The sequence below is a fragment of the Carassius gibelio genome, chromosome A11 (assembly GCF_023724105.1).
Source record: "Carassius gibelio isolate Cgi1373 ecotype wild population from Czech Republic chromosome A11, carGib1.2-hapl.c, whole genome shotgun sequence".
NCBI lineage: Eukaryota > Metazoa > Chordata > Actinopteri > Cypriniformes > Cyprinidae > Carassius > Carassius gibelio.
Window position 1 is genome coordinate 2,976,753 of NC_068381.1, and position 72,089 is coordinate 3,048,841.

Below are 72,089 nucleotides of genomic sequence, written 5' to 3' on the forward strand. Positions count from 1 at the left end.
TAAATACTTGTACATAAATGAAAAAAATTGCACTTAAAAAAATGCATCAATATATAATTTTTTGGAAAATGTAAGACATTTCTAGGGGACTGCTTATTTTTTGGCCAATTTTTTCTAAGTTTGCATTGAAAGATAACAGCTCACCTCTCCTCTACAACACATATTAGAAATTGCATAAATAAATCTTACTTTACCTTCAGTGTATATGTAATAATACCACATCTCAACAGATAGATTGTTCATATTATTCCAAAATATACATAATTTAATCACACAGTTCAATATATTATATAACACATACAATACACTCATGTAAAGCGATAATAGACTAGTTAATTTGCTATATAATATTCCTATATAGCAAATCTCAACTGCCTGAATTATTCAACACAAAATGTAACTATATTATCAACCAGCACTTTATATTAATAGGTTGGATATATATATATGTCCAACATCATCTAAATACAGTGAGCTTGCATAGGGCCATATTTAATATATAGAATTGCATATTTAGTATATATCTGATTGCTTGTTTTGTAGTAATAATTTAAAGTACATTATTGCCCAACTCTAATCTGATAAATGTGACTATGAATGCATCAACATAAGCATCCTTAATTTCTGCATTAAAGTTATACTTAGTGACAGAAGCTACTTAACCAAAGTCTAAGCAATGGTTAAAAGCATAGTAATGATGCCTCAGTAATTTAACAATCTCAGAACAGCGTTAAAGAGTCTATGAGAGCATGCAAAACATAAAAATGCATATAAAAAAGACAATTTCACAATTGCTAGCCTTCATTAATGAAGTAAGTAGTTCAACTATGTCTCAGCCCAGTTGTCAGCACAGCAGAAAAAGTAAGTTTTAACGGCACACAAGAACACACAATTCATTCACACCTGAAGTGTTTCTCTCAACAGGACAGCTTTGATGTAGCAGTGAAGGGAAGTGAACTGTGCTTCCTAAAAGGAAATGCCAAAGAATTTTAATAGAGCAAACAGTTCACTGACTTCCTTTGGGAAATGACTTCAAAGCAGTCCTGTCCCTTCAAGACAATGAGATCGTGGGGCAATCTGTCCGTCAATAGCCTGTCATCAGCAAATGACCCAGACACAGGTCAACAAGAATAAAGCCACGGACAAACACTACCAGCGCAACATGGACTTTTATAAATCATCTTTTGATACCTTATATAAACAGGAAAAGGTTGGTAGTATTTGCAACAGATATCTCTAGCTGGTCTGAAAACAAAACATAAAACATAAGCAAGAGTACATTTCAAAATCTCAAAATAATGCTTTAAAGTCCAATTCAGCTATAAAACACGCAATGGGGAACTCATGGAAGTCATCTATAGGCGAATAACTACACAACTGATCATGCAAAACAGTTAAGCATTACTGTATTCATTAATAAAGAAGTCACACGGTGGTCTGTACCATCTAAAAGGTTAAACCATGTATTAAACATCCACCAAACAGTTGACGGTAGCCATTAGTGTCCCTTTCACACATACAGTCTTTACTGAGAGATCGTGTAAACATGAGCTTTTCAAAAATACTGGCAAATCTGTTCTTGCAATTTACCGTTTTGAGAAGTTGTAACATTGCCAGTAAAGTACAGATAATGTGCTCTGTGTTAACAAAGAATTGAGATTATCCACACGCAAGAACGCGCTGTTTTGAGTTTTTACCTGTACTATTGAAGTCAATGGCTACCGTTAACTTTTAGGTTAACAATATTCTTCAAAATATCTTCTGTTGTGTTCAACAGTTTAAAGAAACTCATACAAGTATGGAACATACTTCATTCATTTTTAGCCGACTGTCCCATTTTTAAAAAGAAAAAAAAATATTAAGAATTAAATATTTACATTTTATTTTTGTTCTGAACATGTTTCGCTATACTTTGGACTACGCTAATTCAAATTCAACCGAATGTTTAAATGAAAACCTGCAATGCTTTTTCATTTCCATCTTCCCAGTGGTCTTTAGTCAATCACCATTCAACTCCATTCATAAAAGCATCAAGAGGTCAACACCAGGAACAAGAGATCCACAAAAGACCTAACTGTGAGACTCTTTCACACATCTGACCGACTTAAAAAGCCATTTCCCAAATCTCAATGCTCCTGACCGGAAGAACACTGTTTGCACAGGACTTCAACTTCAAAAGCACAGCATAAATCATACAGGTGCACTCTCAAAAATACACTTTTGTGCTTGCACACGGTTCTTTAGAGATTAAAACGTGTCTTCAGATCAGTGGTTTGGATTCAAGGTTTTTTTGGGAGAACTAGAAAATAAAAAAAACTTCTTAGGGGGTAATTAAGTTTAGCAGGTATTTTTGTTTTTAGTTATAGACCATCTCAGACCAGGAACAAACCAGATATCTATTGTAAGGTTTTTGGAACAGAATCCGAATCAGCTTTACTGCCAAGTGTGTGCAAACACACAAGGAATTTGCTGTGGGGTTTTTTAGATGCTCTTGGTACAAACACATTCATATACAAACAGAAAGAGCATTCAAAAAATTAAGACTAAGGGAACACAAAATAATAATGCACTGTATAAATAAAAATATGCATGTAGGCTTTTTACATAATACTGGTTTAAGTTTGTCTAAAACCTGCTACCATGTTATAAAAGATATACAAAGTTACAAATGTTCTCCTATGGAATCACACCTTAATTTTTAAGAGTCTACATCCAAATAAACACACATAATATGTAAGATACTTGTATATTAACATTACAATAACACTGTTTTGTGATCACTAATTCTCCCTAGTTGTTGAATCCTGTCATTTAGACTCCAAACTCTCGTTGTAAGCAGGAAAGGAGCTGTAAATGTTGCTCTGAGGAGGTAATGTGACGTGACTAAACTTGTTGGTGAAGTTTTCAGCTCGTGGCACTGACAGAAACATCATCGTCGCACGCTAAAGCTCGAGTGTGTTTTACCTTGTAGCTGCATTTATCCGAAGCTCCTCTCTTTGCTCCGTTCACCGAAGCGCTGCTGTAGCACACAAACACGCACAAAACCGTGAAAAAGTGAACGCGTCTCCGTGATCCAGCCATTCCTGTCCGTCCATGAAGCTCCGCTGATGGGAATGAGCGCGAGCGAGCGCGTCTCCGCGAAGATTGCGAGGGAGGTGCACGAGCCTCACAAGGTGGAGCTCTCTCTCTCTCTCTCTCTCTCTCTCTCTCTCTCTCTCTCTCTCTCTGTGTGTGTGTGTGTGTGTGTGTTTCTGTACTATGCAAATACAGTGCAAATACTGGCAAACTAATTACATATAACAATAAACACTTAACATGTATATTAATAATAACATCTCAGAAATCCAGCAATAAACGTTTATTTCATATTTATATATATATATATATATATATATATATATATATTAGGGCACTAAAATATATTTTTATTATATTTATATGAATTATTGTGTTTGTTTATGCTACACATCACATTCAATCACCTGTTTAATTAAGAAATATTTTTTAATAAAGCATATAAACAAATAAATCACATTTTTTGTGTACAGAACTAGAGAAATAAAAGACATTCCGGGTGTAAAATTAAGTTTAAGATGATGTTTTCCATTTGAAAATTATTTGCGAAACCGAGCACATTTACAATAAATAATATGTTGTATGCTTTGTTTTCTGATCACATACTAACATACTCTTTCTGCAGTATACTGTATGTTAACAATTTTATGTGCTAATGAAATAACCTGATTACCACACTATGAAAATAATTTTGAGACTTTTCCATTTCAACTTTTTTGTAGACATAACTATTAATTTATAAATTGTACAGACAACAAGAATTGCTTAATTTTTGTCTTAAATGAACTCAAAAAAACATGTTGAAACAACTGAATCACACAAAGATTAAGTTTTTTAAGTTGCCTCAACAAATGTTTTTCAGTGCAGATTCTTATGCTGTGCTTCATAATCCAAAGAGATTTCTATTTAAATTTACACAACCGTGAACAACAGTATGTATGGATACTATCATGTATATCTTTATGGAGTATAATGGATACTATTCGGAACATGTACAGGATTATTTCACAGTGCATTATTAAACCGTGTTCATTTGTACAGAGGTAAACACACTTCCACATTCCAGTGTAATTTAATTTCAGGTTTCAAAACCTGACAGACCTCATATATGAGACATTCACACCCTGTTATGACACGCTTGACACATACACATCTGAAGTATAATAGTACATGAGTGTGTTAATACATGCAATAGTGGATTATTAATGATTAGTGAATTTCGAAAGATCTGTAGACGATATGAGGTCACTGGTTACTGCATCAGGTGTATGTTGTATGTGTTATTCACAATCTTTTTAATTGCTAAGATGAACACATATTCTTAAAACTATCTATAATATTAAGATGACATACATTTGTAGTAAAATCAGACACAAAAAAAGCATATTCACAACCCTCAAATCAAACTTTACCTTCAGATGATTAACAAAATCAAGCTAATACACAAGTTATGACGTGTGGACATGTGCAGGTACAAGACAGCATTTTCAGAAAAACAGTAGTACTAATTAAAAAACAGGTAAATTGTATTGTTAGAGTTGAAGAAATGGTTTTGGATTTTGGAGCACTGGATTTTGTTTCGACTGTAAGTTGATATTCTTTCCAAATGTACATCACCTGCAAACTATTGCTTTCTGTAATTATATTTCTGGCCATGTCTCAAATGCTGGGAGAAAGAAAGACAGACTGAAAGTTCGGCTCATCTGCTCTTTGATGATGTGCACCCAACGATCCTGTTTCAGATCAAACACAGAGCACTGGAGGCATGAGGAGTCGGGTGCACAAATACACCCAGATCCTCTTTCAGCGCCACTTCTGTTCTTGACACTCACATCAAAACAAGCTGCTTTTGTTAAAGATGACCACACCTGCAATGCCCCAACAGCTTTACGATGCATTCATAATGCAGTGCCTGCATTAAAATCTGTACCATATAGCTGTAAATGTGTGGCATTGCCTTGTGAAAATGTGCTTTGATATTCTAGACAAATATAAATATTTGACCCTCTTCCTGAAATAAATGCATGGCTTTGATGTTTGAAATGTTTTTATTATTATCCAGTGTTTTGAATATAGTTTTCCTAATATTTATTAATATATATTTTATAATATTAACATAACATATATAATATAATGAATATATTCATTATATTATATAATATTACAATGCATCATATTATTACAAGGATTGAAATAATGCATTTGTTTACTTAAAGAAAGTTTGTTTTTATTTTCAGTCTTTACTGTAAAAATATATTTAATTAAGTTGTAAATAAAACAGTGATTATGGTTTAAGTATGCTGTAGTATTTACAAAAAATTTACATTTTTCAGTGCATCTGCAACAAAATGTATAAAAAGATAATTCCATACAATAGCGCCACCCAGTGTTTCCATATATCACAACCTATTTTGGCACTATAATATAATATAATATAATATAATATAATATAATATAATATAATATAATATAATATAATATAATATAATATAATATAACATAATATAATATAATATAATATAATATAATATAATATAATATAATATAATATAATATAATAACTGTGAAAGTGCTGGAAATCCAGTGACTTTCAAATGCAAATGTAATTCTTTTGAAATGCCAAAATTAACCCCCATGTGACCCAATCAGTACTTAATAGGTTTACTAAATTCTCATTACAAAGCACTAATTAGTTTGGAGGTGGGGGGTTTGTTTAACAGTTGGCAGAAGATAATGTTAACTCAACTCCACTTGGAACAAGAGACATTTAAATTTAAGGTTGAATTAAAAAGCTGGATTAAAACAGTGTTTATATTGACTGTATTATTATTTATTTTTAGCAAACACACAATAAAGAAATAACAATAAATGTTATTTTAAATCAGAGTCTGAGATAAGCATTAATTACAAAACAGGTAAAGATGTACATAATAAATTACAACAACATTACAGAGCGAGACAGAGCAACAGGAATAAGAAGAATAAATGTGGATTTGCAGCTATCAGTGTTCTTCTCTGCTGGTTTGTAAATCACTGAGGACGTTTTTCACCATAAGAAACTGAGATTCTCTGTATGAACGCTTCAGCTTCGCTCTTCTGTTCTGAAACCAAATCTAAGAGACAAACATAAAAATATTAATCAAACTGCTGCAATAAACTTAAAAGAAAATTAAAAATCTCTGACACATTTCATCATCTACAGTTCGAACATCTTCCAGTTTAGTATTATGTGTCCTATAAAGTCCTACATCGCAGGTGTGCTTATTCAAACAGCCCAAAACAAAACAATATTAGGCCATACTAAATACATAATATTGGTCCAATTTATAGATTCAGATCAGACTTCACCTGGATTCTGTCCTCATCTAGATGCAGTTTCTTAGCAAGTTCTTCACGTATATCAATGCCCGGGTAGGAGTTCACTTGAAACACACTCTCCAATATCTTGATCTGGACATCGAAAAAAAACAACAACAAAAAAAAAAACAGTATAGTTAATGACAAAATGACACAAGTTACTTTTTTAGTAATTATACAGAAATCATAAATAGTTCATGGTAGCTTTCAACGTATTTTGTGATTTCAGAATAATAGTTTGCAAAATTACATTAAAAAGCCTGCAACTGCTGTATTTTTGTGCATTTCAATTTGGACGTTTTAGTTGGATGTTTTTTTTTACAATTTTTAAATGTAACCTCCTTGTTTTAGAACGTTCAGATAAAATTCAAATGTAACGTTTCCATATTATTTGTAACATGATGAAATGGAATGTTGCAGCTTCACAGAACGTTCAGAAATAACGGTTTCCTAACATAAAAGGAACGTTTGAAAAACACTGTATATGTCGACTCTTACCTGGACACTAGAGAAAGCCGTTCGCGGCCGGCGCCCGATGTACCAGTTCAGTGTTCTCCTGTACGAGTCTGCTGGGGATTTACTGTAAGATTTACTGTCTTCATTCACCCTCACATCCACTGAAGCATCACTGTCTGCGACCACGCCACGGTTCTGGCATGCTGGTTTCACGTCTGGAATAGATAAAAGACAATATGTTAGGAAATAAACTCCATCGGTTTGTGCGCTGGGTCGCTCAATAGAATCGGTTCAGTTAATAGAGTCATTGCTTAAAACTGTTCTGAGAAACCAAACTGCTCTATGTGTTTTCAATTTGCTCAGCCTAAATAGGTTACATTATCTGTTCATTGTTTAGCCTAGGTAAAGTATACAGCATCGGTTTGGTTCATTCATATCTCGAAATTATTCCCCAAAGCAAATTTCATTAATAATAATAATAATAAATAAATAAACGGAATAAAACGTTTAATTTTGAAGTGAAAAAGAAAGACTGAAGTAATGTTTTTTATTAAAACACTCTAATAATCTTTGTTTTTATCAAGAAAACCGGTTCTGTAAAACATCGGATCGTGCGCAGACTGCGCACTGAGAATAGCGATTCGTTTAAGAGAATCGGATTGTTCTATCTGGTCGCTCAAGGGAATCGGTTCAGTAAATAGAGTCATTGCTTAAAATTATTCTCAGAAACCAAACTGCCCTATGTGTTTTCAATTTGTTCAGCCTAAATAGATTACGTTATCGGTTCATTCATATGAAATTATTCCCAGAAGCCAATTTATTTAATAATTACCAGAAAAAAAGTAATGCACTGAATAAAATGTCAATTTTGAAGTGGAAAGAAAAAAACTGACGTTTTTTTTTTTTTTAATGTAAAACATACTAATAATCTTTGTTTTAAACGGTTCGCTGGCAATAGCGATTCATTTAAGTGAATCAGATTGTTCGAACGGTTCGACGCCGATTCAGTAAACCGAGTCATCGCTTAAATTATTCTTAAGCAAACTTCTCTCTGCGTTTTCAGTTTGTTTAGCCTACATAATTTACATTTTTTGTTGGTCCTAATATTAATAAATTTGAAATAATACGCTATTTACATGAATTATCCCCAATATTTGTTTATAAAAGTGTTACTTTTTATTTCCAAATATTTTTACAATATTTGTTTTATTTTAAAATATACAGAAATAGCCTAAAGGTAGCCTACACCAATTGATTTGTGCTACAAACCAGCGTGCTTGTGATAATTAATCACTCATCAATCATCAGTTATTTTTTTTTATTTTGCGTTTAAAATAGGCCTTTATGAAAACACACATCTTAAATTGTGCATACAGAGCGTGTTATTTTACCTGTCCAGGGTCGGTAAGGTGCTGACAGGATGGTTCTCTGATCCGGTCTGTCGAGTCCCAGGATGCTGTCGATGGTAAAGGCAGACCGTCTGGGCACCGAGTGGTTCTGATGCCCGCTCACTGTGAGAGAAGCCATCTGGAGATACAGTCCTCTTCTTCTGGTGTGATCTGAAAGCTGGAGGTTCGTCTTTATAGCTCCACACTCCCCTAAACATCACTAATTAAAGCCTGAGACCGAACGTTTTCCATGTGAATCGTTGGCCCTCCGCATGGGGCCCCTGGACTTCAGGTAATTCAGGGTCCAGAATGAGGCGTTCCAACCTGAAGCAGCAACCTGTTATCTTCTGGAGACACTGAATCCCTTAAAGCTGCTATTGAAAGGGACAAAACACGCCTGATGTGCCATTCTTTTTACTCACCAGGTAGAAAATTAGACTCCGTTCCCGGGATTTATCTCCTCCCCATTTCCTTGTGCCACATCTCAGTATTATGAGAAAGCAGTCAACTAGTGCCTAATCTTATTTACCTTATTTTCTACCACACAAGTTTAAAATAATAAAAAAGCCTAATGCTGTTTAAACTAATCCTGTTGAATATTTCCATTCTCTTTTGACATGCATGGAGAAAGATGCTCCGGATCACAAAAGCACAATAGCTGCCTGGCAATTTGCTGGAAGCAGCATGTAATAATTGTCTCATTCAATGCCGAACTGATCTCTTTTGGTTGCTTGGCTGCTTTTAATAAACTACTTGCTTGTTTATTTGTCTTAGGCTCTTGGAGAGCACCGAGGACACAAGCCTGGCCCCTGCGGCTCCATTGTTTTGCAAAGAATTACCAATTAGGCTTATTTAAATGCAAACCAAATGAAGACCAATTAGAAATGCATATAAAATCACTCCACACATAATACAAACAATGTATGCTTTATTTTACAGAGATAATCCAGTTGCACAAGTTTGGAGAGTTTGATGGAGCTCATACCGGGTTGTTTTTAAAATACTTGAAATTAAAAGCAAATTGTTTATTGGATAATATTTATTCTTAGACACTTCAGAAATATGTGATGTCTTGACATCTTAACTTGAAGATATTATTAAAAATATATACTAAAAATTGTATAAAGCAAATAGAATTAAGTTTAATGTTTAGATTTTGCATATATATATATATATGTACACAAGTGCATCTAAAAAAATTTAATATTAAGGAAAAGTTATTTTTTTATTTTATTTTTTTGAAAAAAAAAATAACTTTCTTATATTCTAGATTCATTGCACACAAACTGAAATATTTCAAGAGTTTTTTTGTTTTAATTCTGATGGTTATGACTTACAGGTAAGGAAAATAAAAAAAAATCATTATCTCAAAAAATTTGAATTTTTCTCAAAGATCAATAAAAAAAAAAAAGTAATGTTCAGTTTCTCAAAAGCAGGTTTAATTATGCACGTTATACTTGGTTGGGGCTCATTTTGCATGAATTACTGCTTCAGTGCAGCGTGGCATGGAGTCTTTGGCCCAAGCCCAGGTTGCTTTGATAGCGGTCTTCAGCTCCTCTGTATTGTCAGATGTTACTTATCTTCCTCTTCACAATACCCCATAGATTCTCTGTGAGGTTCAGGTCAGGTGAGTTGGATGGCCAATCAAGCACAGTAATATCATGGTCAGCAAACCATTTGGAAGTGGTTTTGGCTCTAAGGGCAGGTGCTAAAGTCCTGCTGCAAAATGAAATAAGCATCTCCATAAAGTGCTCCAAAATCTCCTGGTAGATGGCTGCATTGACTTCGGACTTGATAAAACACAATGGACCAACACCAGCAGACATCACGGCACCCAAATCATCACTGACTTCAGAAAATTCACACAGTCTTCCTCCAGACTCCAGACCTTGATTTCCAAATGAAATGCTAAATTTACTTTTATATGAAAAGAGGAATGTGGAGCACTGAGTAACAGTCCAGTTCTTTTTCCTCCTTACCTCAGGTCCACTCCCTGTGAAGTTCTCCCAAGTTCTTGAACTGGCTTTTCCTGACAATCTTCCCAAGGCTGTGGTCATCACTGTTGCTATTGCACACTTCTTCCTTCCAGTCAACTTTCTATGAATATATTTTGATACAGCACTCTGTGAACAGCCAGCCCTTTCAGCAATGACCTTCTGTGGCTTTCCCTCTTTGTGGAGTGTGTCGATGATTGACAATATTTATACTCAAAATTAATCAAACTAATCAAGCTTAAAATGGAATATTCAAATTTTTTGAGATACTAAATTTTTAATTTTCCTGAGCTTTAAATCGTAACCATAAGAATAAAAAAAACTCTTGAAATATTTCAGTTTGTGTGCAATGAATCTAGAATATAAGAAAGTTAGCTTTTTTGAATTATAAAAAATAAAGACCTTTTCCATGATATTCACATTTTTTGAGATGCACCTGTAATAAGATATATAGATTAACCCCTATAAATGTAACTTTTATTTAACTTGCATTTCTTATATTTTCATTTACTGATTTTTATTTATTATTTATTTATTTATCATTGTATTCTTTTCGATGTTGGATGTAGCTGTAAAATGTATAATATTTGTGATCTGAAGAAGTATAATAAAAAAAAGTAAAAAGAAAAAGAACACATGCCTTAAAAAAATTATATACCAGAGTAATCGGAAAAAAAACAAAAAAACAAGGACATATATTATTTCTGTAAGGCAAGTCAGCTGTTTTAAAAACCAGTCTTCATTGTACCTCATAAATCCATCAACTGATTTTGTAGAAAGACATTTAGACACAAACAGTTTCTTAAAGGATAGAAATAATCATGTACAAATGAATGCTGCACATGCTTCAAACTTAATAACAGACTGTCATGTAACAGAAAGTGTCTCAGTATATAAACCATAAAGACTGTGTTAATTACTACACTCAAGTAAAATAAACAAAAATCAATGAATGAGATACAGTATTTAATTAAACAAAAAACTTGAATATTTCAGTTTGCAATTCCATCACCTGTTACTTTTATCCACAAGCCGAACCATTTCAGTATATTTGGCCATTATGTGCAATGCAGATTTCAAAATATCTTATACAAAACAGAACAAAAAAAAAAAACGACGTCATCCCAATTTTAAAGACATTTGATCAGATGATTAAAAAAAAATAATGATTCCTTAGTGATCACAGTGAGTGATTACATAACGGTCTATAAAATGAATCAAACATATGAGTGTGTAGATGAAAAATATTATGAAACATTGTTGCAATAGCTCATGGACAAAAAACAGAACTGTATTAATAACAAAGACATATTATAAATCGTTTTGAAATGCAGTAGGATGAACCTCACAGAATCTCTCAAGAATGGCTCATATTTCAGAAACAATTGATTTGCCCCGGTTAAGATATTTAGTATTATTTCGATTTACCATAATGCATCACATTCTTGACCTGTTTTGTGAAATTCACTCTCAATTCTTCCACCGTTGACATGATACGAACGAAAAAACATGCAGCCTTAAAACATTATCAGTGAGAACAGAAAACCAAGCCCTTAACATATTTAGTATTAAATCAGATATTATTCACACGTGCAACTTGATCGAAATATAGCAATAAATTTCGCCTTACGTCTTCATCATGGTAGTGGATTCATTTTTACACATACATATATAAAACCCTCTAAAAGCAAATGCAGTTCAATAACGGATATGGTAAAAATACAGGATTCCTACAAATAACAACTTCGACAATTAAAAAGAATTCACTTTTTTTTCCATATTTAAATCATTGCTTCTGCAGGCCACTCTGAAGAACCCTTGAAGAACAGGAAGTGATATATTTGTTGAATCCAAGCACTGAACGGTTTTCATCAGGCATTTGATTCACCCTTTTTCTGCCCCTCCTCTCCTGCCTCGCTGTCCTCTGATTGGCTGTTGCTTAGGACCAAGAACTGTCCATCAGCAGCTGATTGGCTGGGTCGACTAGAGGTGGCTATCAAACGGCTTTGTTCCTCGAGATCCTGTAGGTTTAGAAACCACAGCTTTGTATTTATTTATTTTTAAATTTATTATTTTATTCAGTAAGGATGCATTCAGTTAATCAAAAGTGACGGTAAAGACATTTATAAAAAAATTCTATTTCACATAAATGCTGTTCTTCTTTCTATTGCCCAAAAAAAGAAATACAGTTTGTAGAAAAAAATTACATTGATAATAATCAGAAATGTTTCAGTATATTAGAATGATTATTGATGGAACGTGACACTGAAGACTGGAGACATGATGCTGAAAATGTAACTTTGCATCAGAGGAATAAATTACATTTTATATTATATTCAAATAGAGAACAATTATTTTAAATTGTAATAATTTTTCAAAATTTTACTGTATTTTTAATCAAATCAATGCAGCCTTGAGAGACCTCTTTAAGAAACATTTTAAAATCGTACCAATCCAAAACCTTTACCTTCTCGATCTGTTTTTGTTTATGAAGTTCTTCTTGTTGTTTCTCCTTGGCTTTGTCCAAATCTCTCTGTTTCTGTGTGGCTTTGCGGTCCTAACAGGAAAAAATATGTGCACGTTGATGCATATCATCCGCATTATCAATTTTATTTGACCCGACGTGAATTTCTGCACAGAGAGAGTCTTTTGAAATCAAATAAATGAAGGATTTTCTCACCATCTCAGAGTGGAGGGCGATCTGCTTCGCCAGTCCTACACTGTCACAGATCTAACAATCAAGAGCGTCAACATCACCCAGATGAGCTTCAAAAGACCTCAAAAACATCCATATTCTTCAAAATCAGATGTCCTTATTACTGTATAAGCTTATAGAAGTATAAAAGATAAATTAAAAATATGTGTTTAAATAAGAGTCTATAATTAAATTATATACATATATATTATATACATAAATACCAAATAAATTATATCTAAACTTAATATAATAATATATTTCCTAATATTAATATAATAACTACTATGTCTGTGTTTGTGTAAATAATAATTTAATATAAGTTATATATTATAGACTAATATAATATAATATATATATTTTATAGTAATATTATAGAATATAATATATTATATTAAATTATTGATATAATAATTTATAATTTAAAATTACATCATATTATATGCTTTTATGTATACTTAAATTATAGTATAATGTAATATATAAATATAATATTTAAATATGCATTATTATTCATGTCATATTAAATTATTAATACAATAATTTATAAATATATATGTGTGTGTGTGTGTAATGTAAATAAATTATAATATAACATACATATATTTAGCTTAATATATTCGTATTATTTTTATATATTTTATTTGATATTTTATCTTCATTTGAAAATGTAATATAATAAAATTAAATAATAATACAAATATTAAAATATATTTTAATATAATTTAATATATTATAATTATATATATATATATATATATATATATATATATATATATATATATATATAAAATATATATATATATATATTTTATATATAACATACATATATTTAGCTTAATATATTTGTATTATTTTTATATATTTTATTTGATATTTTATCTTCATTTGAAAATGTAATATAATAAAATTAAATAATAATACAAATATTAAAATATATTTTAATATAATTTAATATATTATAATTTTATATATATATATATATAAAAAAAATATATATATATATTTTATATATATATATATTTTATATATATATATATATATATATATATATATATATATATATATATATATATATATTATTATTTTTTTTTTATTATTATTATTATTATTATTAAGCCGAGATCAGGGTATTTGTACCTTCTCTCCATCATTGTTTGACTCAAAGACGTAGCAGACTGTGACGGGTCGTCCGTCCATTCGTCCTCCTGCCGTCTTCAGGACAAAACCAAGAAGGCGCTTGTTCTCCTGATGTGACGCACACAGCACAACGCTGGAGAGAGGAAACTGAGGGACGATAACAAACACTGACTTTAATACAGCGCTGGATTGGGTCTGAACACTCAGTGTGAACAGTACACGCTAAATAAAACATGAACCTTAAATTTTATGACCAAAAAAGTAACATAAATTACAAAACTAAGGACTTACCCATAGTCTTGTGACTTGTGTCTGTGGGTCAATAAGCCTAGAAATAACAAAACAGAAGATTTTAAGAGACGTTAAACTATGTTGTAATGTAACCCTAGACCAAAATCTTTAAAAATATATTTTTTTCACATTTTGCGTAACGTTTGTCCATGCAAAACTCTGTTCAAATCATGCCACTGAAGTGCTGCTTGACATTTTATGACTTGTATAAAGACAGGAACAGTACAGAACAGCTGTGAGACCAGCGAACTCAGTAACTGACTTGAGGCATTCACAGGTGACGAGCAGATGAGACTCGGTCATCCTGAAGATGTTGTGAATGGCTCGGGCGGCCAGGATCTGTCTCATGGTCTCATAGATGACGTCTGTGCTCTCTGTGGCCTTCACCTCCATGCAGCCCAGGAACCGGACGATGTAAAGCTGGTGCAGAATCGAGTCTGAAACCACACGAGAGACTCGGTCTGACTTCACACCAACATGAAATCAATGCATTTTCTTAATAAAAGTCATATTGTGCATGCATCAAAAACACACCAGAATGCAATAACTTGCTCTGCTTTTCTCCTCATGTACAAAAAAAGGAAAAAATATTATTAATTAATCATATGATAGTCTGCTTTGGATAGTTCAATAAAATCAGATGAATATAAATCAAGTGCCAGCCTCAGTATGTCCCAGGATATTCTATTTTTTATCAGAAAATAACATTGCATTGTGTAAATTAACCTGTTAAATGTCACTGGCCCACCGGTGGGCCCACTTGCTATTACATGTTTTAAACAGGAATATCTTAGTCTGAACCTAAAGTAATCTTGACAAACTATTTTCATTGGAAAGCTTAGTTTTGATATTTGGTGAGTTATTTTTTAGATATTTTACAGAGCAACAGTCTTCATTAATTTATTAAAATGCAAAATTTATAAGAGTCAGAGAGTGCATTCTGACCTTTATTTTAAAATGGGGATGCAGTCATGAAAAATCAGTATAAATCTTTATTTATTTTCATGGAGAGTGTTCAAAAGATAACATCCATTTTATTTTTTGAGAAAAAAAGATCTTAAAGTGTTTTGAATCTATAGAAAAAACAACAGATTATCCTTTTTTGATGCATTGTGAACTATAACGCAAGTCCAGGGTTCTCGTAGCATGTCTTATATGTTTTTTGAGGTTGAATATAATCAAATACTGCCATACTGACCCTTAATACTTCTGATGGTGATGTTTAATTCATAAATATTGAGAAACGTATGGAAAAACATTTTTCATTTATGGAAATGAAGGCGTCCTTAAATGGTCACTAATGGGGTTTGATGGTCATCTAGTGGAAAAGTCTGGTACTACACCCGAACAAAATCTCACTGAAAGCACGTTTTTTTGAGATATCAACTTCAAATTTGGAACAAAACTTGTGCAGAATTTTCTAGCAGTTTTAAAGTTAAACATGTTTTGTAAAATATATATTTTATATACAAAATAAATATTTATTATATTTCATATTTTCATAAACCTAAACTTCCGTAACTTTTTGTTATACAATCTTATAAAATAATCTGTCAAGAGACCAACCTTCAGTTTACTATTAAAGAAACAGCACACACATCAATTTTAAATAAGTCATTAAAAGACAATTAAACATTAACAGTTTTATTTTTTTATTTTGAACTCATGTTCTAATTATTTATACACATTTCAAATTTTGGCTTTTTAAAATCTTTTTGAAAGTAGTCTCTTCTGCTCACCAAGGCTGCATTTATTTGATTAAAAATATAGCGAAAACAGCAAAAATTTTGAAATATTATTACAATTCAAATTTTCTATATGAATATATTTTAAAATGTCATTTTTATTTTTTTAAATAGCAGACGGATATTTGAATATATATTAAAATGTAATTTATTCCTGTGACCAAAGCTGTATTTTCAGCATCCTTACTCCAGTCTTACGTGTCACATGATCTTCAGAAATAATTCTGATATGATGATCAACACAAAGTTAATGTTAAAGGCAGTTTTGTTGCTTCATATTTTTTAGGAAACCCTGATGAATGTTATTTTTCGGGATTCTTTGATGAACAGAGAATTCTTTGAAATAGAAATCTTTAGTTACATGACTTTACTGTCACTTCTGATTCATTTAATGTGTATTTGCTGACTAAGAGTATTCATTTCTTTCAAAACAAAACTGCCCCCAGACTTTTTGAGCAGTAGTCTAAACATATCTTCATAAATATACCTTCACTTTCTTCAGACTTTGACCCTCCAGATTCACCAAATGGGTTGGTCCTTCTTTCAGCAAAGGGAAAAACACAAACCAGAGCTGAGTAATCCAGCTAATAACAATCAACAGTAAACTGTCCTGCAGAGATTCGAGCACACACCTGCCCTGAGCGCCGCTCTTGGCCTGACTCGTGTGCTCCTCGCTGACCGGTGAGATGATGTCAAACTGAATGGGCGTGTCCGGAGCCACCAGCGAATCCAGAGACAGAGACGACAGCGCCGGAGACTCGGAGCCCGCGGAGCACTGACTGCCCGAACGACCTTGCCTTCAGACGCATTTATAAACACAACATGGAATCATTTAAAATCAGATCTCTGTGATGAGGGAATGTATCCTTTGCAGTGAATGGGTGCCGCCAGAATGAGATGATAATCCACAGTCCATCAGTTAACATCTTGTGAAGACAATAGCTGCATGTTTGTAAGAAATAAATCCATCGTTAAGACGCTTTTAACTTCTGGTTAAAATCATAATAATGCTTCCTCCAGTTTTCTCTCACATCAAATCCAGATACATATTTGTTTAAATGTTTAGAGCTGTTTTGGCTTGTAAACGGTGCTAGATTTCTTTTCTGATTCAGACGAGATTACTTTTTCACCGGAGGAAGCGTTATTATGGATTATGGACTCTTATTTTAACCAGAAGTTAAAAACCTCTTCATGATGGATTAATTTTTTTACAAACATGCAGCTTTTCTCTTTTTGGGACATTAACTGATGGACTGGAGTGCTGTGGATTATTGTGATGTTTTTATCAGCTCTCATTCTGACGGCACCCATTCACTGCAGAGCATCCATTGATGAGCAAGTGATGCAATGCTACATTTCTCCAAATCTGATGAAGAAACAAACCCATCTGCATGTTGTATAGTCTGGTAGTGAATATATTTTCAGCTGATATTCATTATTGGGTGAACTAATCTTTAAAATCTCACGTGCTCGGTCTGAAACTGTCGTGCCGCTGCTGGAAGGAAGGTGAAGGAGTTACAGCCTCCAGAGCCGACTGATTCACTCTCGCTGCGATTTCCTGCCGAAACGAGAAACATTAGCAATAACTGACTTGAAAACACATTTAAGGTATTTGATCATGTTTGCAGAGGTTTAGGGTTTCATGCATCTGTACTCCACACTCACCTCTGGGTTCTCACTGAGGTATATCCTCTTAGAGATGTTGTTTATGGTCGCAATCCACTAAAATAAAAACAAAAGCGTGTACAATATTTCTGATTGGTGAGTCTGATGAGCAGCTGAATAAAGCTGAATGACTGAATAAATAAATAAATACATTTTATTTGTCCATCTACTGCATTTTGTAATGCTGATTGTAATTTTAAAGAAACAGGTAACAATTACAGTAATGAGAATATAATGAGAATTACAAATAAACTATGAGAATTGAGAGAAAATATTTGTAAATATATATATTAAAATATTATTTAATATATATATATTCAAAAAGTTTAGGGTTGGTAAAGGTTTTATTTAGTTTTTGTAATGCTCAAGAAACATTTTTGATTATCATCAATGTTGAAAACGATTTTTGCTGCTTTTTATTTTTGTGGATTCTTTAAAGAAACACAAAGTTCAGAAGAACAGCGTTTATTTGAAATAGGAATGTTATAACAACATAAATGTATTCACTGTCTCTTTTAATCAAGTTAATGCATCCTTGCTGAATAAAAGTATGAATTTCTTGCTGACTACATTTTTTAACAGTAGGAATTTAATTCTAATCATAATTGATTTTGTGGTGAAATCAACAGAAGCTCCTCACCTCCTCACAGTCTTTCCTGCTCTCCGCCTGTAATATGACGGCCCTGCGATACAAACAGAAACAATATCTGACAGATGTACTGAGAAAGGATCAGACAGTTGAGTTTAAACTGGATCAGCATTTGGGAATTTCATTGGCAGCTGTACAGTGTTTACATTCCTTTTACTACACTGACACCAGAAGAACATGGGAAGTAACCAAACCATTTTGGAGGATTTTAGATTTTCCCACCCTCACCACCAGATCATCCGACATGCAGATGAGTTTGTTTCTTCATCAGATTTGGAGAAATGTAGCATTGCATCACTTGCTCAGAAATGGATGCTCTGCAGTGAATGGGTGCCGTCAGAATGAGAGTCCAAACAGCTGATGAAAACCACAATAATCCATAAAAATCCATCAAAATATGTATTAAGAGCTGTTTTGGAGACTGTTTTGGCTTGTAAACATCACTTGAACTGTGCAGATTTCTCTCCTGGTTCAGACAAGACACTGGACCATTATTATGGATTATAGACAGTTTAAAGTTAAATCATCTTAATGATGGATTTGTTTCTTACAAACACAGCTTTTCTCTTCTCAAGACATTAACTGGTGCACTGGAGTGCTGTGGATTACTTGTGGATTACTGTGATGTTTTTATCAGGACTCTCATTCTGACGGCACCCATTCACTGCAGAGCATCCTGAATTTCTTAATGCTACATTTCTCCAAATCTGACGAAGAAACAAACTCATCAACATCTCAGATGGCCTGAGGATGAGGACATTACCAGCATTATTTTATAACAAGCCGTTTCAACATTTCAGTCACCACAGAGGTGAAATGACTGCAGTAATATCGTAATAACTACTAGTACAAGAACATGCAATGGTCAGAACTGTACAAGACAGATTTGTGCACTGAAAATCGTACTTCTTGCCATTAAACGATGTGATCTGAAAGCAGAAGCGTCGGTCATCACAGTCCACAGCCATGACGGAGCAGTTGTCGATGTCCATAACGAGACCTCCGGCGACGTCTCCACGCGACTGGCTCATGAGGTTTCCTCCCTGCGTGAAGAAATACTGACGATCCCAAGCAGACGACACCAGACTCGTCTTACTGGCGGGGAGAAGCGTGAGATCGTTAGAAATGCAGACGACTCGACTCAAGCACAGACATGTGGACTCGTGGCTGACGCGGTCGTACTAGCGAGTGTTGAGGTAGCCGGCCTTGCGGGTCAGATTGCGGTTCACAGGGATCTTGTTGGGATCCGGGTCGGGCATGTAGAGCGGGTCACTGGCCGCTTTCAGGTCCTGAATCGTCTGCTCGGTCGCTTCAGCATCGCTGTCCATTTCCCTGCGAACACTACGAGCACAAAGAGAACAAAGACATGACATTTTGGAATAACCCATTAACTATTGTTCTCTCATCTGAATTAAAACGCATGCAAACAAACACACCACATTTATTTATTACACTGTCTTGTTAAAGTAATAACTGAAATAATGTGCTTGCATGCAAAGAATAATTTAGAATAAGTTAAACATTACTTAAACAGAATCAGTAGTGTGCAATACTTAAGAAATATAAGATACAATAAGAAAGGTTTTTTAATGTTTTTGAAAGAAGTCTCTTCAACTCACCAAGGCTGCATTTATTTGATTAAAAACAGTAATATTATGAAATATTATTACAATTTAAAATATTTGAATATATAGTAAAATGCAATTTATTCCTGTGATCAAAGCTGTATTTTCAGCATCATTACTTCAGTCTTCAGTGTCACATGATCTTCAGAAATCATTCTGATTTGCTGCTCAAGAAACATTTAAAATGTACATGTGACTCTGGAGCACAAAAGCAGTCTTGAGTCTCTGGAGTGTATTTGTAGCAATAGCCAAAAAAAAAAACATTGTATGGGTCAAAATTATTGATTTTTATTTTATGCCAAAAATCAATAGGATATTAAGTAAAGATCATGTTCCATGAAGATCTTTAGTAAATTTCCAATCGTTGATATATAAAAACCTGATTTTTAATTAGTAAAATGCATTGCTAAGAATTAACCTGGACAACTTTAAAGCAGATTTTTGCAGTATTTTGATTTTTTTTGCACCCTCAGATTACAGATTTACAAATAGTTGTATCTCGGCTAAATATTGTCCGATCCTAACAAACCATAAATCAATGAAAAATATGATTTATTCAGCTTTCACATGATGCATAAACCTTAATTTAGAAAAACGGACCCTTATGACTGGTTTTGTTGTCCAGGGTAACATATGTCTCATACTAATCTTTATTTCAGTTAACAAAATAATTTTTTTTTATTTTATTTTAACAATAAGAACACAGACTGAAACTCACTTCTGGACACTGGTTCCAATGTTGGTGAGAAACTCCTCCCACTGCTGCGTCAGATTCTCTGAGCCCAGTTTGAAGAAACTGATCTGATGAGAAGCAAACAACAGTGAGTTATAAAGCTCCTCTGTTATCAGATGGTGTTGTGAATGGAGGATGAGGGCTGTAGCTGATGTTTGACAGCTGTATGAACACCTGCGCCTGCATGTATCCCAGCAGCGGCTCCAGCAGAGCCATCTTCTTCTTGTACTGCAGCATGTTAAGCGATGCGAAGTACTGCATTATGGTCTCGTGCTGTTTTTTCCTGGACGTGTAGACGTCCTCCATCACTTCATTCTTCACCTGGAGTGAACACATGCATGACATCACTTAATGACATCACTATTCTACTTCAATGTTCCTTGCAGTTTCTCTGTCGTTTACTAGCAATTTCTGAGTGTATTTTTTATTTTTTATATTTTGTTCTTGGGTATAAGACCGATCAGTGAAAAATTTAAATTATCCTAAAAATTATTTTAAATTTATTATATATTTAAATGTATTATTATCTCTTATTATAGTTTACCAAAACTAAAACTATTTTAAAAAAAATGTTGCATGAAATAAAATAAAATTTATCTAAAATAAAATAAAATATAAAAATAACTTATTTTATTTCAGCTAGTTTCCCAGGCAACATTTCTCTTTTTTCCCATTTAGCTTGATAACCTGATGTACTATAATAACTAAAACTGAAATAAATAAATAATAAATAATAAAAACCTATATGAATACATTTATAAATTACAAACGCTAATGAAGGAACTGAATAAATATATAAAAAGTACAACAAAATTACTAAAACGTTAATCAAAGAAGCAAAAATATACAAATTAAATTAAACTATCTGTGCAGTCTCAATGATACTAAAATAACACTGAAGCAAATGTGATTTTAGATTAGAATTTAAAATGACCTGCAACGATGAAAAAAAGTGCAATAAGAAAGCTAAATAATAAGTACATTTTGACTTGATTTTAACTGGATTAAACTGAATAGTGAAATATCTGTTCGATATTTTCTTCTTTTCTTATCCCAGACAAGGACACGTCTCAGAATCAGGTTAACTCTCAGTGTGTGTGTCTGAGTAAATGAGCACATTAAAACACACACACACACACGTTACACTCTGTACGTGTCAGTATGAGGATGGGCGGAGCGGAATGCAAACCAACCAGCTGTCAATCATAAAACAGTGTGAATTCAACCAATGCCACACCTTCTCATTCTCCCTTCGTTTAGACAGTCGACTGTATCTGTTTACAGCTGCGTCGTGTTCTGAAATCAAATATGTTGAATATAATGAAGCAAAAAAACAATGGTTACATTATCAAATGATGCAGAAACTATTTGGGAAAAAATGCTTACCATCACTTGCAATCTGAAACACTTCCTTCAGGATGACAATCTCTGGAGACAATAAGAGGAAGTCAGTCAGTCATTACACTGGAGTTAACTGAAATACATCTAAAATTGCAACAACAACAAAAAAAATCATTACTTTAAAGTAGGCATTAAATGAAATAAAATATAAAAATATAAAGTTTCAGAGTATTTAAATATTAATATATATTATAAAGAAAATTCAGCAACACTACTTATTTTATTTAGTTTAACTAAAATTAAAATTAAAACTGTAGACATATATAAAAAAAAACTACTAGAAAAAAAGACCAAAAATAAAAATAAAAATAATTCTTTAACTTAAATTAGAATTAAAATTCAAAATACAAAAATGCAAAATGTGTTTCAAAATATTAATAAAAATTATTATTTAAATTCAGTATCTTGATGATACTAAAGTTTTATACAGGTGCTTAACAAATAAATGATAACCGTAAATGGGCAGGGAACATTAACATATAGTAAAATACATTATTATAGGAAAGGAATAAGAGACATTTACTGAATAAAATATATATATATATATATATATATATATATATATATATATATATATATAAATATATATACTTTATAGACACATAAAAAAAATACAAAAATATAAAGTCCTACAAAAACTATAAAATTTTAATAAAATTTAAGTGGAAGATTCAAAATACTGATAAAAACTCTAATAGTGTCTCAGTTATTCCATAATTACACTGATTTACACAGCTGCTTAAATGCATTACTATTTGAGCATGAAACATTAATATATAGGCAAATTACTGTATATGTTATAAAAAACAAAACTTAGTAAAAAAAAAAAAAATATTACAAAATTTTACAAAAAGCCCAAAAGATTACTAAAACTAACTGAAATTAAAATAAAACTATAAAATTAATAAAAACTATAATGATATCTCAGTGAATAATATTACAAAGCTACTTAACAAAATGACTAAGGTCATGAAAATATATAAAATGTATACATAAATATAAAATATGAAATATATGAAAAGAAGGAGAGACATGAAATAGCACAGATTACACATCTATGAACGGTTGCCTTTGTTTAAGAATCATTATAAAACAAACACTTGACAACAAAATAGTAGACCAATCAGAACGCTCTACCCCATAATGCACTGCTGTGTCCTACCTCTCAGGTCTCTCTCCTGAAACTGTGTGATGGGGAACATCATGGCGTCTGCGAGCTGAGTGGAGAGAACGGCGTGACACGAGCTGAGCTGAAAGAAAACACACAGAGTCACACACACACACACACAGTTCCACAACACCTTTGTTACATCACGAGTTCTGACCTCGTCAATGACTTTGGCAAACTGCTGCAAAGTGGAGCTCATGACCTCATCATCACCTCCCAGAGGAAAACGCTGCACAGCAGAGAGAGATACTGAACTATAACAGAGAACTCCAGAGAGATCAGATATTATGTGTTAAAGCATCGAAAGGCAGAAATCACCTGCTTCTCGTAGTCCTTCAGTAATCTAGACGTCAGATGTGTGGCAGCACTCAGTTCATTCTGAAAGCAGAAGCACACAAGTCTCATCAAAAATAAAGTCATAAGAGAAAATAACATTAGGTATGACAAAAAAATGAAGCTTTTTTATTATTGTGAATATTTATTCAGAATTTAATATTAGTTTTTATTATTATAACTTTTATTTGTAATATTATGAATGCTTATTTTTATTTATTTATTATTTATATTATTTAATATTGTTGTTGCTGACAATACAATTTTTTTTAAATATCAATAATTTCTATTATTATTTTATCTCATTTTATCTTCTTAATATTGATATACAGATATTATCACTCATAGTATTTTTGTAATAATATCTATAATATACAATAGTGTTATTGTATCTTTAATAATACAATTAATAATTATTATTACGTTTAATTACTATCATTATTAATATTGATATGATTATTAACAATAATAAAAATAATAATAATTGAATGATATTAATAATATACAATAGAATTATTAAATCTCATGGACATCATTATTAATATTTTAACAATGATTATTAATACTATATTACTAATAATATATAAAACTATTGTCATATCTTGTAATATAATGAATATGTATTATTAATATTTCAATAATGATTATTTTTACTATATTAATAATAATATATATAACTATTATCATATCTTGTAATATAATTCATATTTATTATTTTTTATATTTTTATAATAATTATTAAAATTTTAATAATAATATATACAACTATTTTCATATCTTGTAATATAATGAATATGTATTATTAATATTCCAATAATGATTATTATTACTATATTAATAATAATATATAAAACTATTGTCATATCTTGTGATATAATTATTATTTATTATTATTTTAATAATGACTATTATAACTATATTAATAATAATATATAAAACTATTGTCATATATTGTAATAGAATTCATATTTATTATTATTAATGTTTTAATAATAATTATTACTATATTAATAAAAATATATACAACTATTTTAATATCTTGTAATATAATGGATATTTATTATTATAAATATTTTAATTATTATTTAAAACAACAACAACAATAATATATTACTGTTAATAATAAATATATATTAGAAAAATATATTATTAATATATATTGCAGGAAGAAATAAAAACATGGGTTTAATTTTCCCTATCCAAAATATGATTTCTACTGTCTATCTTTCGTTTTTGGTGTGCATTATGATCATGGCAAGATCTTGAGGTTGTGTCTGATTCATCCATTTAGACTAAATCTGCGATCTCTATTATAATGTGACAGCTGAGCGTCTATGTTCTCACCTGAGCGTCGTAGATTCTCTGCATGGCTTTGAAGAGCTGACTGAAATAACTGGATGTGGCTGCTGTATCTTCCTCAAACACACCGAGCAGAGAGCGAGTCTGAAAAACACCAGCAATATACGTCTGCAAGATGTCTGTTGGGCATCTGGAAAGCATCTGCTGTGTACAAACATCTGATAGAAGACTTTTTACATACATAAACATCTTAAAGACATCTTCTAAAGGTCTATTTGACATCTGACAGGTAAACAAAAATCCTGTATTGTATTGCAGATGTAAATGCAGACATCAAGTAGAGTCTCTGAGATATAAAAGTGCTATTAGCAATACGTCTATATAATGCATTTCCTATAATAAGAGGTTTAAAATAGGACTAGTTGTTTAGACACGCCTTCAGTATGTTATTAATAGCAGGAAATGTGTTGTTCATTAATAAAAAGTGGATGCATGTCAAACAGACTTAATTTCTGAAGCTCTGTTGAGACATTTCAGACTCAAGTGTGACTTTAAAGCAGAGTGATACAGAAACGAGTTGTGAACACGAACATTCACTCTGATTGGTGAAGCCTGATTTTTTTCTGAATTACAGATTTAATCATTTAAAAAGTCTCGTTGTAGTTTTATGATATATTTGTGACATGATTTCATGATCAAATAACTGATCATTGTCAAAACTGATCGAAACGAGTCGGATCAAAGCATCAGGATGAACAGACACACAGCGAGAGCAGCAGATGTTTATTATGATCAATGTTTGTTTATTAATTTCTGTTAGCATGCTGGCTAAACGCTGCTGGTTTAACGTTAAAGTTACCTGCGGACTGTCCTCCAGAGTTTCCTCTATTGGTAATTTATCGATTCCTGGCATGATTGCAGATCTACCGCGAGCGCAACGAACTATTTACTTTATTATTCAGAAACAAAAATCACAATGTTGTAATATTGATCTCCGCTTTTTTACTGACAAATCAACACCCAGCCGGATCCGCCCACAAATGCGGAAGTCCCGCCTCCTCTCCCCGCTGATTGGCGGAGGCGCTGTGGATACTATGATGATGTCCGCGCTTGTTTATAAGAAATAAAAGCCATTCGTGGATCTCTGATGGTTTATAATATTATTTTTTTATTTAAGTATTTCATGTATGTTTTTTTTCCTAATCCACTCAAACTTTTTATAATATTTATACATTAATTTATAAACCTTTCAGAAGTATGCCAGAATAATGTCTGTTAGTTGTTTTTTCAAATGTTGTATTAAAATAAAATAAAATAAAATAAAATAAACATAAAATTAAATTAAATAAAAAACTGTGGCTCTTATAAAAAATACATGAAATTTTAGTTTGCAAATGTGTGGGAAAAATTAAATAATGTTGATTATCTGAAGTCAATATGGGTTGAAACCTTTCAGAAGTATGGCAGGCTGATAGCTGTTAGTTGTTTGTCAAATAAAATAAAATAAAATGTAATCAAAATCTGTGGCTCTTATAAAAATTATATTAAATAATGTTCATTATCTGATGTTAATAGGGGATAAATATTATTAAAATAAAGTTTATATAAATATTATTATATTAGCAAAATATTTAATTCATGGATGTATTTTTTTAGAATCACTTACTATTTATAACATTTATTTAAAAAAAACTTTCAGAAGTATGGCAGGTTGGTGATAGCGGTTGACTGTCAAATGTTGCATTTCAAATTAATTTAATAAAATAAAATAAACATTTAAAAACTGTGAAAGTGTGGCTCTTATAAAATGTAAATGAAATGTTAAAATGGAAAAAAAAAATAGTGTTGATTATGAGTTTTAATATGGGCTAAATATTATCAAAATAACAATTTCATGAGACAATCGGTTAAATAATTTCTTATTTATTATAATTTAATCTTAAGAAACTACATGCATAAAAACTTTAGCCTCCTAAAAGTTATCTCTATATAGATAAAAAACTTTTTACACGGATGTACTTCCTAAAAAAAAACTTTTCTTCATGAACAAATGCATTAATGGTTATATTTTCTTGAAACAAATATTTATTTATTTATTTGAAAAAATTATTGCGTTCTATACCTCTGGTTCTATATTTATTTGCTAACATTTGTTAACATTAAGACTTTGTTCATATTTCATATTAATGGTATTTAAATAATATGCACATCATTCTGGACAATAAGTCTATTATGGAGTGTCCATTAGCTCTAACAGTGTGTTTTTTTTAATGCATTTAGTAGACACTTTTGTCCAAAACGACTCACAGTGCATTAAGGCTAACAATTTACCTAACGTGTGTTCCCTGGGAATCGAACCCACAACCTTGCGCTTGCTAACGCAATGCTCTACCATTTGAGCTACAGGAACACTGTAACACTGAACACTGTGTTTCTCCAGGTGCATGCTCTGCTTCATTGCTTCTGAGCGTAGAGATCATATTCTCTGTAAAGGATGTATTGCTTCAGTCGGTCTGGTAATGGAAGGAAGCTCATGAAGATCGGAGCTCTCAAACGCAACCGACCCAAACAAGCCCTGATCTTCAGCCGACAGAGATGCTGCAGACAGCGGGCGTTCTCTGCAAAGAAACAAAACGTCAAATATGAAAGCATGACATGAGCAGAGAAAAAGCAGTTTCACAGGAAAGTTAATATTTTGCACAGGGGTGTAGGTTTGATTTTGGCATTGGTGGGAACATAATAGCAGACAACAGAGATTTAATTGTTTGGTCTAAATTATTCTCTACTAAAAAAGTCTCTCTGAGTCTCTAAACTCCAAACACTTCATAACAAGTGATGTCTGACTTTGGAAACTATATTTCTCTCCTTAAAAGTTCATTTTTAATATGAAGAGGTCAAACAAGAGACTATTGAGGTCATTCAAATTTCACCAAAAGCTTCTGGATGTAATTATAATAGAAGTCAGACAGAGTTAGTTTGAGGGAGATTCGTTCGCTTGTTTATCAATGAGTCTTTGATCAGACTTTTCTTTCTGTTTTAAAAATGTTTTCTTTGGACTGTTAGACTGATAAGAGAATATGGGAAAATATAACTTAATTTCTGTTTCCTGCTAGCTATATTTCACACACAAGATTAAAAAATAATAATAATAATCAACATTTAAAATCCACACGTTTAAATCAATATTTAAATAAAAATGTATCAGAAAAAAAATTATAAATAAATAAATATATACATACATATATATATATATATATATATATATATATATATATATATATATATATACACACACACACAGTATAGTATAATAATAATAATAATAATAATAATAATTATTATTATTATTATTATTATTATTATTATTATTATTATTATTATTATATAAATTGTTATTGTACAAATATATAATTGTTTATATTTTTTCACTGCATTACAATACTTTTTATTTCAATCACCAGTAAAAAAAAACATACAATACTAATATAAATTATTGTATTGTATACCAATATAATAATATATAAATAATTAACAGTAATTGCAATTATTAAGAATAACCATAATATATTTAAAAAAATGTAATAAAGTATAATAAATTTAATATCTATTGTCATTTATTGATTTTTTTATTTGAAAGTAATTTTTCAATGCCTTACGATTATTTAAATCAACAGCTAAAACACAAATAAAACAGAAATATACAAATTTATACAAATACAATCATGTCTAAATAATTTACCGTGATTACTATTATTAATAGTGATATCAAAAATGTATAATAATAAGTAAAGCATAATGTAATGAATATCAATAATTATTATTGCATATAATTGTTATTACATAAGAAGTTATAAGTAGTATAAATGATATAAACACTTATAAAATTATAACAATTATTTAAACAGAAACCTTAAAATTTCCATTACTTTTATATTTTAATGTAATTTTCACTGCGCAACATTTTTTATTTAAATCAGCAGTAAAAAAAACTAGATATTTACAATGTAAACAAATACAATAACATGTAAACAATTCACAGCAATTACTATTATTATTAACAATAATAATATCAATATTATAATATTACATGAAGCATAAAATTTATATTTATTATTATTATTATTACTGTATAACTGTTAATGTACAAACTTACTTTTGTAGTAATTTCATTTTAAAGTATTTTTTCATATATACAAATTTTATGAAAGTGTCACCAATTTTCTTATTAATATCAATAATAGATTAATAACATTATATAAACTATAACGAATCCCAAACCTTGAATTTGGCAGATTTCAGGCCACTGTTTCTGCTCCATGAGCACAGCCTTCAGTTTGGAGCAAAAGGTCACATGATCGACGTAATCCAGCATGATGCGAACCATGTTTCCCGAGAGATGCTTGAGCCACGAGACAGAGATGACCTCGCAGAACTAGAGCGAGAGGAAAAGAGAGCTCAAGACTCAGAAACATCGAACGCCTGACGTCAGACGTGAACTCACCAGTGTGTCTTTGATGACCGTGTCACTCCAGCCCTCGTATCCGTGCGGGACGTGCGATCCCTCTCCGTACGGACAGTCAAAGCATCGCTCCACGTCATAACCATAATTACACAGCATCCGGAGCACCACCTCGTCCTTCAGCGCGTACTGTAAGGCCGAAGGGAAGTGTGTGGTGTTCACTCTGCAGTAGTAATTGACGTTGGCTCCGTAGCGAAGCAGCAGGTTGATCAGCTCGTAGTTCCCCATCCGCAGCGCCACCTGCAGGCACTTGACGGGATCCTGGTTTGGCATGGCTCCGGCCTCCAGCAGGACTCGGGTGGAGGCGATGTCTTCGTTTGAGACGGCGAAGTAGAGCGCAGACTGGCGCTTGTCATCATAGCTGCGGCGCACCCATGGGTGCAGCATGAAGTTAGGGTCGTAACCGGCCTTCAGTAGCATCTCCAGACACTGTGTGTGTCCACCGGCCGCCGCCGAGTGAAGAGGACTGATCCCACTGTCATCCACCGCATCCAACGACGTCACCGGGATCAGCAGAGCCAGGGCCCTGCGGACAGCACGGGAAGAGAACCATTAAACATTCCGTTCCTTTAAATAACAAACATTAGATTAAATCACATTTGTAAAACGCATAGTTCTGGTCCTTCACTGCAAAAAAAAAAAAAAGAAAATCGGTGACATTTATGATAAAATACCAGCAGCTGTGGTTGCCAGAGGTTCACCGTTAAAAATATGATAGCAACATTTTAGGTTTTAGAGACTTAACTTAAATTCACTTTAACGGATCTAATGTTCTAATGTTTATAAACCAACATATTGAAGTACTAATATCTGTTTTGAACCATTGTAATGAACTGATAACCACCAAAAGGAGATTGTGATGAGAAACTAACATAAGCTCATCACTAACAGCTCTTCCACAAACTGAGAAGGGAAATCTATAGAGAGAAAGACAGAGACAGAGAGAGAGAGAGAGAGAGAGAGAGAGAGAGAGAAAGAGACACACAGACAGAGAGAGAGAGAGAGAGAGAGACAGACACACACAGAGAGAGAGAGAGAGAAAGAGACAGAGAGAGAGAGACACACACACACAGACAGAGATGGAGAGAGAGAGAGAGAAAGAGACAGAGAGAGAGAGACACACACACAGACAGAGAGAGAGAGAGAGAGACACAGATAGAGAGAGAGAGAGAGAGAGAGAGGGTGCACAGTGTCATTCACACAAAAACTAAACACATACTGAAATAATGTAAAAAACATGAATTTAAAGCCTTAAACCCTAAGTTTAAGCCTGGAGTAAATCAAAGGAAATGAATAGCATGAACAGTCATCCAGTATGTCGTACTAACTTGACGTGTCCGCGGTGGGCCACTCTGTGGATGGGCAGGTGTCCCGTGTGTTTGGGGATGTTAGCATCAGCGCCGTACTCCAGCAGGAATGAGATGACGTCAGGGTTTCCTGAAGCAGACGCCTCAAACAATATTGATGCACAATCCTGAGCCTGAGACTCCACATCAGCACCTGAACACCACAGAAACCACCGATCCAGAGCCCAGACCACAGGTCAAACACATTACTCTTATTTGAAAACAAATGATCTTATAGTTGTTATGAATATATTAAATTAGATCATTTTTATCTTTCTCCATTTTAATTTTAGTCCGAGCTTTATTACTTTTTTTTTCTTCCTTTCTGTGTTTTAACTATTCTTAATAATTATCAAAAAATATATAATAATAGTACTATATGAAGTATTACATAATGCATATCATTTTTATTAATTAAATAAATTGTTTAAATTGAAAAACTCTTCTTGCATTTTGCCATTTTTATTAGTTTATTATTTTGTTTTTAAAATATGCATATATAAACTTTATTTAGTGTAATTTTAGGTTTTAGGTATTAAATTCTTGTTTATAAATTATAAATAAAATAATGCATTAAAATGCATGACAAAAAAGCATTTTTTTTTTCAAAAAACACAGAATCATAATTTTTATAATGCATTTTAAGTTTAGTTACAATTATTTAACTTCTGTAATGATGCATGTTTTATCCAACACACCTATGAATGACTTGGTGATAATGCATTTATAATGTAAAAAGGTTTTTTTTTATTTTTTTTATAAATGCTGTTAAACTGTCTATTCATTCCTATGACACGGAAGACTTGCGTTTTTGCCATTTTTATTAGTTTTTGTTTATAAAATACGCATATTTAAATTTTATTAAGTGTAATTTTAGGTTTAAGTTATTTTAGTATACATGAAGTTCAATCAAATTCTTGTTTATATATTATAAATAAAATAATGCATTAAAACACATGACAAACAACCAAGGCATTTAAGTCAGAATCATAACCATAATAATTTTTTATCATCATTAATCTGTGAGTATTATAATGATTTTAACTTTGGTTACTGATATTAACTTTTGTTCTTCTATATTTAATTTTATTTCGGTAAATGTTTATTCTGTTTCTTTGGTTTTAATTGTTACTGTAATAACCCTGGTCTGCGTCTGGATTTCTCCTGACCTCTCCGGAGAAGCGTTCGGATGATCTCCAGGTTTCCGGCCTGTGCAGCTAAAGCTAACGGCGTCAATCCGTAGGAGCTTCTGGGGTCGGGATGAGCTCCGTACTTCAGCAGCAGATCCACGAAATCCGTCAGGCCGAGCCGAGCGGCTTCATGCAGGGCTGTCCTGCGGTTCGCTCCCTCCTGGTTAACTCTGGCACTGAGGTTTAGCAGGAGCTTCGTCATGTCGTAATGGTTATTTCTTATGGCTGAGTGAATAAAACCATTTGGTCAGGAAGAATAAAGACAGAATCCAACTAAACTGAAATATCTCCTTTTTAACAGCAAGGTCTTTCTTCATTTTTTGGTTGCTAGTGATGTCCATGTACATTACAACTGCTGAAATATCAATAAATAATGAAATGTTTATATTCTGTTGGGTGAGAGTTGAATTTTTTTGTTTTAGAATTAACTTTTTATTGAGTATCCTTCTATATAATTGCAACAATGTTTACATTTTTAATATGAATAAAGTAGGTTTATTCTGAATACAGATTTTGTTTAACATGAACAGTTTAGTTTGTTAAAAAAAAAACACATTTTATTCTGTTTTAAGAAAATAATATGTGGCCAAGTTTTTAGGACATAATGTGATTTTTTGCTGACAATTTCATGTGTCCCACTTTATTAGTCTGCGATGTTATGTTATTAACCTGCAGATTTTACATATTTTAATCTTAAATGTAATAAATATAAGCTGGTTACTATTTCCAGGGTTATTATGGTTCACTGAGATTAAAATAAAAACTAAAACATATACATCCATAAATATTTTTGTTACTTGAAATGTAATAAACATAAAAAAAATTGGTTTATTTTATTTCAACTATTCTCCATTTTACATTTGTATTTAGATTCACTTTATGTGCTTAAAATAAAACTGAATTTTTTTATAAATATAAATATATATAAATATAAACTATATAAATATTTTTAAAAAACATTAAATGTATTTTTTTGAAATCTTAAAATGCAAAGTTTTAAAAACAATTATGAAAATAGAATAGAAAAAAATAAAAAGTCAATTATCAATAAAACAATAATAGTATCATTATTCAAAAAAAGTTTTTGTTTTTTAAAATCTTAATGGCTAGACATAAGCATTAGGGTTTGATTTAAATTAAATACAAAAAAATACAAAGCAATATATTTTGTTATTTAAAAATGTAAAAATATATATATATATATTATTATTATTATTTTTTTTTTTTTTGGTCACTCTAGTGGAAGAATAACCCATGGTCTTTTCTGACCTACAACGAGAGGCGAGTCTTCCTCCTTATCCAAGGCATCCGGACTGCTGCCGTGCTCCAGCAGGAAACAGGCGTTGTCCAAAAGCCCTTTCTCCACCGCTAAGAAGAGACACGTCTTACCCCGATGAGTCTTTCTGTGCTTGGCATCCTCAGGAGAGGCTGATGAACAGATGAAATCACAGTCACTGCAGTCTTGACACATGAGATCAACAGTGATGAGGAGAAACAATGTGGATCCTCACGACAGACCTGTAAATGTGATCTCAAGGATGTTCTGGTTGTTCTGTATGGCTGCCTCGTGTAAGGGGATGAAGCCTGTGTCGTCCTCTTCAGAGAACGCTTGCTGATGGACAGTCAGCTTACGGAGGGACTTTTCATCACCTGGTAATACATCCAGAGATGACATGAGCAAACAGATGCTACTTAACTATGAGTTATACTGCTGAACTTCATATGCTGAGCTTATAGTGAGACCAGCACCAAACTAAAATAAACCAGAAACCTTGAACAACATGAAATGAATGAAGTGTTTTTAGAAGGGACTGCTAAAAATGATAATGACAATCATTGCAATTAATAATATCTTCATGTGAATCTCATTAAATATATTTAGGTCATATTTTACTCATATAAATAAAATAAAAAATATATTTTAATTTTGGAAAAATTAAGATTTTTTAATTATTATTTTAACGTTTTTTTTTTTTTTTAAGTACACATTGTAGAATTTGTTGTTCTACTTTAATTTCATCTAATTTAAATTCAAATGTAAACGTACAAAAAAAAAGTATTTTTAATCACCATTTAATCACTATTAAGAAAATTTAAATATACATATTAAATAAAATAAGTAAGTCTGAATGAATTACAAATAGAATTAGGGGAATTAGGCTTCATTAATTGTCATTTTCAAATTAAATAAAAAATATTGTTAACATACTAAAAATTGCATCAATTTAATAAAAAACAATTATGGAAGTATTTGTTGTACTGCTTTGATTTTATCTAATTTTAATTAGAAAAATAACAAAAAACATAATTTTCTTTTTTAAATTGCAGAACAAGTAACTGTAATAATCTCCATTAGGAATATAAGAAAAATTAAAAAAAAAAATAATAATAATAATATTATTATATTTAAACATAAATATAATAATAATAATAAGAAGAAGAAGAAGAAGAAATCTAAATGCATTGCATAGAGAAAATGGATGAAAATTTTCATATATGTGATGAAAATATTGATTAAAAATCCTCATATCAATAAAATATACAATTTTAAAAAGTTAAGAGAACAACATAAAAGCATATTTTTTCCGCTGTTTCTGTCATTGTGTGATGGACACATTCATACCATGCTTTATTGCATTGAATATCTTCTCTCTCTCAGGAGTGATCTGAATGATCCTACAGACAAAGATACAGAATATTTCATTCAGGTAGCAGCAGCAGAAATGAATCTGAACTTATTGAAAGTGTGAAGCGTGTCTGACCTGCAGGATTCACCGGAGGAAGAGCTCGTGATCTCCGCTTGTTTGTGGCGCTGCTTGAGACTCTGCTCGATCATGAGTTGAGTCTCCACATCCTCGTCCAAACCCCCTCCAGATGACTCCAGATCCATCACACTGTCCTAGTGGATACTGATCACTAACAAATCTTTTATAAACAGGGTGCATGCCAACTATCTGACTGTCACGTGACGGCAAACTGTAAATAACACCACGTGCAGTTCTAAAAGCAAACGCCAGAAAATAAACATGTTTCAATGCTTTAATCTAAGGTAACCAAACCCACTTTCAGATCTACATCAACTCTCTTTAGCTGTGCATTCAGAATTACGAAAACCTAAAGTGTCATTTTATGCAAAATACAAGGCATTTTATTTCCACGTTACCTTTTTCTGACGGCAAGTGCTGTTGTTGTGTTCTCAGTGGGTTTGTGGGGCATCGCATTGACTATATACACGGCTATTTCTGTCCCAGGTCTTCTATAAATACCTGAGGTATCATGCGACACAGAAAGACACTTCAGAGAACCTCTGATATGACCCTTACACACTTACACAATGTCAATATGCAATAAAAAAGTCACTTTTGACATCAACAAGACATCATTGTTGCATTAAATTTACATTTAGTCGTTTAGCAGATGCTTTTATCCAAAGCGACTAACAAATGAGGTCAACAGAAGCAATCAATACCAACTAAAGGGCAATGATATGCATTAAAATCATATTGTTTCTGGGATCGTTGCAGTGTTAAACGTTCTATGCATGCAGAAATTGTGCATATTGTTGCAGTTACGTATACATAAACATATAAATAAAATAAAAGTAGGCCTAAAAATAAACCTGCTGTAAACTTTAAAGCAAAAACAGATTTTTTTGAGAAAAGCTGCATCAGTAAGTTTAAGACGTTTGCTGTTCTGCAAGAAAAAAAAAAGACTTATATAAAAATCTCTCACAGGGTTATGAGGTCATTCAATTTGAGAACAGAAACACACAGATGATTGCATACGAGAGTCAGACATGTGATAGCACATTAATGCATAAGAGAAAACAGCCTTAACACACATAGTACTTCAGGTTTTGGGTTAAGAAGAATGAAATCCAGCGTCTGGCTGCTGAGAGGTGATTCTAGGCCAGGATGGGCTTGACACCAAAACATATTTCATCACTTCATATCTAACCTTATGTGTTCCTATCCTAATCTGCCCAGAATCCTCTTACATTGAGATATTTCATTTGTCTTTTTGGAAGGTGCTTTCTTCGTCTCAGTCTTTAATCTCCTTTAGAAGTGTCTAGGCTGGATCTTGTTTCAAACAGATATAGCATTAGATTTGGCAGAACACATCTGCATCTGCTAATAACATAAATGTAAAGTATAATATATTTAAATATATAACATTCATCTTGAAATCACTTGCATTAGTGCATCTCACTCCAGACTTCTCAAGGTTTATCTTTAAATTATATTGATTGTATTAATGAAACATTCGTTGTTCGTTGTGGGAAGGCTGAAATGGAAGAAATACAGAGGCATTTGCATCCAGGATATATTTAAAAGCAGCCACTCAGAGATCAATAAACCTGAGCTTACTCAGTTAATCAATGACAACTAGAGCAACTATGGTGCAAATATTCATAAGTAAGCAAAGCTCCCTTATTTTCATACCAAATTAAATGTTAAATTGCTTAAATTAAACTAAATGTAAACAGAATATTAGAGACTGAAAAAAATAACAAAATAAAATAAAGTGTGCTTGGTTTGATCAATTATTTATATGCTAAATTACATTAAATTAAATATTGCAGTTATTTGGAGTGAGTTTTCATCTCAGACAAAAATAATTTTCTAATTTTGCATCAAATTATATTAAAATATGCATTGAAAAAAAAAAGCTACGTAATATGACAGACAGGCTAAACAATATTAAAAGAAATGTATTTAATGCTTGGTTTGAATTAATGCTTGGTTTAAATTAAATAAAAATTAAATTAAATAAATATGAATATTTTGGTTTCAATTAATACAATTAAATAAAATTAAATTGAATATTAATTTAGCGAGTTCTCAGACATCTGAGACATAAATTTTATTATTTCAAATAATATTAAAAAATCATTCGTCAAATTAAAGCAGATATAAACTACTCTAAATAGGACACACAAACTAAAAAAAGTCAAATAAAATTTAGAACAAAATATAATTAAAATTTCTAGGCAGCTTGCTAACTGTCTCTTAGCCAAACTGAAAACAGAGTAATAATATCAGATTTCTCTCTCTGTCTTATAACAGTAGATGTTGGAGAAGGGCTGTGAAAGCATCAGTCTCTGGTGCAGTGGGACGTCTGTTTTGCCAAACCCTTCTGTTATATTCAGGGTTCTAAATTAACTTTTTTGATCACCAGCCAATTTCCACTAGCCATTTTTTTTTTTTTGCGGTAAAAATAACAAATTATGAGTGCCACTGAATGAATTTGATCTTAATTTATGATCTTTATTATGTGGAATAGGTTTAATAATAATAAAGGAATAGCACTTGATTATTATTGTGAAAAATATATTTTAATGTATATTAAAATAAAAATAATGTTGTTTTACTTCATAATAATATTTCAATTTTTTCCTGTATTTTTGATCAAATAAATGCAGTTTTGATGAGTAAACTCCTGTAAGAAAAAAAACACACAAAAAAAAACATTCTGATCCCAAACTCTGACCGGTGTGTGTGTGTGTTTGTGTGTGTGTGAAGCACTTACACACTAATCCCCACAATAATAAAGATGTTAAATACTCATCTCAGGAGGAAACAATGTTGCATCATAATGAAAGGATGTGTGACATACACTTTTCTGTAAACTGAGCCAAACATTTTTTAACTGATTTAGGGTAGAGTAAGAATATTTACTTTATTGCAAAAGTTAGCTCATACTTAGATATAATTTTATATGCAATATTACCTTTTCTTTTCACCATCATCTTTAAGAGTTCATGATAATTTATGTTCAACTTTATTTCTCATTTGATGAATCCATCCACAATTCATAAAACACAACACATGCAACTGAGGTACAAGAAGTATTGACATCTAAAAGTCATTGAAATCATTTAAAAATCACATCGACAGGTAAAAAAAAAAGCCTCAGGTCAAATATTCATTTATCACAAATTAACTGTTTCACAAACACTTCATGCTCCAAAGTCCCGATCTGAATCAACCGAGTCGCGAACAGGCTCCGAAGTGCCAATCTGAATCAACGGAGTCGCGAACAGGCTCCGAAGCGGCGATCTGAATCAACGGAGTCGCGAACAGGCTCCGAAGTGCCGATCTGAATCAACCGAGTCGCGAACAGACTCCGAAGTGCCGATCTGAAAACTTTGACCAACGAATGTAAAAAATAAATGCATTTTAACATAGTAAAAATGATTTAGAATTATCTTCCTCTATATTATATTAACAGCCTAACTTTTAACGAGCAATGCACCATAAGATTACCTTTACACTATAAAAAAATAATATATTTCAGCCTATATTAATAACCTCTATGTAAAAAAACAGAATACTGTTCTTACCAAATTCATTCAACTCGTTATTAAATCATAATTAGTTTTCAAACACTGACAGGAACTTTCAGAGCTTTCAAAGTTACTGCGTTTATAAAACAACTCTATGAAAGAGTCAGATCACGTATCTAAAAATAAATCGCTATAGTAAAAGAGAAATAATAAGAGGATTGAAGCTTCCTACCGTTCTGCTGTGTTTGGTCCTCACGTGCGTCTGACGCTCCGCGGCGCGTCTCCGCCCCTCACACGCGCGTTTACAGCGCTAAATCAATCATCTGTGCTAATTATTATACATTTACTTCATTGTCAGCTTCGGGTACTTCATTTATTATTGTTCAATGAACTGTTTGAAACAGAAAAGGTTGTATTTCAGTGTCTCTGCAGGGGATTATAGATCAACAGCGCCACCTGCTGTCGACCCGCGGCTATTGGTAGTGATGCTACAGTCAAAAATCAGTAATAATTCAAACCTTTTAAAATAAAATATATAAAATAATGGTTTCTATTTTAATATTCTTTAAAATATCATTTCATTCTGTGAATAAATAAATCATTCTGATCACAAACTCTGTGTGTGTGTGTGTGTGTGTGTGTGTGTGTGTGTGTGTAACACTTACACACTAATGCCCCACAATAATAAACATGTTAAATACTCATCTGAGGAAGAATATAATTTATATAGGAGGATGTAATTTTATATGCAATATTACCTTTTCTTGTCATCATCATCTTTAAGAGTTCATGATCATTTCTGTTCAACTTTATTTCTCAGTTGATAAATCTGAATCAACAGAGTCGCGAACATGTTCCGAATTCCCGATCTGAATCAAAACAATCAACAATACATCCTAAAAGAGTTCTATTTTTTTAGAAAAAAAAAATTTTTTTACTGACCACAAACTTTTGAACTCTAGTGTTTATTGTTAGAAAAGTCTTCTATTTTAAATAAATGATAATAAATGATGATTTTAACTTTTCATTCATCAAAGAATCCTGAAAGAAGTATTAGTTTCAGCAGCACATCTCTGATAATAAATCATCATATTATTCTGATTTCTAAAGAACATGTGACACTGAAGACTGAAGTAATGCTGCTGAAAATCACAGAAATATAATAGATTCTAATGTATATTAAAATAAAAATAATGTTGTTTTACTTCATAATAATATTTCAAATTTTTTCTGTATTTTTGATCAAATAAATGCAGTTTTGATGAGTAAACTCCTGTAAGAAGAAAAAAAAAACATTCTGATCCCAAACTCTGACGGTGTGTGTGTGTTTGTGTGTGTGTGAAGCACTTACACTCTAATCCCCACAATAATAAAGATGTTAAATACTCATCTGAGGAGGAAACAATGTTGCATCATAATGAAAGGATGTGTGACGTACACTTTTCTGTAAACTGAGCCAAACATTTTTTAACTGATTTAGGGTAGAGTAAGAATATTTAATTTATTGCGCAAGTTACTTCAGATATAATTTTATATGCAATATTACCTTTTCTTTTCATCATCATCAGAGTTCATGATAATTTATGTTCAACTTTATTTCTCATTTGATTAATCCATCCACAATTCATAAAACACAACACATGCAACTGAGGTACAAGAAGTATTGACATCTAAAAGTCATTGAAATCATTTAAAAATCACATCGACAGGTTAAAAAAAAAGCCTCAGGTCAAATATTCATTTATCACAAATTAACTGTTTCACAAATACTTCATGCTCCGAAGTGGCGATCTGAATCAACCGAGTCCCGAACAAGCTCCGAAGTGCCGATCTGAATCAACCGAGTCCCGAACAAGCTCCGAAGTGCCGATCTGAATCAACCGAGTCGCGAAAAGGGTCCGAAGTGCCGATCTGAATCAACCGAGTCGCGAACATGCTCCGAAGTGCCGATCTGAACCAACCGAGTCGCGAACAGGCTCCGAAGTGCCGATCTGAATCAACCGAGTCGCGAACATGCTCCGAAGTGCCGATCTGAACCAACCGAGTCGCGAACATGCTCCGAAGTGCCGATCTGAATCAACCGAGTCGCGAACAGGCTCCGAAGTGCCGATCTGAATCAACGGAGTCGCGAACAGGCTCCGAAGTGCCGATCTGAATCAACCGAGTCGCGAACATGCTCCGAAGCGGCGATCTGAATCAACGGAGTCGCGAACAGGCTCCGAAGTGCCGATCTGAAAACTTTGACCAACGAATGTAAAAAATAAATGCATTTTAACATAGTAAAAATAATTTAGAATTATCTTCCTCTATATTATATTAACAGCCTAACTTTTAACGAGCAATGCACCATAAGATTACCTTTACACTATAAAAAATAATATATTTCAGCCTATATTAATAACCTCTATGTAAAAAAACAGAATACTGTTCTTACCAAATTCATTCAACTCGTTATTAAATCATAATTAGTTTTCAAACACTGACAGAAACTTTCAGAGCTTTCAAAGTTACTGCGTTTATAAAACAACTCTATGAAAGAGTCAGATCACGTATCTAAAAATAAATCGCTATAGTAAAAGAGAAATAATAAGAGGAGTGAAGCTTCCTACCGTTCTGCTGTGTTTGGTCCTCACGTGCGTCTGACGCTCCGCGGCGCGTCTCCGCCCCTCACACGCGCGTTTACAGCGCTAAATCAATCATCTGTGCTAATTATTATACATTTACTTCATTGTCAGCTTCGGGTACTTCATTTATTATTGTTCAATGAACTGTTTGAAACAGAAAAGGTTGTATTTCAGTGTCTCTGCAGGGGATTATAGATCAACAGCGCCACCTGCTGTCGACCCGCGGCTATTGGTAGTGATGCTACAGTCAAAAATCAGTAATAATTCAAACCTTTTAAAATAAAATATATAAAATAATGGTTTCTATTTTAATATTCTTTAAAATATAATTTCATTCTGTGAATAAATAAATCATTCTGATCACAAACTCTGTGTGTGTGTGTGTGTGTGTGTGTGTGTGTGTGTGTGTGTGTGTAACACTTACACACTAATGCCCCACAATAATAAACATGTTAAATACTCATCTGAGGAAGAATATAATTTATATAGGAGGATGTAATTTTATATGCAATATTACCTTTTCTTTTTATCATCATCTTTAAGAGTTCATGATCATTTCTGTTCAACTTTATTTCTCAGTTGATAAATCTGAATCAACAGAGTCGCGAACATGTTCCGAATTCCCGATCTGAATCAAAACAATCAACAATACATCCTAAAAGAGTTCTATTTTTTTAGAAAAAAAAAATTTTTTTACTGACCACAAACTTTTGAACTCTAGTGTTTATTGTTAGAAAAGTCTTCTATTTTAAATAAATGATAATAAATGATGATTTTAACTTTTCATTCATCAAAGAATCCTGAAAGAAGTATTAGTTTCAGCAGCACATCTCTGATAATAAATCATCATATTATTCTGATTTCTAAAGATCATGTGACACTGAAGACTGGAGTAATGCTGCTGAAAATCACAGAAATATAATAGATTCTAATGTATATTAAAATAAAAATAATGTTGTTTTACTTCATAATAATATTTCAAATTTTTCTGTATTTTTGATCAAATAAATGCAGTTTTGATGAGTAAACTCCTGTAAGAAGAAAAAAAAAACATTCTGATCCCAAACTCTGACGGTGTGTGTGTGTGTTTGTGTGTGTGTGAAGCACTTACACACTAATCCTCACAATAATAAAGATGTTAAATACTCATCTGAGGAGGAAACAATGTTGCATCATAATGAAAGGATGTGTGACGTACACTTTTCTGTAAACTGAGCCAAACATTTTTTAACTGATTTAGGGTAGAGTAAGAATATTTAATTTATTGCGCAAGTTACTTCAGATATAATTTTATATGCAATATTACCTTTTCTTTTCATCATCATCAGAGTTCATGATAATTTATGTTCAACTTTATTTCTCATTTGATTAATCCATCCACAATTCATAAAACACAACACATGCAACTGAGGTACAAGAAGTATTGACATCTAAAAGTCATTGAAATCATTTAAAAATCACATCGACAGGTTAAAAAAAAAGCCTCAGGTCAAATATTCATTTATCACAAATTAACTGTTTCACAAATACTTCATGCTCCGAAGTGCCAATCTGAATCAACCGAGTCCCGAACAAGCTCCGAAGTGCCGATCTGAATCAACCGAGTCGCGAAAAGGGTCCGAAGTGCCGATCTGAACCAACCGAGTCGCGAACAGGCTCCGAAGTGCCGATCTGAATCAACCGAGTCGCGAACATGCTCCGAAGTGCCGATCTGAACCAACCGAGTCGCGAACAGGCTCCGAAGTGCCGATCTGAACCAACCGAGTCGCGAACATGCTCCGAAGTGCCGATCTGAAGCAACCGAGTCGCGAACATGCTCCGAAGTGCCGATCTGAATCAACCGAGTCGCGAACATGCTCCGAAGTGCCGATCTGAATCAACCGAGTCGCGAACATGCTCCGAAGCGGCGATCTGAATCAACGGAGTCGCGAACAGACTCCGAAGTGCCGATCTGAAAACTTTGACCAACGAATGTAAAAAATAAATGCATTTTAACATAGTAAAAATAATTTAGAATTATCTTCCTCTATATTATATTAACAGCCTAACTTTTAACGAGCAATGCACCATAAGATTACCTTTACACTATAAAAAATAATATATTTCAGCCTATATTAATAACCTCTATGTAAAAAAACAGAATACTGTTCTTACCAAATTCATTCAACTCGTTATTAAATCATAATTAGTTTTCAAACACTGACAGGAACTTTCAGAGCTTTCAAAGTTACTGCGTTTATAAAACAACTCTATGAAAGAGTCAGATCACGAATCTAAAAATAAATCGCTATAGTAAAAGAGAAATAATAAGAGGAGTGAAGTTTCCTACCGTTCTGCTGTGTTTGGTCCTCACGTGCGTCTGACGCTCCGCGGCGCGTCTCCGCCCCTCACACGCGCGTTTACAGCACTAAATCAATCATCTGTGCTAATTATTATACATTTACTTCATTGTCAGCTTCGGGTACTTCATTTATTATTGTTCAATTAACTACTTGAAACAGAAAAGGTTGTATTTCAGTGTCTCTGCAGGGGATTATAGATCAACAGCGCCACCTGCTGTCGACCCGCGGCTATTGGTAGTGATGCTACAGTCAAAAATCAGTAATAATTCAAACCTTTTAAAATAAAATATATAAAATAATGGTTTCTATTTTTATATTCTTTAAAATATCATTTAATTCTGTGAATAAATAAATCATTCTGATCACAAACTCTGTGTGTGTGTGTGTGTGTGTGTGTGTGTGTGTGTGTGTGTGTGTGTGTGCGTAGCACTTACACACTAATGCCCCACAATAATAAACATGTTAAATACTCATCTGAGGAAGAATATAATTTATATAGGAGGATGTAATTTTATATGCAATATTACCTTTTCTTGTCATCATCATCTTTAAGAGTTCATGATCATTTCTGTTCAACTTTATTTCTCAGTTGATAAATCTGAATCAACAGAGTCGCGAACATGCTCCGAATTCCCGATCTGAATCAAAACAATCAACAATACATCCTAAAAGAGTTCTATTTTTTTTGAAAAAAATAATAAATTTTACTGACCACAAACTTTTGAACTCTAGTGTTTATTGTTAGAAAAGTCTTCTATTTTAAATAAATGATCTTCTTTTTAACTTTTCATTCATCAAAGAATCCTGAAAGAAGTATTACAGTTTCAGCAGCACAACTCTGATAATAAATCATCATATTATTCTGATTTCTAAAGAACATGTGACACTGAAGACTGGAGTAATGCTGCTGAAAATCACAGAAATAAAATAGATTTTAATGTATATTAAAATAAAAATAATGTTGTTTTACTTCATAATAATATTTCAATTTTTTTCTGTATTTTTGATCAAATAAATGCAGTTTTCATGAGTAAACTCCTGTAAGAAGAAAAAAAAAACATTCTGATCCCAAACTCTGACCGGTGTGTGTGTGTGTTTGTGTGTGTGTGTGAAGAACAAGTTAGTTCAGATATAATTTTATATGCAATATTATCTTTTCTTTTCATCATCATCAGAGTTCATGATAATTTATGTTCAACTTTATTTCTCATTTGATTAACCCATCCACAATTCATAAAACACAACACATGCAACTGAGGTACAAGAAGTATTGACATCTAAAAGTCATTGAAATCATTTAAAAATCACATCGACAGGTAAAAAAAAAAGCCTCAGGTCAAATATTCATTTATCACAAATTAACTGTTTCACAAACACTTCATGCTCCGAAGTGCCAATCTGAATCAACAGAGTCGCGAACAGGCTCCGAAGTGCCGATCTGAATCAACCGAGTCGCGAAAAGCCTCCGAAGTACCGATCTGAATCAACGGAGTCGCGAACATGCTGCGAAGTGCCGATCTGAATCAACGGAGTCGCGAACAGGCTCCGAAGTGCCGATCTGAATCAACCGAGTCGCGAACAGGTTCCGAAGTGCCGATCTGAATCAACCGAGTCGCGAACAGGCTCCGAAGTGCCGATCTGAATCAACCGAGTCGCGAACAGGCTCCGAAGTGCCGATCTGAATCAACCGAGTCGCGAGCAGGCTCCTAAGTGCCGATCTGAATCAACCGAGTCGCGAACAGACTCCGAAGTGCCGATCTGAAAACTTTGACCAACAAATGTAAAAAATAAATGCATTTTAACATAGTAAAAATAATTTAGAATTATCTTCCTCTATATTATATTAACAGCCTAACTTTTAACGAGCAATGCACCATAAGATTACCTTTACACTATAAAAAATAATATATTTCAGCCTATATTAATAACCTCTATGTAAAAAAACAGAATACTGTTCTTACCAAATTCGTTCAACTCCTTATTAAATCATAATTAGTTTTCAAACACTGACAGGAACTTTCAGAGCTTTCAAAGTTACTGCGTTTATAAAACAACTCTATGAAAGAGTCAGATCACGTATCTAAAAATAAATCGCTATAGTAAAAGAGAAATAATAAGAGGAGTGAAGCTTCCTACCGTTCTGCTGTGTTTGGTCCTCACGTGCGTCTGACGCTCCGCGGCGCGTCTCCGCCCCTCACACGCGCGTTTACAGCGCTAAATCAATCATCTGTGCTAATTATTATACATTTACTTCATTGTCAGCTTTGGGTACTTCATTTATTATTGTTCAATGAACTGTTTGAAACAGAAAAGGTTGTATTTCAGTGTCTCTGCAGGGGATTATAGATCAACAGCGCCACCTGCTGTCGACCCGCGGCTATTGGTAGTGATGCTACAGTCAAAAATCAGTAATAATTCAAACCTTTTAAAATAAAATATATAAAATAATGGTTTCTATTTTTATATTCTTTAAAATATCATTTCATTCTGTGAATAAATAAATCATTCTGATCACAAACTCTGTGTGTGTGTGTGTGTGTGTAGCACTTACACACTAATGCACCACAATAATAAACATGTTAAATACTCATCTGAGGAAGAATATAATTTATATAGGAGGATGTAATTTTATATGCAATATTATCTTTTCTTTTCATCATCATCTTTAAGAGTTCATGATCATTTCTGTTCAACTTTATTTCTCAGTTGATAAATCTGAATCAACAGAGTCGCGAACATGCTCCGAATTCCCGATCTGAATCAAAACAATCAACAATACATCCTAAAAGAGTTCTATTTTTTTAGAAAAAAATAATACATTTTACTGACCACAAACTTTTGAACTCTAGTGTTTATTGTTAGAAAAGTCTTCTATTTTAAATAAATGATCTTCTTTTTAACTTTTGATTCATCAAAGAATCCTCAAAGAAGTATCATAGTTTCAGCAGCACAACTCTGATAATAAATCATCATATTATTCTGATTTCTAAAGATCATGTGACACTGAAGACTGGAGTAATGCTGCTGAAAATCACAGAAATAAAATAGATTTTAATGTATATTAAAATAAAAAATAATGTTGTTTTACTTCATAATAATATTTCAATTTTTTCCTGTATTTTTGATCAAATAAATGCAGTTTTGATGAGTAAACTCCTGTAAGAAGAAAAAAAAAACATTCTGATCCCAAACTCTGACGGTGTGTGTGTGTGTTTGTGTGTGTGTGAAGCACTTACACACTAATCCCCACAATAATAAAGATGTTAAATACTCATCTGAGGAGGAAACAATGTTGCATCATAATGAAAGGATGTGTGATGTACACTTTTCTGTAAACTGAGCCAAACATTTTTTAACTGATTTAGGGTAGAGTAAGAATATTTAATTTATTGCGCAAGTTAGTTCATACTTAGATATAATTTTATATGCAATATTACCTTTTCTTTTCATCATCATCAGAGTTCATGATAATTTATGTTCAACTTTATTTCTCATTTGATGAATCCATCCACAATTCATAAAACACAACACATGCAACTGAGGTACAAGAAGTATTGACATCTAAAAGTCATTGAAATCATTTTAAAATCACATCGACAGGTAAAAAAAAAAGCCTTAGGTCAAATATTCATTTATCACAAATTAACTGTTTCACAAACACTTCATGCTCCGAAGTGGCGATCTGAATCAACCGAGTCCCGAACAGGCTCCGAAGTGCCGATCTGAATCAACCGAGTCGCGAACATGCTCCGAAGTGGCGATCTGAATCAACGGAGTCGCGAACATGCTCCAAAGTCCCGATCTGAATCAACCGAGTCGCGAACAGGCTCCGAAGTGCCGATCTGAATCAACCGAGTCGCGAACATGCTCCGAAGTGGCGATCTGAATCAACGGAGTCGCGAACATGCTCCAAAGTCCCGATCTGAATCAACGGAGTCGCGAACAGGCTCCGAAGTGCCGATCTGAATCAACCGAGTCGCGAACATGCTCCGAAGTGGCGATCTGAATCAACGGAGTCGCGAACAGGCTCCGAAGTGCCGATCTGAATCAACCGAGTCGCGAGCATGCTCCGAAGTGCCGATCTGAATCAACCGAGTCGCGAACATGCTCCGAAGTGGCGATCTGAATCAACGGAGTCGTGAACAGGCTCCGAAGTGCCGATCTGAATCAACCGAGTCGCGAACAGGCTCCGAAGTGCCGATCTGAAAACTTTGACCAACGAATGTAAAAAATAAATGCATTTTAAGATAGTAAAAATAATTTAGAATTATCTTCCTCTATATTATATTAACAGCCTAACTTTTAATGAGCAATGCACCATAAGATTACCTTTACACTATAAAAAATAATATATTTCAGCCTATATTAATAACCTCTATGTAAAAAAACAGAATACCGTTCTTACCAAATTCATTCAACTCGTTATTAAATCATAATTAGTTTTCAAACACTGACAGGAACTTTCAGAGCTTTCAAAGTTACTGCGTTTATAAAACAACTCTATGAAAGAGTCAGATCACGTATCTAAAAATAAATCGCTATAGTAAAAGAGAAATAATAAGAGGATTGAAGCTTCCTACCGTTCTGCTGTGTTTGGTCCTCACGTGCGTCTGACGCTCCGCGGCGCGTCTCCGCCCCTCACACGCGCGTTTACAGCGCTAAATCAATCATCTGTGCTAATTATTATAAATTTCTTTCATTGTCAGCTTCGGGTACTTCATTTATTATTGTTCAATTAACTGCTTGAAACAGAAAAGGTTGTATTTCAGTGTCTCTGCAGGGGATTATAGATCAACAGCGCCACCTGCTGTCGACCCGCGGCTATTGGTAGTGATGCTACAGTCAAAAATCAGTAATAATTCAAACCTTTTAAAATAAAATATATAAAATAATGGTTTCTATTTTTATATTCTTTAAAATATCATTTAATTCTGTGAATAAATAAATCATTCTGATCACAAACTCTGTGTGTGTGTGTGTGTGCGTAGCACTTACACACTAATGCCCCACAATAATAAACATGTTAAATACTCATCTGAGGAAGAATATAATTTATATAGGAGGATGTAATTTTATATGCAATATTACCTTTTCTTGTCATCATCATCTTTAAGAGTTCATGATCATTTCTGTTCAACTTTATTTCTCAGTTGATAAATCTGAATCAACAGAGTCGCGAACATGCTCCGAATTCCCGATCTGAATCAAAACAATCAACAATACATCCTAAAAGAGTTCTATTTTTTTTTGGAAAAAAATAATAAATTTTACTGACCACAAACTTTTGAACTCTAGTGTTTATTGTTAGAAAAGTCTTCTATTTTAAATAAATGATAATAAATGATGATTTTAACTTTTCATTCATCAAAGAATCCTGAAAGAAGTATTAGTTTCAGCAGCACATCTCTGATAATAAATCATCATATTATTCTGATTTCTAAAGAACATGTGACACTGAAGACTGGAGTAATGCTGCTGAAAATCACAGAAATAAAATAGATTTTAATGTATATTAAAATAAAAATAATGTTGTTTTACTTCATAATAATATTTCAAATTTTTTCTGTATTTTTGATCAAATAAATGCAGTTTTGATGAGTAAACTCCCGTAAGAAGAAAAAAAAAAACATTCTGATCCCAAACTCTGACGGTGTGTGTGTGTTTGTGTGTGTGTGAAGCACTTACACTCTAATCCCCACAATAATAAAGATGTTAAATACTCATCTGAGGAGGAAACAATGTTGCATCATAATGAAAGGATGTGTGACGTACACTTTTCTGTAAACTGAGCCAAACATTTTTTAACTGATTTAGGGTAGAGTAAGAATATTAAATTTATTGCGCAAGTTAGTTCATACTTAGATATAATTTTATATGCAATATTACCTTTTCTTTTCATCATCATCAGAGTTCATGATAATTTATGTTCAATTTTATTTCTCATTTGATGAATCCATCCACAATTCATAAAACACAACACATGCAACTGAGGTACAAGAAGTATTGACATCTAAAAGTCATTGAAATCATTTAAAAATCACATCGACAGGTTAAAAAAAAAGCCTCAGGTCAAATATTCATTTATCACAAATTAACTGTTTCAAAAACACTTCATGCTCCGAAGTGCCAATCTGAATCAACCGAGTCCCGAACAGGCTCCGAGGTGCCGATCTGAATCAACCGAGTCGCGAACAGGCTCCGAAGTGCCGATCTGAATCAACCGAGTCGCGAACAGGCTCCGAAGTGCCGATCTGAATCAACCGAGTCGCGAACATGCTCCGAAGAGCCGATCTTAATCAACCGAGTCGCGAACAGGCTCCGAAGTGCCGATCTGAATCAACGGAGTCGCGAACAGGCTCCGAAGTGCCGATCTGAATCAACCGAGTCGCGAACAGGCTCCGAAGTGCCGATCTGAATCAAGGGAGTCGCGAACAGGCTCCGAAGTGCTGATCTGAATCAACCGAGTCGCGAACATGCTCCGAAGTGCCGATCTGAATAAACATAGTTGCGAACAGGCTCCGAAGTGCCGATCTGAATCAACGGAGTCGCGAACAGGCTCTGAAGTGGCGATCTGAATCAAGGGAGTCGCGAACAGGCTCCGAAGTGGCGATCTGAATCAACCGAGTCGCGAACAGACTCCGAAGTGCCGATTTGAAAACTTTGACCAACGAATGTAAAAAATAAATGCATTTTAAGATAGTAAAAATAATTTAGAATTATCTTCCTCTATATTATATTAACAGCCTAACTTTTAATGAGCAATGCACCATAAGATTACCTTTACACAATAAAAAATAATATATTTCAGCCTATATTAATAACCTCTATCTAAAAAACCGAATACCGTTCTTACCAAATTCATTCAACTCGTTATTAAATCATAATTAGTTTTCAAACACTGACAGGAACTTTCAGAGCTTTCAAAGTTACTGCGTTTATAAAACAACTCTATGAAAGAGTCAGATCACGTATCTAAAAATAAATCGCTATAGTAAAAGAGAAATAATAAGAGGAGTGAAGTTTCCTACCGTTCTGCTGTGTTTGGTCCTCACGTGCGTCTGACGCTCCGCGGCGCGTCTCCGCCCCTCACACGCGCGTTTACAGCGCTAAATCAATCATCTGTGCTAATTATTATACATTTACTTCATTGTCAGCTTCGGGTACTTCATTTGTTATTGTTCAATGAACTGTTTGAAACAGAAAAGGTTGTATTTCAGTGTCTCTGCAGGGGATTATAGATCAACAGCGCCACCTGCTGTCGACCCGCGGCTATTGGTAGTGATGCTACAGTCAAAAATCAGTAATAATTCAAACCTTTTAAAATAAAATATATAAAATAATGGTTTCTATTTTAATATTCTTTAAAATATCATTTAATTCTGTGAATAAATAAATCATTCTGATCACAAACTCTGGGTGTATGTGTGTGTATTACTTACACACTACCCCACAATAATAAACATGTTAAATACTCATCTGAGGAAGAATATAATTTATATAGGAGGATGTAATTTTATATGCAATATTACCTTTTCTTTTCATCATCATCTTTAAGAGTTCATGATCATTTCTGTTCAACTTTATTTCTCAGTTGATAAATCTGAATCAACAGAGTCGCGAACATGCTCCGAATTCCCGATCTGAATCAAAACAATCAACAATACATCCTAAAAGAGTTCTATTTTTTTAGAAAAAAATAATAAATTTTACTGAACACAAACTTTTGAACTCTAGTGTTTATTGTTAGAAAAGTCTTCTATTTTAAATAAATGATCTTCTTTTTAACTTTTCATTCATCAAAGAATCCTGAAAGAAGTATTACAGTTTCAGCAGCACATCTCTGATAATAAATCATCATATTATTCTGATTTCTAAAGAACATGTGACACTGAAGACTGAAGTAATGCTGCTGAAAATCACAGAAATAAAATAGATTTTAATGTATATTAAAATAAAAATAATGTTGTTTTACTTCATAATAATATTTCAAATTTTTTCTGTATTTTTGATCAAATAAATGCAGTTTTGATGAGTAAACTCCTGTAAGAAGAAAAAAAAAAAACATTCTGATCCCAAACTCTGACCGGTGTGTGTGTGTTTGTGTGTGTGTTAAGCACTTACACTCTAATCCCCACAATAATAAAGATGTTAAATACTCATCTGAGGAGGAAACAATGTTGCATCATAATGAAAGGATGTGTGACGTACACTTTTCTGTAAACTGAGCCAAACATTTTTTAACTGATTTAGGGTAGAGTAAGAATATTAAATTTATTGCGCAAGTTAGTTCATACTTAGATATAATTTTATATGCAATATTACCTTTTCTTTTCATCATCATCAGAGTTCATGATAATTTATGTTCAACTTTATTTCTCATTTGATGAATCCATCCACAATTCATAAAACACAACACATGCAACTGAGGTACAAGAAGCATTGACATCTAAAAGTCATTGAAATCATTTAAAAATCACATCGACAGGTAAAAAAAAAAGCCTCAGGTCAAATATTCATTTATCACAAATTAACTGTTTCACAAACACTTCATGCTCCGAAGTGGCGATCTGAATCAACCGAGTCCCGAACAGGCTCCGAAGTGCCGATCTGAATCAACCGAGTCGCGAACAGGCTCCGAAGTGCCGATCTGAATCAACCGAGTCGCGAACATGCTCCGAAGTGCCGATTTGAATCAACGGAGTCGCGAACAGGCTCCGAAGTGCCGATCTGAATCAACCGAGTCGCGAACAGGCTCCGAAGTGCCGATTTGAATCAACGGAGTCGCGAACAGGCTCCGAAGTGCCGATCTGAATCAACCGAGTCGCGAACATGCTCCGAAGTGCCGATCTGAATCAACCGAGTCGCGAACATGCTCCGAAGTGCCGATCTGAATCAACCGAGTCGCGAACATGCTCCGAAGTGCCGATCTGAATCAACCGAGTCGCGAACATGCTCCGAAGTGCCGATTTGAATCAACGGAGTCGCGAACAGGCTCCGAAGTGCCGATCTGAATCAACCGAGTCGCGAACATGCTCCGAAGTGCCGATTTGAATCAACGGAGTCGCGAACAGGCTCCGAAGTGCCGATCTGAATCAACCGAGTCGCGAACATGCTCCGAAGTGCCGATCTGAATCAACCGAGTCGCGAACATGCTCCGAAGTGCCGATCTGAATCAACCGAGTCGCGAACATGCTCCGAAGTGCCGATCTGAATCAACGGAGTCGCGAACAGGCTCCGAAGTGCCGATCTGAATCAACCGAGTCGCGAACAGACTCCGAAGTGCCGATCTGAAAACTTTGACCAACGAATGTAAAAAATAAATGCATTTTTACATAGTAAAAATAATTTAGAATTATCTTCCTCTATATTATATCAACAGCCTAACAAGCCTAACGCCCCTCACACGCGCGTTTACAGCGCTAAATCAATCATCTGTGCTAATTATTATACATTTACTTCATTGTCAGCTTCGGGTACTTCATTTATTATTGTTCAATGAACTGTTTGAAACAGAAAAGGTTGTATTTCAGTGTCTCTGCAGGGGATTATAGATCAACAGCGCCACCTGCTGTCGACCCGCGGCTATTGGTAGTGATGCTACAGTCAAAAATCAGTAATAATTCAAACCTTTTAAAATAAAATATATAAAATAATGGTTTCTATGTTAATATCCTTTAAATATAATTTAATTCTGTGAATAAATAAATCATTCTGATCACAAACTCTGTGTGTGTGTTTGTGTGTGTTTGTGTGTGTGTAACACTTACACACTAACGCCCCACAATAATAAACATGTTAAATACTCATCTGAGGAAGAATATAATTTATATAGGAGGATGTAATTTTATATACAATATTACCTTTTCTTTTCATCATCATCTTTAAGAGTTCATGATCATTTCTGTTCAACTTTATTTCTCAGTTGATAAATCTGAATCAACAGAGTCGCGAACATGCTCCGAATTCTCGATCTGAATCAAAACAATCAACAATACATCCTAAAAGAGTTCTATTTTTTTAGAAAAAAATAATAAATTTTACTGAACACAAACTTTTGAACTCTAGTGTTTATTGTTAGAAAAGTCTTCTATTTTAAATAAATGATCTTCTTTTTAACTTTTCATTCATCAAAGAATCCTGAAAGAAGTATTAGTTTCAGCAGCACATCTCTGATAATAAATCATCATATTATTCTGATTTCTAAAGAACATGTGACACTGAAGACTGAAGTAATGCTGCTGAAAATCACAGAAATAAAATAGATTTTAATGTATATTAAAATAAAAATAATGTTGTTTTACTTCATAATAATATTTCAAATTTTTTCTGTATTTTTGATCAAATAAATGCAGTTTTGATGAGTAAACTCCTGTAAGAAGAAAAAAAAAAACCATTCTGATCCCAAACTCTGACCGGTGTGTGTGTGTGTGTGTGTGTGTGTTAAGCACTTACACTCTAATCCCCACAATAATAAAGATGTTAAATACTCATCTGAGGAGGAAACAATGTTGCATCATAATGAAAGGATGTGTGACGTACACTTTTCTGTAAACTGAGCCAAACATTTTTTAACTGATTTAGGGTAGAGTAAGAATATTTAATTTATTGCGCAAGTTAGTTCATACTTAGATATAATTTTATATGCAATATTACCTTTTATTTTCATCATCATCAGAGTTCATGATAATTTATGTTCAACTTTATTTCTCATTTGATGAATCCATCCACAATTCATAAAACACAACACATGCAACTGAGGTACAAGAAGTATTGACATCTAAAAGTCATTGAAATCATTTAAAAATCACATCGACAGGTAAAAAAAAAAGCCTCAGGTCAAATATTCATTTATCACTAATTAACTGTTTCACAAACACGTCATGCTCCGAAGTGCCAATCTGAATCAACGGAGTCGCGAACAGGTTCCGAAGTGCCGATCTGAATCAACCGAGTCGCGAACAAGCTCCGAAGTGCCGATTTGAATCAACCGAGTCGCGAACAGGCTCCGAAGTGCCGATCTGAATCAACCGAGTCGCGAACAAGCTCCGAAGTGCCGATCTGAATCAACGGAGTCGGGAACAGGCTCCGAAGTGCCGATCTGAATCAACCGAGTCGCGAACAGGCTCCGAAGTGCCGATCTGAATCAACCGAGTCGCGAACAGGCTCCGAAGTGCCGATCTGAATCAACCGAGTCGCGAACAGGCTCCGAAGTGCCGATCTGAATCAACCGAGTCGCGAACAGGCTCCGAAGTGCCGATCTGAATCAACCGAGTCGCGAACAAGCTCCGAAGTGCCGATCTGAATCAAGGGAGTCGCGAACAGGCTCCGAAGTGCCGATCTGAATCAACCGAGTCGCGAACAGACTCCGAAGTGCCGATCTGAAAACTTTGACCAACGAATGTAAAAAATAAATGCATTTTAACATAGTAAAAATAATTTAGAATTATCTTCCTCTATATTATATTAACAGCCTAACTTTTAACGAGCAATGCACCATAAGATTACCTTTACACTATAAAAAATAATATATTTCAGCCTATATTAATAACCTCTATGTAAAAAAACAGAATACCATTCTTACCAAATTCATTCAACTCGTTATTAAATCATAATTAGTTTTCAAACACTGACAGGAACTTTCAGAGCTTTCAAAGTTACTGCGTTTATAAAACAACTCTATGAAAGAGTCAGATCACGTATCTAAAAAATAAATCGCTATAGTAAAAGAGAAATAATAAGAGGATTGAAGCTTCCTACCGTTCTGCTGTGTTTGGTCCTCACGTGCGTCTGACGCTCCGCGGCGCGTCTCCGCCCCATCACACGCGCGTTTACAGCGCTAAATCAATCATCTGTGCTAATTATTATAAATTTACTTCATTGTCAGCTTCGGGTACTTCATTTATTATTGTTCAATGAACTGTTTGAAACAGAAAAGGTTGTATTTCAGTGTCTCTGCAGGGGATTATAGATCAACAGCGCCACCTGCTGTCGACCCGCGGCTATTGGTAGTGATGCTACAGTCAAAAATCAGTAATAATTCAAACCTTTTAAAATAAAATATATAAAATAATGGTTTCTATTTTTATATTCTTTAAAATATCATTTAATTCTGTGAATAAATAAATCATTCTGATCACAAACTCTGTGTGTGTGTGTGTGTGTGTGTGTGTGTGTGTGTGTGTAGCACTTACACACTAATGCCCCACAATAATAAACATGTTAAATACTCATCTGAGGAAGAATATAATTTATATAGGAGGATGTAATTTTATATGCAATATTACCTTTTCTTGTCATCATCATCTTTAAGAGTTCATGATCATTTCTGTTCAACTTTATTTCTCAGTTGATAAATCTGAATCAACAGAGTCGCGAACATGCTCCGAATTCCCGATCTGAATCAAAACAATCAACAATACATCCTAAAAGAGTTCTATTTTTTTAGAAAAAAATAATACATTTTACTGACCACAAACTTTTGAACTCTAGTGTTTATTGTTAGAAAAGTCTTCTATTTTAAATAAATGATCTTCTTTTTAACTTTTCATTCATCAAAGAATCCTGAAAGAAGTATTAGTTTCAGCAGCACATCTCTGATAATAAATCATCATATTATTCTGATTTCTGAAGAACATGTGACACTGAAGACTGAAGTAATGCTGCTGAAAATCACAGAAATAAAATAGATTTTAATGTATATTAAAATAAAAATAATGTTGTTTTACTTCTTAATAATATTTCAAATTTTTTCTGTATTTTTGATCAAATAAATGCAGTTTTGATGAGTAAACTCCTGTAAGAAGAAAAAAAAAAACATTCTGATCCCAAACTCTGACGGTGTGTGTGTGTTTGTGTGTGTGTGAAGCACTTACACTCTAATCCCCACAATAATAAAGATGTTAAATACTCATCTGAGGAGGAAACAATGTTGCATCATAATGAAAGGATGTGTGACATACACTTTTCTGTAAACTGAGCCAAACATTTTTTCACTGATTTAGGGTAGAGTAAGAATATTTAATTTATTGCGCAAGTTAGTTCAGATATAATTTTATATGCAATATTACCTTTTCTTTTCATCATCATCAGAGTTCATGATAATTTATGTTCAATTTTATTTCTCATTTGATGAATCCATCCACAATTCATAAAACACAACACATGCAACTGAGGTACAAGAAGTATTGACATCTAAAAGTCATTGAAATCATTTAAAAATCACATCGACAGGTAAAAAAAAAAGCCTCAGGTCAAATATTCATTTATCACTAATTAACTGTTTCACAAACACGTCATGCTCCGAAGTGCCGATCTGAATCAACCGAGTCCCGAACAGGCTCCGAAGTGCCGATCTGAATCAACCGAGTCGCGAACAGGCTCCGAAGTGCCGATCTGAATCAACCGAGTCGCGAACAGGCTCCGAAGTGCCGATCTGAATCAACCGAGTCGCGAACATGCACCGAAGTGCCGATCTGAATCAACCGAGTCGCGAACAGGCTCCGAAGTGCCGATCTGAATCAACCGAGTCGCGAACATGCACCGAAGTGCCGATCTGAATCAACCGAGTCGCGAACAGGCTCCGAAGTGCCGATCTGAATCAAGGGAGTCGCGAACAGGCTCCGAAGTGCCGATCTGAATCAACCGAGTCGCGAACATGCTCCGAAGTGCCGATCTGAAAACTTTGACCAACGAATGTAAAAAATAAATGCATTTTAACATAGTAAAAATAATTTAGAATTATCTTCCTCTATATTATATTAACAGCCTAACTTTTAACGAGCAATGCACCATAAGATTACCTTTACACTATAAAAAATAATATATTTCAGCCTATATTAATAACCTCTATGTAAAAAAACAGAATACCGTTCTTACCAAATTCATTCAACTCGTTATTAAATCATAATTAGTTTTCAAACACTGACAGGAACTTTCAGAGCTTTCAAAGTTACTGCGTTTATAAAACAACTCTATGAAAGAGTCAGATCACGTATCTAAAAATAAATCGCTATAGTAAAAGAGAAATAATAAGAGGATTGAAGCTTCCTACCGTTCTGCTGTGTTTGGTCCTCACGTGCGTCTGACGCTCCGCGGCGCGTCTCCGCCCCTCACACGCGCGTTTACAGCGCTAAATCAATCATCTGTGCTAATTATTATACATTTACTTCATTGTCAGCTTCGGGTACTTCATTTATTATTGTTCAATGAACTGTTTGAAACAGAAAAGGTTGTATTTCAGTGTCTCTGCAGGGGATTATAGATCAACAGCGCCACCTGCTGTCGACCCGCGGCTATTGGTAGTGATGCTACAGTCAAAAATCAGTAATAATTCAAACCTTTTAAAATAAAATATATAAAATAATGGTTTCTATTTTTATATTCTTTAAAATATCATTTAATTCTGTGAATAAATAAATCATTCTGATCACAAACTCTGTGTGTGTGTGTGTGTGTGTGTGTGTAGCACTTACACACTAATGCCCCACAATAATAAACATGTTAAATACTCATCTGAGGAAGAATATAATTTATATAGGAGGATGTAATTTTATATGCAATATTACCTTTTCTTGTCATCATCATCTTTAAGAGTTCATGATCATTTCTGTTCAACTTTATTTCTCAGTTGATAAATCTGAATCAACAGAGTCGCGAACATGCTCCGAATTCCCGATCTGAATCAAAACAATCAACAATACATCCTAAAAGAGTTCTATTTTTTTAGAAAAAAATAATACATTTCACTGACCACAAACTTTTGAACTCTAGTGTTTATTGTTAGAAAAGTCTTCTATTTTAAATAAATGATCTTCTTTTTAACTTTTCATTCATCAAAGAATTCTGAAAGAAGTATTAGTTTCAGCAGCACATCTCTGATAATAAATCATCATATTATTCTGATTTCTAAAGAACATGTGACACTGAAGACTGAAGTAATGCTGCTGAAAATCACAGAAATAAAAGATTTTAATGTATATTAAAATAAAAATAATGTTGTTTTACTTCATAATAATATTTCAATTTTTTTCTGTATTTTTGATCAAATAAATGCAGTTTTGATGAGTAAACTCCTGTAAGAAGAAAAAAAAAAACCATTCTGATCCCAAACTCTGACCGGTGTGTGTGTGTGTGTGTGTGTGTTAAGCACTTACACTCTAATCCCCACAATAATAAAGATGTTAAATACTCATCTGAGGAGGAAACAATGTTGCATCATAATGAAAGGATGTGTGACGTACACTTTTCTGTAAACTGAGCCAAACATTTTTTAACTGATTTAGGGTAGAGTAAGAATATTTAATTTATTGCGCAAGTTAGTTCAGATATAATTTTATATGCAATATTACCTTTTCTTTTCATCATCATCAGAGTTCATGATAATTTATGTTCAATTTTATTTCTCATTTGATTAATCCATCCACAATTCATAAAACACAACACATGCAACTGAGGTACAAGAAGTATTGACATCTAAAAGTCATTGAAATCATTTAAAAATCACATCGACAGGTAAAAAAAAAAGCCTCAGGTCAAATATTCATTTATCACAAATTAACTGTTTCACAAACACTTCATGCTCCGAAGTGCCAATCTGAATCAACCGAGTCCCGAACAGGCTCCGAAGTGCCGATCTGAATCAACCGAGTCGCGAACATGCTCCGAAGTGCCGATCTGAATCAACCGAGTCGCGAACATGCTCCGAAGTGCCGATCTGAATCAACCGAGTCGCGAACAGGCTCCTAAGTGCCAATCTGAATCAACCGAGTCGCGAACAGGCTCCGAAGTGCCGATCTGAATCAGCCGAGTCGCGAACAGGCTCCTAAGTGCCGATCTGAATCAACCGAGTCGCGAACATGCTCCGAAGTGCCGATCTGAATCAACCGAGTCGCGAACAGGCTCCGAAGTGCCGATCTGAATCAACAGAGTTGCGAACAGGCTCCGAAGTGCCAATCTGAATCAACCGAGTCGCGAACATGCTCCGAAGTGCCGATCTGAATCAAGGGAGTCGCGAACAGGCTCCGAAGTGCCGATCTGAATCAACAGAGTTGCGAACAGGCTCCGAAGTGCCAATCTGAATCAACCGAGTCGCGAACATGCTCCGAAGTGCCGATCTGAAAACTTTGACCAACGAATGTAAAAAATAAATGCATTTTAACATAGTAAAAATAATTTAGAATTATCTTCCTCTATATTATATTAACAGCCTAACTTTTAACGAGCAATGCACCATAAGATTACCTTTACACTATAAAAAATAATATATTTCAGCCTATATTAATAACCTCTATGTAAAAAAACAGAATACCATTCTTACCAAATTCATTCAACTCGTTATTAAATCATAATTAGTTTTCAAACACTGACAGGAACTTTCAGAGCTTTCAAAGTTACTGCGTTTATAAAACAACTCTATGAAAGAGTCAGATCACGTATCTAAAAATAAATCGCTATAGTAAAAGAGAAATAATAAGAGGAGTGAAGTTTCCTACCGTTCTGCTGTGTTTGGTCCTCACGTGCGTCTGACGCTCCGCGGCGCGTCTCCGCCCCATCACACGCGCGTTTACAGCGCTAAATCAATCATCTGTGCTAATTATTATACATTTACTTCATTGTCAGCTTCGGGTACTTCATTTATTATTGTTCAATTAACGGCTTGAAACAGAAAAGGTTGTATTTCAGTGTCTCTGCAGGGGATTATAGATCAACAGCGCCACCTGCTGTCGACCCGCGGCTATTGGTAGTGATGCTACAGTCAAAAATCAGTAATAATTCAAACCTTTTAAAATAAAATATATAAAATAATGGTTTCTATTTTTATATTCTTTAAAATATCATTTAATTCTGTGAATAAATAAATCATTCTGATCACAAACTCTGTGTGTGTGTGTGTGTGTGTGTGTTTGTGTGTGTGTAACACTTACACACTAACGCCCCACAATAATAAACATGTTAAATACTCATCTGAGGAAGAATATAATTTATATAGGAGGATGTAATTTTATATGCAATATTACCTTTTCTTGTCATCATCATCTTTAAGAGTTCATGATCATTTCTGTTCAACTTTATTTCTCAGTTGATAAATCTGAATCAACAGAGTCGCGAACATGCTCCGAATTCTCGATCTGAATCAAAACAATCAACAATACATCCTAAAAGAGTTCTATTTTTTTAGAAAAAAATAATACATTTTACTGACCACAAACTTTTGAACTCTAGTGTTTATTGTTAGAAAAGTCTTCTATTTTAAATAAATGATCTTCTTTTTAACTTTTCATTCATCAAAGAATCCTGAAAGAAGTATTAGTTTCAGCAGCACATCTCTGATAATAAATCATCATATTATTCTGATTTCTAAAGAACATGTGACACTGAAGACTGAAGTAATGCTGCTGAAAATCACAGAAATAAAATAGATTTTAATGTATATTAAAATAAAAATAATGTTGTTTTACGTCATAATAATATTTCACATTTTTTCTGTATTTTTGATCAAATAAATGCAGTTTTGATGAGTAAACTCCTGTAAGAAGAAAAAAAAAAAAACATTCTGATCCCAAACTCTGACGGTGTGTGTGTGTTTGTGTGTGTGTGAAGCACTTACACTCTAATCCCCACAATAATAAAGATGTTAAATACTCATCTGAGGAGGAAACAATGTTGCATCATAATGAAAGGATGTGTGACGTACACTTTTCTGTAAACTGAGCCAAACATTTTTTCACTGATTTAGGGTAGAGTAAGAATATTTAATTTATTGCGCAAGTTAGTTCATACTTAGATATAATTTTATATGCAATATTACCTTTTCTTTTCATCATCATCAGAGTTCATGATAATTTATGTTCAACTTTATTTCTCATTTGATGAATCCATCCACAATTCATAAAACACAACACATGCAACTGAGGTACAAGAAGTATTGACATCTAAAAGTCATTGAAATCATTTAAAAATCAAATCGACAGGTTAAAAAAAAAGCCTCAGGTCAAATATTCATTTATCACAAATTAACTGTTTCACAAACACTTCATGCTCCGAAGTGGCGATCTGAATCAACGGAGTCGCGAACAGGCTCCGAAGTGCCGATCTGAAACAACCGAGTCCCGAACAGGCTCCGAAGTGCCGATCTGAATCAACCGAGTCGCGAACATGCTCCAAAGTCCCGATCTGAATCAACCGAGTCGCGAACAGGCTCCGAAGTGCCGATCTGAATCAACCGAGTCGCGAACAGGCTCCGAAGTGGCGATCTGAATCAACGGAGTCGCGAACAGGCTCCGAAGTGCCGATCTGAATCAACCGAGTCGCGAACATGCTCCGAAGAGCCGATCTGAATCAACCGAGTCGCGAACATGCTCCGAAGAGCCGATCTGAATCAACCGAGTCGCGAACAGGCTCCGAAGTGCCGATCTGAAAACTTCGACCAAAGAATGTAAAAAATAACTCTATTTCTCTAAAAACTCTAATAACTCTACAACTATATGAAAGACTCAGATCACATATCTAAAAATAAATCGTTAAGCTTCCTACCGTTCTGCTGTGTTTGGTCCTCACGTGCGTCTGACGCCATGCGGCTCGTCTCAGCCCCTCACACGCGCGTTTACAGCGCTAAATCAATCATCTGTGCTAATTATTATACATTTACTTCATTGTCAGCTTCGGGTACTTCATGTATTATTGTTCAATGAAGTGTTCGAAACAAAAAAAGTTTCAGTAATAATTCAAAATTATCAAAATAAAATATATAAAATAATGGTTTCTATTTTAATATCCTTTAAAATATAATTTATTTCTGTGAAGTGCAGCTGTATTTTCAGCATCATTCCTCCAGTCTTCAGTGTCACATGATCTTTAGAAATCATGAAAATATAATGATTTATTATTAGAACTATTAGTTGTGCTACCAAACATTATTTTGGAATCTGCGATATTTTTTCAGGATTCTTCGATGTATAATTTTTTTTAAAGAACAGCGTTTATTCAAATTATAGATCTCTTCTAACAATATTAATCTTTGATTTCACTTCTTATCAATTTAACACATCCTAAAAAAAAATTCTAAAATCTAATAAAGAATGCAATTTCTTATAAAAAAAGAAAGGATAAAAATTTACTGACCCCAAACTATTGAACTGTAGTGAATATTGTTAGAAAATATTTATATTTTAAATAAATGCTCTTCTTTTTAACTTTTTATTCATCAAAGAATCCTGAAAAAAGTATCACATATTCCAAAATAATATTTATCAGCAAAACTGTTGATAATTCTAATAATAAATCATCATATTATTCTGATTTCTGAAGATCATGTGACACTGATGATTGGAGGAATGATGCTGAAAATACAGTTGCACATCACATGAATAAATTACACTTTCATGTATATTAAAATAGAAAAATGTTAATAAAATTTCACAATATTACATGTTTTCCAGTATTTTTGATCAAATAAATGCTGTCTTGATGAGTAAAATAAATTCCTGTAAAAAAACATAAAAAATCATTCTGATCCCAAACTCTGACCGGTAGTGTGTTTATTTGTGTGTGTGTGTGTGTGTGTGTGTGTACATATACAGTATATATATATATATATATATATATATATATATATATATATATATATATATATATATATATAAGCCCACTAACACACTAGGCAAGGCGAGGTTTATTTATATAGCACATTTCATACACGATGGTAATTCAAAGTGCTTTACATAAAAGAAAGTAAAATAATCATAAAGAAAATTAAAATGATTAAAAAATTTACTTAATTAAAATGAATTTAAAAACAGTTACAAAATTATTTAACATAAAAAAAAACAGTGAAAATATAGTGCAATCAGTTCGGACATTGCACAGTGCTCATTCAATAAATGCACAGTTAAACAGATGAGTTTTAAGTCTTGATTTAAATGTGACTAGTGTTTTAGCACATCTGATCTCTTCTGGAAGCTGATTCCAACTGCGAGCGGCATAGACACTAAAAGCAGATTCCCCTTGTTTTGTGTGAACCCTTGGTATTTCTAACTGACTCGATCCTAATGATCTGAGTGCTCTGTTAGGTTTATATTCAGTGAGCATATCTGCAACTGCAGTTTTTAAGGAGTTTGAAAATGTCCCAGAATTCAAGTGAGGTGTTCACAACTTCTAAGAGATCTGCATATAGTGGCTGAATCTGTCTGACCTCTGCATTACTTGAGGATGTGCTAATCGCCTTCCTGATATTGATGATCTTCTCAGAAAAGAAGGATGCAAACTCATTGCAGTTGCTGTCTGAGAGCATTTCACTGGGAACCTGACTTCAGTCTATGTCTCGTAACTTTGAACGCTCCTCTGGTTTCAGTTGTGTTTTTGTTTATTTTGGTGAAGTATAAATAAAGTCTTCACATCTGCCTGCACTTGAGCCTTCGCCTCTTGCGATCCGTGACACTATTAATAACAATGGATGAAAAGTTTAGAGCCCTACTGATGATTAAGTCTAGAGTGTGTCCACCTTTGTGTGTGGGTCCATGTACATGCTGAATCGACAGGTAAAAAAAAAGCCTCAAGTCCAAATATTCATTTATCACCAATTAACTGTTTGACAAACACTTCCTGCTTCGATGTCCAGATCGGAATTTAAAAAAATCTCAAACATGTTCCGAAGTGCCGATCTGAATCAACCGAGTCGCAAACAGCCTCCGAAGTCCCGATCTGAATCAACCGAGTCGCGAACATGCTCCGAAGTGCCGATCTGAATCAACCGAGTCGCGAACATGCTCCGAAGTGCCGATCTGAATCAACCGAGTCGCGAACATGCTCCGAAGTGCCGATCTGAATCAACCGAGTCGCGAACATGCTCCGAAGTGCCGATCTGAATCAACCGAGTCGCGAACATGCTCCGAAGTCCCGATCTGAATCAACCGAGTCGCGAACATGCTCCGAAGTGCCGATCTGAATCAACCGAGTCGCGAACATGCTCCGAAGTGCCGATCTGAATCAACCGAGTCGCGAACAGGCTCCGAAGTGCCGATCTGAATCAACCGAGTCGCGAACATGCTCCGAAGTCCCGATCTGAATCAACCGAGTCGCGAACAGCCCCCGAAGTGCCGATCTGAATCAACCGAGTCGCGATGGTTGAACATAAAGGCTAGTAATTAAGCAACAAATCTTTTTTATGGATGGTAACTGTCAAATTATTACTGAAATATTATTAGTAATTAGTTAGTTACTGCAAAATAAATATTAAAATAACTTAATTAGTTACTTCTCAACTCTGACTACTGAGAAATAACTGATAAAAATGTAAGAAAATTTTGAGTGCTCAAGAGACATTTTTCATATCCATCTTATTTGACATTCAATATCTCAGGACATAATAAGGTAAGTTAAGATGTATATGTTTAAAATTTTGTGGTGATATTATAAAGTTTCTAAAAGTTATAGTATTTTGTAATGAAACAGGACTTTTTGTTTAGCTCTTGACTCGCCTAAGTATACTATTTAAATACTGTTGCTTTATGAGTGCCATACACAAAAATACCAACCCATAACTCCACGAATATAGGACAAGGAGAGTCAAAAGTTATAATCTGATTCAACTGTGACGATCTTAAGGGGCTGTAGTATTTTATTTTGTCCAGCAGGTGTCTCGGAGTAACACTTTTTGTAAGACTACGTTCTGTCAAATGTTTAATAGAGCTCTCCAACTGATTCATGGGTTTAGGTATTATTTACATATGAAAGATCGAAATGGATTGTTTTGATTTTGGACTCATTTCAATCTTGAGAATCTGCTGTAAATAACGATATGCCACTTTTCACAATCAGAGCATGTTTCATTAAGTTGTAAAGGTAAAACCATGAGAATATTGCAGCATGTTCGCATTTGGAGTTAAATATATATATATATATATATATATATATATATATATATATATATATATATATAAAATTCGATGAAGAATATCTTCAAATCTAAATGACAGATTATTGTATAATTGGGCTCATTTTAATCGAGAGAAGTTTCAATTTTCCATGAGCCATGCATGTTTCATGAAGTTATGAATGGAAACGTAACCTATATTTTTTTCTCAGTTGAATGGTTTCATTTGTGTGATAATATCGTAATTAATATATTTAGATCAAGTGAACAAATTACGATGAATACGAGCTCCTTTTAATCTGGAGAATTTTCTGGGGGAAAAAAATGACGTATGATTTTGCATGATCTATGAATGTTTCATGAAGTTATTAATAAAAGCGCAAAGTGTTTTATGGTTATAAACAATAAATAAACCTTAAAACTAAAGTATACATGTACAAATAGACCTGTAAACTAAATGAAGACCACACGTAAACACACACACACAACTATACATTTAAAAACTATATTTAAAACAAATATAATACCTTGTCAATAAACCACAGATATTTACTGTTGTGAACCCAAAAGCAAGACTGTATCTGAGCCTCATCTAGTACAAAATCTACATGTATTTTACCAGCCCTCAGTTTGTTAAAGACATGAACCTGCCATGACAACAACACATTTCTGCTCCATCATACAGTATAACAACTAAAGTTTAAAACATTCAAGAAACACAGACCGACAGTTTATGGAACTGAAAAAAAAATCATTTTATTGTGATTTCAACAAGAACAGTTTATGATCTGGGTCTCTCCTTTTTGCCTTTGTAGAGAGCCAGAAGAGAAACGTTGGCCACTTTCACCACCTTGAAACGAACACCGGGAATATCACCCACGGCGTGTCCCTTACGACCGAATCCTGCCACCAGAACCTCATCGTTTTCCTGTAACGGAGAGCGAAACGACTCTGTAGATCGAGATCCTATTAAACTCATAAAGACGTGTAAAATCTCACACACTATTCACCTCAATGAAGTTCAAGCAGCCGTCGTTGGGGACGAAAGCGGTGATCTTCTTGCCGTTCTTGATCAGTTGGACCCTGACGCACTTCCTGATGGCAGAGTTGGGCTGCTTGGCTTCAACACCACTGTCAACATGACAATCAAAGTCAGTCATGCATTCCTTAGTTATTCCATATATTCATCAAACACAGCCTCTTACACTTTCTCAAGCACGATGCCTTTGGCGTGAGAAGCTCCACCGAAGGGGTTGGCCTTCAGAGCAGTGCCCAAATGGGCCTTCTTGTACTGTTTATCATGCCATTTCTGCTCGCGGCGGTGGTTCCGCAGTTTTCTAGCAGTACGCAGTCCACGACACTTGCCTGAAGGATGAAAAAGAGAAAGCTTTTTTTTTTTCAGAAATTTTGCAAATACCCAGCATCAGAAACACCCAGCATCCTACACATCTGGACCTGTTTGAAACCTCAAATAGTTTGCAATTAAAAGAAAATACGTCAAAGTTGAGAGTATAAATAGAAACATTTATATGCGCTCTAAATTAGGTAAGTTTCGGTATTCGTTTAGATGATTTATCACGATAATGAACATTTGCGATAGTTACCACAGGGACTTCAAAATGCCTTGAATAATTTATTAAATTATTCAGGTTTTTTTTAAATGCATTTAAAGAATTTTTTTGCATCTACGGTTTAAAATGTTCAACACCGCTGTATATAGAATGAGTGACAGACTCGTCTAGACTACAACATGCACAATGTTCAGTCACACTTTACATTAAGGCTCCATAATTTAATATTAGTTTATTTGTTAACAAATTGCCAATAATAATAAAACATTAAGTTAACATTTAATAACACTTAAAATAAAAACTATTTTAACGGACCCAAGCTAATATGAATTAACAGCTGCAAGGATAATAACTTTTGTAAAAAAAAAAATTAGCTATAGCTAAGGTTAACTAATGAGACCTTACTGTAAACGTACCTATTGGTATTTATAATTATTTTGCACTTCAACCAGAAACATTTGCTTGCTTTATACATTTTTGTGTATTCCTGTAGTGTATACAAATGTCAATTTCTATTTATAATAAAGTTACCAAACCAGTACGTTTTTATCAATATCGACATAATATCGTATATCACGATTATACCGCAACAAAAATATGATAGTTTAATGAACACTCTAAAATGGAATAGAATTTACTTTGAATTTGAAACTTTGTACAACGAAAAAGTTCATATTAAAGATACAGAAGATGCTGTTAATCACTTGAGCATCTCCCGACAGCCAACATCAAAATAAAAACCATAATCACAAGTCTCGCTGGTTTTGATTAACAGTTACAAATCTTAAAAAAATCTATAATAAAAATTATTCTATAGAAGGTTTGACTAGATACAAACTAGCATTAGCCCAACATGCTTCAACTATTTTTAAAGCAGCAAAATTATAATATACAACATGCACATATGATTAGCGATATAAAGTCTCCATAACAAACGCAAAGTAGTTTAATATTTTGAGTAGGAGTCTAAATAAAGATTGTGCCAGTGTTTAATGTTCGAGCAGCTCAGGGCCGCTCCACGACGCCTCCCGTTACAGAACATGAAAAAGCCACAAAACCGCTTCACAGCAAGCTCCACTTTCTCTAACCGTATGCTTTAAACTTTAAACAACATGTAGACTAAGATACTTGTGTGATAACACCAAGTATTTGAGTGTTTTGAGGGGTTTTATCGCCGCCTCACACGTACCCATGATCGCGTGCTCCGAGTCCGGACGGGAAAGAGCGATCACGTGACGCTTTGTGCAAATGACTGCTGGAAGGACCCCGCGGATAGCCAAAGCGAGCGCCTGTGCATAAATCAGTAATCCTCATTTGATTTCTGCCATTTTTTCAGCCGTTTTACAGCAGAGGCTCTCAACTCTGGTCCTGGAGGATCCAGCTTTTTAATGTCTTTATTTGTATGACAGAACTACCACTTTGATTTAATTAATCTAATTTACCATCATCCAAGTCAAAATATTGTATTAAAAATCTCTACTTAATTGTGATTAAAAAATGCATGTTCATTTATGATTACAATATTCATGCTGCAATTCATGCTCACCATAATATTTTGTGAATTAATGCAATAACCTTAACCTTAAATGTAAGTGTCACATTGTTTTGTTCATACTTTGTCTAGTGCTTCAGTTTTTTTCTGTTCACTTCATAAGTGGAAATTGATTTTGTGTATAATTTAAATGAGAAATACATGCCTTTAAAATGAACAAATAAATAAATATATTTTCCGTTTTGGTTTTATACTGAAATGTATTATTTGTAACAACTATCCTGCATATCTGTGAATGGGGAAAACATAAAAAAAGTTAAATACTGAAATATAGTTTATCTTCAGCTAGGCCTGTAGACAATTTTATCATGTATTTTTTTTCATTGTGCAAATTAACCCTTTGGTGTTGTTTTATTTGGGGGGGTCACTCTTGTAGTTTTCAGTAAAATCAATGTAAAAAATTTTTGTTGAATAATATATATTTTTTTATTTTGTATTTTAATATAATTTCATGGTACTAATGATATACAATAATTATGATATATTTTACCCACTGAAAATAATACAAATGTACTTTTCAATTATGTCAGTATTTCATGTTAAAATAGAGACAACGTCTATTCATTTCCAATTAAAAAATTTTTAACGAACATTTAGCTTTTTCGAATCAAGTCCATGATTATTTATTGATTGATTGATTAATTTATTTATATACATAAATAAATATTTATTTATTAATAAAGAAAAATATTTATATACATACACATAGCGATTTCGAAAAAAATGGACCGAATGCCACCAGAGGATTCATGTGAACTACAGAAAGCAGTGCAATGAACTTCACAAATAATACGTAAAATAATGTAGGAAACGTTTAAAACTTCAGCCACAGTTCTCAATCAATATCGTTGTCTTATGTTCGTTAATCATGCGGCTAATAAGTTTAGTTTTATTAAGCAGGCGTTCATTGCTCAGCTGGTTTTGTGTACGTCAGTAGCAGACGCTCTGATAAGGGGCGTGGTCACGTCGTTTGATTGACCCGCCCGCTGGACGCTGATTGGCGTCCGCGCCTGTCAATCATCACTGAGGTTGCGCCCCCTTATCAAGGCAGATTATGAAGCAGCAGGGTTCAGCATCATCTCTGACAGACTCATCTGGATGGATACATGGCATCAACGTGGCGCCCAATGTCTCTTGCATTATTTTATTTTGTCTTCCTGCAGATATCCTCGTCTTATGAGCAGCTGTCTGCCTTTGTGGAAGGAAGGTGAGTGCGTTATTTTGAAATAAGCGAGAGACGTGATCTTATAGGCGTCTCATTTATTCAAATGGTGAAACTGGGAGAAACAAAGAGTAGGCTATATGTTCTGGCTGTGCATCTATGCATTTATTAAACGCTGATGAACTGATGTGGCAGAGACAAACTAATGCTCGCCTCCTTTGTCCATCCTTCATTTCTGCATTGAGACACAACTGAAGGACTCTCGCAGAGAAACAAGAGAAAATCCATCGGCATCAGTTTACAAATCCATACTTGCTACTAAAATTGGAGTCAGAGATGTGTGATGGATAAGATGAGAGCAGATCGGGATGCAGGAATGATCAGCATCTCTGAAGGAATGTCAGGAGCATCTGCTTCATGCTGAGATGATAATATGAATGAAATATATTTATTAAATTATGATTCATGTATCATTTATTGTTGAGCTGGGCGTCACATAAGACTATAATTTGTAGGTTCAAGCTTGCATGAATCATTTATTTATTATTAATAATTGATCTTGTGATGCACCAATGAATGAATAATTTTGTGTGAATGAGTTTATTGATTTTGTCTTGTTTATAGATAGACAGGTAGCATTTATAAGTATTTTATTAATGCACAGGGGAAATGTTTGAAGACAGCTACAGATCATCTGAATTTACAATAGACAATATTCAAGACCCATAAAGTTACATTTAAATATGCTCAACATACACATTATACTCAAAATAAGCACAGTAAAACTAGTCGAGGGTGCAAAAAAAAAGAAAAAAAAAATGTTTATAATATATTATAATTACTTTCTGAGCATGCAATTTTAAATTCAAGTGTTTCAAAAAGATGGCAGATTGGCATTTTATCTTTATCCACCAGGTGGTGCCCCAGGTACTAATATTTTATTTTATTTTTATTTTATTTTATTTTTCCAGAAAACCTTAATATTTAATTTGACACATAAGCTAGTGAATAAACACAATTTGCAATTTCTGCAATTTATTGTATTATTATATTTATTTTCATTTATAAATTAAACATTTAATTTGGCACACTAATGTATTGTAAAAATGCATTAAGAAATATATATATATATATATATATATATATATATATATATATACACACACACGTATATATACATATATATATACGCATATATACATATATATATATATATATATATACGCATATATACATATATATATATATATATATACGTATATATATATATATATATATATATATATATATATATATATATATATATATATATATATATAACTTTTCTAAAAGAAAAGAAAATGGAAACAAATGCATTTCAAATATATATATATATATATATATATATATATATATATATATATATATATATATATATATATATATATATATATATATATATATATTTATATATATATTTATATATTTATATATATATATATTTCAAATGCATTTGTTTCCATTTTCTTTTCTTTTAGAAAAGTTCTCAACACACTTATGCATTGACAAAAACTTAAAGATTAAGTAAATATATAAACAGGTAAATGAATCAGCAAATGTGTTCCCCAAAAATAAAAATAATGGTGTAAATTGCTCGAATTCACAATTATTTACAAAGAAACAGCAAATAACATGACATTTGGAGGAGAAGAAAAACTGAAATAGTATTTCCTTGTAAAACATACTCCAATAATATATATTTTTAACTTCTTTACAGAGAATGCAACTCTTGGTATTGTTTTCCAAGCAGTAGGCGTTTTATGATGGCCACATCTAGTTTCTTTGCCGTCTAGTTCATAAACAAAGATCTAATTGGCAGCATATTGTTTCGTAGGAGCTGAAAGTGTGTAGCGTTTCTCTGCTTGCACAGATGGAGTATTACTACATGCAGGCCAGTCCAGGCTTTAGCTGTGTATTAACAGATTTGATTTGGTGAAGCATCTAGATCTTTAGAGTCACACTAATCTGAAATACGCTGCATGCGTTTCCAAGCGGTCAGCAGATTTCATTGATTATATAAATGTGCCGACTGCGGCCCTTCAACGGCCCACATGTTCAGGTACAGCGCCACTGCCGAAGCAGACAGAAGAAGGGATTTGTGTTTCTTTTAAGCTCTCCTTCTCTGTCTGGCTGTACTTTATTCGCTCAGGTTGTTGTTTTGGATGGTGCCATGCAGGTCAAGTTCGCTTGATGCAGTCTCTCTGTTTTGCTAAATATAGTTATGCAACAATAACAGAACACAAACCCTCCCACATCTCCCTTGTGGGCTTCTGTTCATCTGATGCAGCCATCTGAGAGAGTGAATTACTGATGCATTTATGTAAAAAAAAAAATCAGAAGAGATGTCACCGGTCTGCTGTTGTGTACAGGGCAGATCTGCACTCACAGGGTCACTCTATCTGCTTCGCTGAGGTGATAAATGATATTTAGATTGGCTTGAAGATGCACAGCAACAACAAATACATGCTTTTAGTATTGAAAAGCAGTGGTTGAAGTTGTATAAAAGAAATATTCCTTAAACGCATGTGTGATAATGTTATTTGTGGCACGCTGATGATAACTTTGACATGTTTGCT

The 72,089-nt window shown here is 33.4% G+C and overlaps 6 protein-coding genes across 7 annotated transcripts in view; 1 reads left to right on the forward strand and 5 right to left on the reverse strand.

The window, feature by feature from the left end:
- Nucleotides 1–3,179, reverse strand: part of LOC128022015 (interleukin-17 receptor D) — a 43,545-nt gene extending 40,366 nt beyond the window's left edge. Inside the window, exon 1 of the mRNA XM_052609212.1 lies at nt 2,965–3,179. Coding sequence (XP_052465172.1) covers nt 2,965–3,081 — 117 coding nt within the window. The 5' untranslated portion in view covers nt 3,082–3,179. The remainder of the gene's footprint in view (nt 1–2,964) is intronic.
- A 2,544-nt stretch (nt 3,180–5,723) lies between these two features.
- On the reverse strand, nt 5,724–8,537 carry LOC128022016 (homeobox expressed in ES cells 1-B-like). Its single transcript, XM_052609213.1, has 4 exons — nt 8,280–8,537; nt 6,931–7,103; nt 6,424–6,525; nt 5,724–6,188 (listed from the first exon to the last, which is right to left on the reverse strand). Exons 1-4 carry the CDS (start codon nt 8,413–8,415, stop codon nt 6,078–6,080), a joined length of 522 nt encoding a protein of 173 aa, XP_052465173.1. The 5' UTR covers nt 8,416–8,537; the 3' UTR covers nt 5,724–6,077.
- A 2,682-nt stretch (nt 8,538–11,219) lies between these two features.
- Nucleotides 11,220–26,079, reverse strand: LOC128022017 (DCC-interacting protein 13-alpha). 2 transcript variants are annotated; one of them, XM_052609215.1, is made up of 22 exons: nt 25,874–26,079; nt 25,060–25,158; nt 23,701–23,760; nt 23,540–23,611; nt 23,377–23,464; nt 22,200–22,241; nt 22,051–22,109; nt 20,988–21,134; nt 20,799–20,881; nt 19,638–19,796; nt 19,362–19,550; nt 18,447–18,489; nt 17,807–17,863; nt 17,608–17,699; nt 16,774–16,938; nt 16,629–16,678; nt 14,659–14,833; nt 14,397–14,433; nt 14,106–14,252; nt 12,951–13,001; nt 12,738–12,827; nt 11,220–12,291 (listed from the first exon to the last, which is right to left on the reverse strand). In XM_052609215.1, exons 1-22 carry the CDS (start codon nt 25,925–25,927, stop codon nt 12,142–12,144), a joined length of 2,109 nt encoding a protein of 702 aa, XP_052465175.1. In that variant the 5' UTR covers nt 25,928–26,079; the 3' UTR covers nt 11,220–12,141. The 2 variants fall into 2 exon arrangements, with proteins under 2 accessions (XP_052465175.1, XP_052465174.1); XM_052609214.1 differs by having other exon boundaries at nt 16,629–16,681.
- Nucleotides 26,080–26,921: 842 nt separating this feature from the next.
- On the reverse strand, nt 26,922–38,907 carry LOC128022018 (dynein axonemal heavy chain 12-like). The gene is made up of 11 exons (XM_052609216.1): nt 38,588–38,907; nt 35,233–35,335; nt 34,832–34,963; nt 34,693–34,745; nt 33,588–33,719; nt 33,339–33,497; nt 32,049–32,294; nt 30,862–31,033; nt 29,516–30,059; nt 29,293–29,446; nt 26,922–27,632 (listed from the first exon to the last, which is right to left on the reverse strand). Exons 2-11 carry the CDS (start codon nt 35,283–35,285, stop codon nt 27,469–27,471), a joined length of 1,809 nt encoding a protein of 602 aa, XP_052465176.1. The 5' UTR covers nt 35,286–35,335; nt 38,588–38,907; the 3' UTR covers nt 26,922–27,468.
- Nucleotides 38,908–65,919: 27,012 nt separating this feature from the next.
- On the reverse strand, nt 65,920–68,094 carry LOC128022019 (40S ribosomal protein S23). Its single transcript, XM_052609217.1, has 4 exons — nt 67,950–68,094; nt 66,395–66,554; nt 66,200–66,320; nt 65,920–66,117 (listed from the first exon to the last, which is right to left on the reverse strand). The coding sequence occupies exons 1-4, from the start codon at nt 67,951–67,953 to the stop codon at nt 65,971–65,973; spliced, it is 432 nt and encodes a 143-aa protein (XP_052465177.1). The 5' UTR covers nt 67,954–68,094; the 3' UTR covers nt 65,920–65,970.
- A 1,267-nt stretch (nt 68,095–69,361) lies between these two features.
- Nucleotides 69,362–72,089, forward strand: part of LOC128022020 (V-type proton ATPase subunit S1-like protein) — a 14,917-nt gene continuing 12,189 nt past the window's right edge. The window contains exon 1 of the mRNA XM_052609218.1: nt 69,362–69,519. Within this exon, the coding sequence (XP_052465178.1) occupies nt 69,419–69,519 (101 nt within the window). The 5' untranslated portion in view covers nt 69,362–69,418. The remainder of the gene's footprint in view (nt 69,520–72,089) is intronic.

Coding starts and splice junctions, on each gene's coding strand:
- LOC128022016 (XM_052609213.1), bottom strand. CDS start 8,415: ATGGCTTCTCTCACAGTGAGCGGGCATCAGAACCACTCGGTGCCCAGA. Junction 7,104..8,279: donor ACCTTACCGACCCTGGACAG/GTAAAATAACAC, acceptor TATCTATTCCAG/ACGTGAAACCAGCATGCCAG. Junction 6,526..6,930: donor CGGCTTTCTCTAGTGTCCAG/GTAAGAGTCGAC, acceptor TTCGATGTCCAG/ATCAAGATATTGGAGAGTGT.
- LOC128022017 (XM_052609214.1), bottom strand. CDS start 25,927: ATGCCAGGAATCGATAAATTACCAATAGAGGAAACTCTGGAGGACAGT. Junction 19,797..20,798: donor ATTGGAACCAGTGTCCAGAA/GTGAGTTTCAGT, acceptor TTGTGCTCGTAG/TGTTCGCAGGGAAATGGACA. Junction 18,490..19,361: donor ACATCGTTTAATGGCAAGAA/GTACGATTTTCA, acceptor TTTGTATCGCAG/GGCCGTCATATTACAGGCGG.
- LOC128022018 (XM_052609216.1), bottom strand. CDS start 35,285: ATGCCCCACAAACCCACTGAGAACACAACAACAGCACTTGCCGTCAGA. Junction 32,295..33,338: donor AGACTCGCCTCTCGTTGTAG/GTCAGAAAAGAC, acceptor TTATTCACTCAG/CCATAAGAAATAACCATTAC. Junction 27,633..29,292: donor TGAAATCTGCCAAATTCAAG/GTTTGGGATTCG, acceptor GTTTCTTTGCAG/AGAACGCCCGCTGTCTGCAG.
- LOC128022019 (XM_052609217.1), bottom strand. Junction 66,321..66,394: donor GGCATCGTGCTTGAGAAAGT/GTAAGAGGCTGT, acceptor TCATGTTGACAG/TGGTGTTGAAGCCAAGCAGC. Junction 66,118..66,199: donor GCTGCTTGAACTTCATTGAG/GTGAATAGTGTG, acceptor TCTCCGTTACAG/GAAAACGATGAGGTTCTGGT.